This window comes from Pyxicephalus adspersus, chromosome 11 (genome assembly GCF_032062135.1).
Source record: "Pyxicephalus adspersus chromosome 11, UCB_Pads_2.0, whole genome shotgun sequence".
NCBI classification, from domain to species: Eukaryota; Metazoa; Chordata; class Amphibia; order Anura; family Pyxicephalidae; genus Pyxicephalus; species Pyxicephalus adspersus.
In genome coordinates, this window is record NC_092868.1 from 51,497,696 (window position 1) to 51,569,784 (window position 72,089).

Sequence of the window (72,089 nt, forward strand, 5' to 3'; positions counted from 1 at the left end):
CTGGGATGGGAAGTTAGGGAAAAGACAAAAATTTGGAGTTGCCCCAGAGAACTAGGCTTACTAGGGGGTTCCTTGAGCAATGGACAGTTTGGGAGTCTCAGGCCAGTTGCCGCTTCCATCAATGATCTTTTTGGATATCTGTAAGGGTGACATTCTTCCCACTGGCCAGCAACATAAGAGGCATTGTTCTCCATGACCACTTAGCCAAAATACTCTGAGCTGTGGATATAGTAAATATAGCCGGGGTTCACTGAACACTTGAAAGTTATTTCAAGGGTTCCCCCATGTTATAAAGGTCACTGCTCTAAGGGATACTGGGAAGTCCTCTTTAGAACAAAGTGCACTTATCCTGGTTCCCAGTTTTACCCTGGTCTGAATTAATCCAGGTTTCCCCTACACGGATTCATCCTAATGAAAACTAAAATAGGAGTTTTTCTGGAGTTGTGCCTTAGGGGTTGAGGGAATCAGCAGCACTTGTTAGGAAAAGAAAAACGTACTCTCTCCCTGTCAGATGTTGCAGTGTATCTTCAGAATTCTTTTTTTCATACCACCAAACCTAACAGGCGTGAATCTTTGTCATAAATTTGGCAGCCGCTGTCAACTTTGTGTTCCTGCTCATGGGTTGCGTAATGCTATTCTGTCTCCACCTGCAGCATTGAACACTTTGTTCTGCTGTGTTGTGCCACTGACAATATTGCTGTAAGATAACAGCGGAGCACGTGGGAAGGTAGTGTGTCCTATGTACTTTTACAAACTTTTGAGCATCGCTGTGTACTGGAATGTTGTGTTCTTTATCAGCACATGTACAGTTTGGTTTTGAAACCATGCCAGGCAATTGGTAATATGGTTATAGGTATTTAGAGCATGTACTTTCTGAGCCCAGTGTGATCTGGAGGACAGTCTTAACTGTTCCTTCACTATATTTAATTAATTGTTTAAGCCTGTTCCTTTGTATGGTTTATTATAAAGGCAGATATATAAATTTTTTGCTTAAAGCCGTTGTACTACCTCCCTAATCCTTGCACCCCCTTCTATTCTTAGGGTTCCTCTCTGATGATTTTTCTTCATGACTCTGAAAATGATGTCTGCTTAGCTGCCATATATCCAGTTTTGCTTTATTACTGACACGAAGGACATTTTCACAGACTTTCCCTCATCTAGATGGTTTTTGGGCTGTGTATCTTTTAGGCCAGCCATTGTTCATCAGGGCTCTGTAAAACCCTTGAGTTCCTCCAGATGTTGCCAGGGGGTCCTTGAGCTGTGGCTGATTGACCTGCTGTACGATGGTGCTTGCATAGTTCCAGGGCCAACACCACTTGGCTGAACCAACTGCATGCAACCAAGTACGTTTTTATCTGTCTGTAAAGGTGGCATTCTGACCACCATGTGTGGATGGGGGGCAATCAATGCAAATTCCATTTCCCATTCATTAACTATAGTAAGGGTTCCCCAACAACAGAATAATATTTTAAGGGTTCCTCAGAGATAAAAAAAAAGTAGAAAAGCTGCTTTAGACCATTAGGCTGCCCTACAAACATACCAGCCATTTCATGTCAACTAAAACTGGCCAACTATGCATTAAAAAAACTACAGCTGTTCTTTGTATATAATCTTCTCGTTGTAGAAGACAGATTAATAAGTCAATATTTATGTCATAGTATTGACTTGGAGGGAAGCATTTGTCATTTGATGGGGAAAAAGCATAGTCCATACATATCTGTAGTGTTTAAAAAATCATGCATTGACTGTAATATGTAGTGCTACATGGCCAGTAAAACTGTTGGCTTTTTGCCTTTTCAATGAGAAGCCATATTCTGCTTTGCTTTCAATGCTGGCTTTAAACGTTGGCTGTGACTATCAATGAAGATGATGATCTCTATTTTACATTTGGTATCTTGTAACAGTGTTCATGCCAGAAGTTTTTTCAAACCGGGTGGGAAGAAAATTGTAGGCTTGTGGCAGCCCCCGTATTGTGACTCAACTCTTCAGGAACCACCCAAAAATATCCAGGTGGTCATCCAAAAGTGCCGGGTGCTGCACCCGACTAAAAGGGGCTGGGAGGAACACTCTTGTAGATGTATAATTTCTGCACTCCGTTAGGAAAATTAGTACAGAGAATCTGAGGAAAACGTCCACTTGTCAGGGTTTGTAAGAAATCTCGGATAAAAAGACAGAAACATTAAAATTGACAAAGGTCCTGATTGTGGTACCAAATCATGTTGCAGATACTCTGAGTGTTCTCACCTTTGAAAGCCCAATTCAAACCCTAAATAAATGCTTCAGATTTGGATGAGCACATAGTTATATAGAAAGTCAGGTTGAGAAAAGGCATATCTCCATCAAGTTCAACCACTAGGGAAATAAACATGTTCCAGATATAAAACCCCATGGAAAACCAGTAGCTGAATCTCAGATGAATTTGTTCTCCTTGTCCGTCATTCTTATTACATATCTAAGTAGTTGGAAATCCCAGATAATTGTCATCCAAAAGCGGTTGTGCTAGTCTTGGGTGAAGGTGTACATCAGTCCCCCTGAAGAAGTTGTAGGCAGATGGCAGCTCCTGTATTGTGACCCAACTTTTTTAGGAAACCACCCAAAAACAGCCGGGGGGGTTACTGATAAGTGCCGGGTTTTTGGCCTGGCTAAGGAGGGCTGGGGATAACACCGTAGGACAATAAGGTTGACATCACTGGGCAATTTGGCGAGTCCTTGAGAAAGTTGAAAATCTATTTGACGAGAAGACCTTCCTACACAGTCTTAAAGCATCTTATCGTGAGATTTAGGTTCCTTAGTTTTCCCAGGATCCCCCAGGTTTGTCACCAAAGACCAACGAGCAGAAGCCACAGTGTATTATCCAAATTTGCATTCTGAGTTGTGCTGTCCAACGTCTATGTATGTGGACTTTCCTGGTCCGCATACTTGGACCAGTGACTGAAAGTAGCAAAGCCTGTAATGAGCAATATATTCCCTTGCACAATGTGTGCATTTTGTTTTTGGAGTTGGGGGGGGCTGTGTTGGCGTTGTATGTTTTTATTACTATTTTGTTATGAAATGTGACCTGCAAATGTTTATTGATTTGTTCCAAGTACTCCATGAACTTGCCCGTCACTTCCCTGTCTGCTCAGTCACATGGACTGCAGTATGTGCGGTTTGTTATGTCGGTGCATGACATCGGTTTGGCTCATGCTCGATGTACAGTATGTTCAGCCAGAGGGTGTGCCAGCCAGGAACAAATAGGAATTTATTATATGCGCTAAACATGCACGTGAAAGTGTACTTGGCTGGAGTACAGTACTAGATAAAAATAACAACTCTAGACATTGTTTAGGAACTGTTCATGATGTAATGTAATTGGCTTCCTTTTTCACTTTTGTTTTACCCACCCCTCAATAATATCTCATTGCTCTAGAAATGCCTTGCTGCGGCATTTCAGTGTTTTTATTTCCGCAAAAATGATCATTATTTACCTACAAACATGATAATTAATCACTGTTCCCTTCGCTTTTATTCTCCCACACGTTTCGATTTGCTGCCCTTTGCGTCACTTTCAAGGCACACATATAGAAAGGGGAAAATACAGCTGTAACGTTCAGCCTACATGCAGTGTTGAAAATTGCTGCAAATTAATGCTTTCTGATTACTAAATAAAGGATCATTGAAAAAAACGGATGTAGCTTGATGCCTTTTTAGGGATTTAATAATGGCAAAATTATATGCATTAAGCTTTGTTAGTTTTTATTTGTCCTTCGGTAGACTTTGACGTCACTGAACCGCCATTAGAGATGACAGTTCGCCTTCTGGGAGAAAGCTTGTTTTTTTTTTTTAACAAAATAAGTTTTTGTATACCTTGGCATTGTGTAAACAGTATTGTAGCATCAAAGAGAAGTAATGAATTAAAGCAAAACTGAGCAAAAAAAGTTTGCTTTATTCATTTCCTTCTTTATCAGCATGTTCTCACCTTCCCTGGATTCCTCCATTGCTCCTTCCATGGCCAATGCTTCCTTGAGGAGCAATTGAACTCCCTTCCTGTGACCATTTAGACTAAGCACCAGTACTGCCACAATGGATTCATTGCCCTGAATGATATTGAATGCATACCCAGTCTATTGACATTCAAGCACTTAAATATCATTGATGAGAAAAAAACATGAGCTTTAAAACCAGTCTTTACTGTAGCTTTAGGTGGAATAATTCAATGCTTGTGCTGTAAAGTTTGAGGATGGAGTAATTTATCTAGGGTTTTTTTTCGCCTTCCTCTGGATCAACTATGTTCATAGGGTTTTATATCTGGGACATATTTATTTCCATAGGGGTTTAACCTGATGGACTTATGTCTTTTTTTTAACCTTACTATGTAACTCAAATGCTCACACGGCCACCACCAGTGATTAGCAGCACATCTTCCCCTGTACTCCCTTCCCAGAAGCAACTGGGCTTGCCCTGTTCCTGCTATTTTGCATTGACTTGTCAATTTTCTAGACCTCTAAACACAGCAAGGAATTCAGTAGAGAAGAACAAGGTGAGCTGAGCTGCTGCGACAACCTAATGCATCTACTTAACCTTTGGGGATGAGTTCTTCCACAGTGCCTTCAGCTTCATAGCTTGCAGGGCGATTGTTTAAAAGTTGACTATGTAAGCACTCAAATGTCCATAGCCCTTTGGTTACAGAGTCATCTAAATGGTTAAAGTAATATTTTTTTATATTGCTTAGTGTGTGTGTTTTTTTTTTTTAATAACAATTATTCATTAATAAATAAGCTGTGCTGTGCATCAGGCTGTCCATAAAGCATTAGGTGCTTGATGTTTCCCAGATGGCGTAGTTGCACAGGTGTCATCCGATATCTCGAAGCTGTCCCTGCACGCGGGCACACAGTTGCCGGATATGCCTCATTCATCGTCTCGTTTTCATTATACAGCAGAAGGGTGGTAATGCTATTTAAGCAGTTTATAATGACAAGCAAATCTCGGGGCAGCGTAAAGCTACATCTGTGTCTGCTAATCGTGATCCTCTGGAGTTTGGTGTCAGTAATCATTTCCTGCACAGGTTGGATGTAGGAAATATTCTTACATAATAGCAGCTTGGGGGGAGGTAGGGAGGTGAAGCTAGGACCTCGGCTATGAATGACTCTAAGCTGCCACAGGTGCCTTCTGTACAGACGGGTTACTTAGTTCACGCCGAGATGGAGATTGTGAATCAACTAGGAACTCCACAGAGCTGTTGACGAGGAAATTCCTGCTTATTAGTGGAAATGTTTTGTAAACTGGTGTTTATTTCCTCACATTTGTGACATTATGTGTTGGGGTAAAAAATGGCTAGAGTAAGAAACACTTCCGCCTTTTCCTTTTTTCAAGGAGTTGAACTCAAAATGGGATTGCAAAGTCCTGTAGCTCCGGTGTTTTTCTTCTCTGACCAGTGTTTTCCATTATCCAATTGACCTGGTCAAACAAGACCCCTTGTTTCCTTGGTGCATGAGGAATCTTGTAATGAGGAGTGTGGGCAGCCCTTAAATATCCCAGAATAGAGGTGCAGAATGGAAGCACATTTCTTCATAAGAGAAAAGGAAATTTCAAAGCCTTTCTGAATTCAAATCGAATAAAAATTATATGAAGGAAAAGGATAATAAAGAGAAGGTGTGATATTTCAACAGTTCTGTTTTGTCATAAGAAACGTATATGGGTTCTGCTACCCCCTGACCACCAACTGGTGGTGACCTGCTACCTGAAGAGGCACCTAAGCAAGAACTGAAATCAAATACTTCTTCGCTTTGTAGAGGGTAGGCAACAGGTTCTCTACAGGGATTAATAAAAGGGCCGATATCCCCAATCCTTTTTCTTTTTAAATGATGCCCAGTGTCATTCAACCCACTCCCCATGTGTGCATGGTGCCACAGGCTAGTCAACTGGCTGAACCACAGCAGCCTGCACCAACAGTACCATGGATAATGGCTGTCTGTATCATTGAGGTCCCTGCATTTCCACGGTCCAATCACGTTCCATTTATTATGCTCACGCCATAAATATTATGGAGAATGTAGACAAAAAGGTACAGAAGTGTGATTGCATGATCACCAAGTAAAAAAAAAAAAAGGCGGAGATGGGAGAAAAAAAAAAAGTGCAGCCATTCACCACATATAAGGGTTTGTGTCACCCCATTGGATAGGCAGACTGATATGTTATGTGTCAAAGCTCTGTAACTGAAGCCAAAAATTTACCTCTAGGTGGTATGTTAACCTATGCACTTTTTTTATTCTCATGCTGTGACATTTACGGCAGGAAGTTGACTTCATCATGTTTATAAACTTTTATACCTTATCATCTGGTTTTGTTTTTTTTATTTTTAGGTAGTAATTTTTCTTCTATGAACATTTATCAAAGTGTTGGTATGCTGCCAGTGCGCACAAATGCCACTAACGTGGGTCTCTCCTTGGAATAGTTCTTCGTCATCTGGGATCTGTGAACAAAAAGAAGCCCATATACAAACGTGAATCGTCTTCGGGATCACCAACACAAATATCCGACCCCTTCAGCACTGTAGACCATGTCAAGCCAGACTTCTAAGTTGTAACTCATCACCGCTATCATGAGCACAGAGCCCCAGAATGAGAGCTTGGTCCAAAATAAAAAAGACTGGTCAGCAGCATCTAGAACGGAGAAAGAAACCCCTCCAGAAAAGACATTTAACTGTAAAATGCCTGAGGAGCACAACTGTGAGCACCATGATGACATGGAAATGCACTCTAATGGTTTGAATGGCAATGAATCCAGCGGTAATGACTGTAACGGGCACGAGTCTAGCGGAACCGATTCCCATGGCAATGAACCCAGGAGATCAAACTGTTCCTTCCGGAGACCCAGCAAGTCCACTGGCAGCAATAACAGGTAATGTTTGCGTTGGTTTGAATGCTGTGTTCTTGTGCATTACATAGCACTGTTGGCCACCCTGACACTATCTACCACATACACATGCACAGAATGGTTCCCAACCACTCCCATGGTCGGTTTAATATTGCTTGGTAATTAGAAATCTGGAATAGGAGTCAAAGACCATTGTTGACCTTTTCTAAAAATAGTAGGTATTTTTTTTTTGGATACCAATTTTAAATAAGCAAGCAAATCCTGAATAATTTCCTTTCTGCTTACTAGCACCAATATCTGTAAATAATGAAACCATTGCTTCTCAGTGAACTAGTAAAGAGGGGTCAAATGGTTATAAATAATTATTTTTCCTTAAAATTTTACCAAATATAAAAAGGAAAAACAATACCCATAAAATTCTTTCACCTTCTGTCTTAACGGACATGGCGGTAAAGACGGAATGGGAGCGCAAAGCCTCCCGGGATACGTACGTCACAAATACCAGGAGGCTTGGGCTGCTCCTTCTGTGCATGCCTAAAATCAGTCATGCGCGTAAGGGACTTTTTTGTCATTGAAAAAAAGAAAGATGCCGATCTGACACATGCACAGGTGAGGTAGGCAGAGGAAGAAGTGACCCCGCCAGTGCAAGACCGATGGAAAGATTTGGAACCATATGGAAGACTCCAGGGGGATCGATGGATCTGCGCAAGTGAAGTTTCTTTATTTTTCACTTTAGTTCCGCTTTAAGCTTAAAAAAATATTGAAAGCTTACATTTACCAATCTGCCTTAGCTGCTGCAATTTCTATGGTTTTGCAAGAAATTGAAATTTTTTAGTGTGTAGCGGGAACACTTTTGACATTTTTCTTTCTTTTTTCTAAAGTGAACAAATGAACAGGACTCGTTCTCACAAGGAGCTGATGAGTATGGTACAGGAAATGAAACGGCGCCTTCCTTTAGAAAAAATGAACCACAGCAAACCCAGCACAGTGGATGCGCTCAACTACGCCTTGAAATGTGTTCGGCAAGTGCAAGGTAAAGAGGTGAAGCTGTGAATGAGAGACTTGAATTGCCAATGAAAAATATGTAGTTTGTAGGGTAAAAGTAATGAAACATTAAAAAATGGAATATTCGGTTGCACCATATGGCCTTAGTGCCTGTGTTTACAATCAGTAAGAGAGGTGATATAGAAAGCAGACGTTCCAATCTGCTTTTAGTACATGATGTGTTATCTAGTTCAGCCAGTTGCTTAGCAACTTTAAAATCATATATATATGGTAATAGAAATGGTAATATATTATGGTTGACACTGTTTCCAATAATCAGAGGTCAGCACTTCAAACATCCTAATGTTAGAGTAGGGGTTTTAATTTGCAGGCCCCTTGATGACGGCTTCCAAATTTTACACTGTATGGCTGAAACTCTATGGCTACTACCTGAGCCTGTGGGGTATCCCATATATTTGGAACAGTGTCTTGGAACCTTCTGGGAAGTATCATGAGAACTATCATTGCTGATTTCCAAAGTAACCAGTCGCCATGTAAATTGCTAATTGCCACTTTCTAAATGTAATCTTTGAGTTTACACATGTCTTCCAGTAACTTTTAATGAACATCAAGTTCTACTTATTATGCATACTAAACGTGGTTAATCGAGTGATGTCTCCAGTCAAGCATTTAGTCATTAACATTGTCCCGGGATATATTTCGGCTCTACACATTGTTGCACTGTATCCTAGGAGCAGCTCTGTGTCATCCCAGGACAGCAGTAATAAAAACTCCAGCTAGAAGTTGGAAATAAATAACAGTTCCAGAAGAAACAAGCAAGAACCATCTGGTACACATGTCAGATGATTCTCGTCCGATTATAATAAATATCTCCGTGTACAGTGCTCGTCCAACGTCGTTAATGGATCTGTCCTGGCGGATTCATGAACGAGCGAAATACAAGTGAAGTGGAGAGAGTGCAGTAGGGTGCAGCTCCATCATTCTCCCCCCTCCCTTCTCCGTAGAGCAGAACGGGACTGTATGTACAGCGCTCGTTCATTCTTTTGTCATTGGAAAGTATCTTTCACGATGCTTGCTAATAAACATGTGTACGCAGCCTTGAAGTTTTAACATGGGTTTTTAAATCGTTTTGCAAGACTGTGTCAAGATATGTGATGTACCATGTATGGAAACCACTAAGTTTTAATTTGTCGGTGGCTTAATTTCTAATGAATTTTTCGATTAGTTGAATTTGAAATCTGCTCCATGAACATTAGCACTGGCTATAGAGGGCATATTGGACACTTACAAAGGAGCAGATACAGATGTCCCCAATCCTAAGTCAGAGCAGCACAGTGGCGTTGATCAGGATTGCCCAGCCATAGTCACACGTCTCCACATGGCAACAAAGTCTGTTAAATTGTGTTTTAATAATTTGTTTTCAGTAGAATGAAGTAAAGGATATGTTAAAGAAAATAATACTTACACTACCAGACCTTACATATAATAACCCACACCTGCATAGCTTATTTAGGGCGAAATTTTAGCTGTTAGCAGTGCACTTTAAAACAAATCCAGGCAAATTCTATTGTGTTTTTCTCTGTTCATGTTTAATGTATTTTCTTCTTATTCCCCAGCAAACAGTGCATTCTTCCAGATCCTCAGCGACAGCGGAACCTCTCGACTGGATACCACTGTACATACAATTGAAGATCTGGAAATGATGACGTCGGAGCATCCACCAAAAAACACAGTATGTATAATTAAATTCTATGCCTAGTCAAAAGGAAAGATCTTGATGTCCATAATGACCAAGCAGATCCTAATTTGGGTTTTATAATGTCTTTAGGGGAAATAAGAACCAGACATTTTTTGGGCATGGAGATATCTAAAGCCTCCTCAGAGGCTAGCAGCTTTTGGCATGATTTGGTAGATGTCTGCTATCCAGCAGCTTCTTAGAAGTTCAGAAGAAATCCAAACATTCTTCTCTTCTACCCAACTTGGTTCCGATATGCTATCCTAAACACAATACAGCCATTTGCTTTGCTTTAGTTGAAAACACTAAAGTGCTTATGCTTCCCATGTATTGATAAGGAGTTCATTTTCAAAACTGCTGGCCCACTTTTTTTTACAGGTACAGTTACTAAATTTCACATCCATTTCTTTGCATCACAGAGGCTTTGAAACATTGGCTAGTAAAGTTCTGAGGGCCTTCTCTTCAGCCCACGCTGGATTTAGGTCATTTCCACCCTTGTGATCCCCACTAGTAGCTATTATGGGCGTTTTGGTGTGCAATAAATGGCAACTAATTGAGCCTAACTAGAGCAGAAGTCTTCTGTCCATTTGCAGGTAGGATTAAGGGCTCTATTTATAAAAACTGGAATCATTCCCTCAAACTTTCCCTGGTGAGAATTCATTGCTGCTATTGAAAATCATGGATCTGGAATATAACCATGAGAGACTCTTTAAGATAATGTCTGAACCCTAAGAGTGTCTTAACCTTCTCCCATTTTTGATGGAGAAGGGCTATGCCATTGCATGCTTTTTCATTGTCGAATGCCTTTATCCCTGTAAAGGGACTCCATTTCTGTTGCTTATGCCTGAGGTGCTCTAATGAAAGCCTAGATTAAATATTAGCATATATTTTTTTCTTTACAGGATACATTTGTAATTGTGTTCTCACTGACTTCTGGGAAGATGGTGTACATCTCTGAACAGGCTGCCTACATCCTGAATTGTAAAAAGAAGCTGTTGGACTCATCTCGCTTTGTGGAGCTCCTGGCTCCTCAGGATGTCAGCGTCTTCTACAAACACACTACCCAATCTCATCTTCTGCCTTGGAATATCAAAGCAGAAACTGGTAAGGAAGTTGGAATTAAAGCCACTGGAACTGGAAAATTTGTGGATAGAACTCATATGGGATGTCATTAAAAAATTAAAATGATTCATCTTCTCATTTAGTCTAAGGTCCAGTGAGGGACCATACTTGTTGGTATAGAACATTGCTTCCTAACCTTTTAAACATTGGTGGATCCTTTGAAATACAGTACCTTTCTGGTCTTCAGGGAACCCCTTCTATTATTACTAAATTCGTAGCTTACAGTATATTAACGTTATGATCTGTAGAACAATTGCTTGCCAATGGGATGAATGTCACCTTTACATATAAGGTATTGCTAACTTGTCAAAGAATCCCTAATGACCCCCAGAGGAACCCTAAGATTCCACGGAATCCTGGTTGAGAAACACTGGTCTAAAATGTGATTGCTAACTGCCTAGCTCCCTCTCGCCTTGAAATATATCCTTGCTCCAGGCTGTAACTCTGTGTCTTTCATAGAAGCAGAATTTTATTTTTTAGCTCTTGAAACAGTAGGAGGTACTTTACAAGTAAGACATATATGTTGAAATAACTTGTGTATTTGTTTTTTCAGCTTCTCTTTATGAGTACACTCAGGTGAAGTCGTTTTTCTGTAGAATTAGGTAAGATTTTTTCATTTATGCCATAAGTAACTCTTTTAATACCTTGCTTCTCTGTATTGTATCTGTGGTTGTTTGTTATGTAATAAACAGATTGTTTGCCTAGATGTTTAGCCCAGTATAATTAGTATTTCTATAAGTAGTTCTATTTGGATGTGCCCATAGAATTTTTTTTAATTTTTATTCCTTTATACTGTTGTGACAGTATAAAAAATGTAATTTGGTTTCTTTAGAAGCTTTGCCAAAATAGAAAGCCAAACATATCCCTTTAGCTGCCCATTGAGTATACTAGAACCTCCGGCAGGGAGCTCAAAAGTTAACTGAAGGAGCACAAAGGGCAGGCCGTCCACACTGCTGCTAATTTGCTGCTGTAAACCTGATACAGGGAAGTGAAGGTACTGGCAGGGTCCTCGGGTGTCAAAGTATGCAATAGATTCACACAAAACTAACTATGTGCTTCAGAAATAGTATAAAGTAAGTCAAACAAGCTAAATATTTGATTTTGCGTTTATATACACTTTAACCAACTTTGTTAGGAAAGAAAAAGAGAAACTTTGGTAAAACAAGACATAATAATTGGTTGCAAGAGATGAGGGAATCTAGGAGCCCACTTCAGTCGTAAAAAAGCCGGATGATAGCAGAACTTTCACAATTGCATTCTGGCATGAAAAAGGACAAATCATGACAAGATAATGAAATTGTGGAAAATGGAACGGTTTAATTAATTAACATGTCAATTACTATATGTTGGAGATATTACTTATGTATACAGTACAGACAGATCAAAGCTGGTAGGGGGGACCATCTGAGTGTTACACATAGCTTCCTGAAATGTCACAGCACCCTGCCACAGTATCAGCTCTGATACAAGCAGCGGGCTGTTTTTTTGCAAGAAGTCATGCACACATGCCTTGTTCAGTGCATGCAGTCTGGAGAAGAAGCTTTGTTGCATGCAAACTTATGATCAAAAGAACTAAAATTCGATGAATAAAAGGGGTGGGCTACAGACAGTAAGGCTGGAGAGGAAAGGGTTAGATGATCTAGGATGTTTTAGAGTCATGTAAAAGCTTTAGGAATACAGGACAGGCTGGATCTTAAAGTTGTTCCATGTGATGTCCGTGCTTGGGTTAACAAATGGCAGTAACATCTTGTTACACGAAGGGATCCATACATTGATAATAACAGTCTCCATAACAACCAGAATGCTGCGCACCATAGCCTGCTGTATTCTGTTCATTAACAATGTGCAAAGAGATGGGCTAATGCTCAAGGGTTCTTGTTTCACAGGGAAAAAAATTGTTTCTGTGTGTACTTATCTTATACTAATGTGGCATTACTTGCTTGCAACATGTGGTAAATATGTTAAAGGTGTAAGTGCAGCTTTTTGTACATTCACTGTGCCTTTAAATTACCTAATTCCTGCATGTTGGTAGTTAGGCATTTTGGCATGGCTTTATTGCTCATCTGTGGGAATTTAGTAGTGTTAAATGTGTAATTTAGCAATAGTGTGTAATGCTTAGGCTAAATTCACACAGATTGGCTGGTGGGTGGATAACCCACCCTCCTAATTCTAGCCATCCCTGTCCAAGTGATTAATGAATGAGAGCACCATATGATTGGATTGTGAAGGTGCAGCAGGATACTGGTGAGTTGATCCACCTGCTTTCTCTTCCTGCAAGTTCTGGTTGCAAGTTCTGCTCCTGCCTCACCCAGTCTGAGTGCTGGTATACTAGATAAAGGGTAATATCAGACAAATCCAGATACATATATTAGCTACAAAAAAATATAAATTAGCTACCTAAAAATACACTGAATCACTTCAGTAAGTGCATTCATTTGTTATGCTGCTTCCCCACCTCTTAGATTGTAAGCTCTTCTAGGCAGGGTGCTCTCATCCTCCTGTGTCACTGTCTGGGTCTGTCTGTCATTTTCAACCCCTTTTTAATGTACAGTGCTGTATAATATGTTGGCGCTATATAAATCCTGCCTCTAACTTTGCAGTAACAAAGCTAAGGAATGTTCCTTACTTTTCATCAGAAGCTCAGGGCTCTAAACAGCCCACACAGACATCCATTTACTCTTCCTTCATTTACAGTTCCCCAATGCAGAGAACAGGTCTAAAGAGGGGATCAGGCCACCACCGTCCTTTCTAAACAGCCTGGAGTCCACAATTCCCCCCACCTACTGCATTTACATGACTAGGAGTATATTGGGGCGCATTTTGGAATATGTAGCAGAATAAGGGGAGACCTTGTGGTGTGTTCATGGAGGTGGTTATAGCCTGATACCATAATTTCTGAAAGAGCTAAGAAACTAGCAAGGTGTTCATTCATTTGTATCCAGTGGCAGTTTCTGAACATAAGACTCAGCCCTGGCATTATATAACATCAGACATCTGAGCAGTATCCAATTTTTAATAAAGCCATATTCAATTTTAAAGAAAGCCTTTTTTATCTTTTCTATAATGTGAGGACTGGAGGTCATTCCTAGTACTGACTACCCTTCGCTAATTAGCCCAGCGGATGGAGAAGGCAGTGTATTGAATAGCATAGTCGTGTTGTATAGATGTCAATAAGATTTTTTTTTTTTTTGGCTTAATCCGTGCATGACATTAATTAAATGGTGCTTACGCCGATGCATGCGGATCGGAGTGCGAAATCAATAAATCCAAAGCTTCTGCAGCTTGTCACGATGGCTTGTGTTAATAGCCACGAGCATCTACCAGTACTGGAAGGGTGCGTTATGTAATTCAGTTACAGAATCAGAGTCTGTGATGGTGAATACATTGCTTGTCTGGGCTGAATTATTTTTTAATACATCTGTGTGTCAGGATAATAAAGTTGATCTTATCTATTTTTATATTTCAGAGCGTGCATAGTTAACTTCTGGTTAGTTTATTAAAATTAATGTGCTTGCCCAGGGCCAAATTTCTGATTAGTATATTAAAATGAATGTGCTTGCCCAGGGCCAAATCAAATGGCCATAGTTGCAAACAACACTAACTTAACTGCAAATCATAAAATACACATGTGCTGCACAATATCCAGAGACAATAGGCAAATAAAAATGTTTGGTGTCTGGATAGTCCAATCCAACCTTTTAAAGCCCAACTCTAGCCAGAGAGAACCCCAGCGGACACTCCCTAGGATAGTACTGTATGCTGACGTCCACCAGCTATTAATCTCCTTTTTAGTGGGTGCAAATCATGTTATGTGACACAGCAATCACATGTAGGCCAAAAGCTCTTTTGCCAACTATATTTTCACCCTGGACCTTACAGTAGAAATTATAATTAATAATAATAATAATAAACATGATTTATATAGTGCCAACATATTATGCTATTTAATGTACATTAAAGAGGGGTTAGAAATGACAGACAAATACAGACAGTGACACAGGAGGAGGAGAAGACCCTGTCCCAAAGAGCTTGCAATCTTAAAGATGCCACTTTAGCCTGAAGATGGCAGTGTTCATTAGTTTAATACTGTAATTTGCTTGTACAATTACATCATATATTAAAATAAAATAATTAACAATTTTATTTTTAAGCACTTTACTTCCATACATACTTTTTTAATGGGTTCCTTCTGAGTGATGCAGATAGCATTATTACCAAAGGAAAGGAAACAACACCAGCAGCATTTTCTTTCAGTTCATGGTCTGTCTAATTTTTGCAACCACCGGGTTGGTTCCAGGACACCATGAACTGGAATTAGATTAGATGGTGAAAAGCCAAAAGAAAAAAGTTTTTTGATGACGGAAAGGAATTACTTGCGGCAACTTTTAGCATCTTCATCTTTGCACAAATGCCAGGCCTTTCTGATCGGGCATAGCTCCAACAGGTAGATCCTCTAAGCCTCTGACATATCCTGTTGGACCATACTTATGATGGACTGCTTTAAGAGCAGGCAAGAAGAGGGCAAGCAAGCTTTAGCACCAGTTTAGCCCTGACGGAACACCTTGCACAACGAAATGTTGGATACTTAAACTACTTCAGGGCACTTGTGCTTTATGTTAGCACCATTTTCTTTTTAAAAAAAGCGTCAGAGTCTCCTTAGCAATGCTTTGCAGAAGACTTTTTTTATTAGTGCAATAGTAAGATTCATTCTACATGGGACTGCAGCCGTCAACTGATGAAAATTCTTGGATATGACAACAGCCTCATACACCAGACAATGAACAGAATCCATTAGTCATTAGTCCTATCAGCGTCTGGTTATGTAACGGCCTTTGTAAGTCTTATTCCTCGTGTACAGAGGATTATAGCACGACGGCTGGTTGCCTTGTCCTGGTCACATGGTCCTTCATTCGCATTTTTATGATTTGGCAATTAATTTTTGGAAGGGGTTTGTTACTTTTTTGGTTCCCGAAAATGTCACCATGTTGACAGTGTGCAAACAGGACCTGCAAAGGCATCGAAGCGGTCGCATGCTGTGTGTGACTTTTGTAAACAGAAATAGACGGATGGCTGTCTCCTTGGATACAGGCCGCAGCTTTCTAAATAGGCTGCCTAGGCAAAATAGAAAAACACTGTCGGTAGAATCCTGGTGGTTGATTGTAATGAAAGTGATTCAGGGTCTTTTAAAGTCTGACAATCGCTGCTTTACTTTATTTTGTCTCAAATATATGAAAAGGCAGCAGCTGATCCAGGTAAGAATGAGCGTAGGGTCTGGTATTGGAATGTAAATGTTGCCTTTTAGAGAACGTCATTGATGCATGATGGTTGCCTTAGGCAATAGGCAAAAAAATGATAACCCTTAAAATATCAAAATTCTTGTCCTCTGTTACCCATCACTATCAATTGGTTAGGTTCTGAAGGTAGTCTCCTCCAAAGCAGGGGATGGTCACTTTTTAGTTGATTGCCTGGGGCTCACCAAAGACATGCAGTCTCTCGCAGCTGCCATCTAAAACCTTGTACAGATGTCTGATGGTTGTCAGGATTCTCACTGCAAACAATCTTTTGTGATTATTTTTAGTGACCGATAAACACAGAGCTGTGTTTTATATAGAGGGAAGGAGGCGCAAGCTGCACCCTGCTGTGCTCTCCTCCATAGGAGTGAATAAAGATAATTTCTGATCGTTCATTCAACAATGCATCATAGCGGATTGCAGACAGATGTCCTATGACGCAAACCACAATCTTATGAGCTCTCCTCCATTGAATCCATTAATCAACAATCCGCCATGTCGAATTTATGAACGACGTTGGGGGACCTCTGTACATATCGTCATATTTTCACCCAAGACAAGCGTGACTATTGCTCTTGGGCAACTATTATCTGACCTCTGTACATAGCCCAAGCCTTTGGAATAGTATTTTATTAGGTTCCTTGTAATAATGAGTTAAGCTGTGTACAACAAGCAATGTCAGGTTCCTAAGACATGCAAAGTATGGTGTAAAGATTTGCTGCTGGACTGATACATTAGACCTGTTTTATTAAAGCTCTCCAAGGCATGAAAGGTTACACTCATCAGTGAAGCTGGGTGATCCAGCAAACTTGGAATGTATCTGGTCCAGGATTAAAAATATTTGCTCATAAATAGCAAATTACTTTTAGGAAATCCATTCCCAGTTTGCTGGATTGCCCAGTTTCACCGATGAAATTGTATCTTCTCCAGCCTTGGAGAGCTTTAATAAATCAGGTCCAATGTCTCCTATGATAAACTTCTATATCATGAGAACTGTAGTTTGCATTCCCAGAAGACTATAAAACTAGCACACAATGTCAGTTGTGTGCTTTCTACATTGCTTTGGGGTAATAAATACCCGTGCATGTGTTTAAACATCCAGCCATTGAAAGGCTGCACACATATTAGATACCTAGGGAGCATCGCACGAAAAATCTGCCAGGATTACTATTTGTTGTAAACTAAATTCATTGTTTGTTCTCTTTGGTTGTCAATGGGCACTTTTATTTTTTCTTAACAAACAAATATCTAACAGTGTGTCGCTAATCGTTAGATTACAATTACTTCGATACTAGAAAACTTTTTTTAGTCCCTACATTTTTGTTGGTGCAACAACGTGTTCTGGGTGCTTGTATTTGCTGGTTTATAAATAGAGCAAGTATTTGTTCTACACTGGAGTGAAAAGCAACATATAAAATAACTAAAATAATCTGAATGTCGTGATGTCCTCTCAAATTTTTTGTTCTAGCCAGGAAATAATTGATTGTGGAATAACACGACAACCTCTAATATTTTATTTCTGTTACATAATTGCACAGCACAGATTATCGGTCACATACTTTGCTGGAGTGCTCTGCTAGCTAAGGTTTATTGAAAGGTTTGACCTTCAGTTGAGAGGATGCGAGAACTGTTATGTTTGTCCTTTCTACACCAAAAAATAAAACCCTGAAGACGTGCCGTTATTTGCTGGGCACAATAGGCAAGCATGTTTTATCCAGCAAAGAACACAAGGACAGATTGTACAAATACTGTAATAATTTCATTGAATGAATAATATATAAAATAAACTTGGCAATTGGATTTTTTTTTAAAGCAATATCGAGCATCTGTACATCAGACCATGTAAAATAAAATCCCACAATCTTTTGATGAAGACATCTAACCACTAGGATGTGTGGTAAACCACACATCAGTTCCCAAAATTTTCTTCTAATAATACAGTGTGTAATTGCTTTTTGTTTCAGTGTTAATACTGGTTGTCATTGTTCTTAGGGTTTTTTTTTTTTTTGTAATTTTTATCTCGCCGTTAAATTCTGTTTCTTTTCTTCTCAGGGGTGGAAAGGACCGTGATCATGAACTTCGGTACAATCCCTACCGAATGACACCGTATTCTGTGAAACTCCGCATGTCTCCTGATGTCGAACCAGAGCATTGCTGTCTTGCTCTGGTAGAAAGGATTCACTCAGGATATGAGGGTAAAATTATTATTATTAATATTATTATTACTACACAGTATTACTATTACGCAGTGCTGTACGAAGTCCATATTCATGTCACTAACTGTCCCTCAAAGGGGCTCGCAATCTAATGACCATAGTCATATGTCTTAAATACAGTGTTAGGTCAATTTGGGGGGGAAGGCAATTAACCTAACTGCATGTTTTTGAAATGTGGGAGGATACCGGAGTACCCAGAGGAAACCCAGGCAAACACGGGGAGAACCTGCAAGCTCCATACAGTCCTGGCTTTAGGGTTGACTAATATATTTTTAACTTTTTTGACAGAACTAAAGGGTTGGTTGGTCTTTTTCATGCCGTCTGTTTTATGCCATCCCTAACATAAAATGTATTTTATAAGTGTTGCTTTCTTCTTTTTTAATTGTTGTATTTATTGCATTGTGATGCTTGTTTCAGCTCCCAGAATCCCTTTGGAAAAACGGATCTTTACAACTACACACACCCCTGGCTGCGTTTTTCTAGAGGTAGATGATCGGTAAGTTGTGTTTATTTCTATTTTGTTTCCCAAGACTGAGTTAATACTAGGAATACTAAACCCAGCCAGAAAGGAAAATACTGCTATACACCTGCTGCAAAATGATTAAAACTTGTTAAAAAATGTCAAAAAGCAAACCTTGAGAAAGCAGAGGGGATTGAACCTACATTTCTGCTGCCTTTTTCGCTGATCTTTGCTCTTGACAGACTCCCAAAAATGTATGTCAGGTGTCTGGTGCCCCATTTGCTCCTTTGGAGTTGACTACAGGACTCTGTAGCAACATAGTGGTTATTGCAAAATAAAACAACGCATGTGGTGGGGAACACGTCTGTAAAACGTGAGGATTCTTAAGCAGGCTGCAGTTTTTTGAGAGATTGAAGTTTGAAGGACTGGGTGGCAAGGCACAGAAGTATAAATCTATGTTGTGCCTTTGAATTTTTTTGATGGCTGTTTTTAATAAAATGTCGCCCTTGATGCTAATAATGTAGGGCTTTGTAGATATGCAATCAGCAAATTTAGGTTGCCAATGTTACAAAGGTTCTAGGTGGGCAGGAATGTTCAGGAACTGTGCCCAGCTTACTTGGTTTTAAGAGTTTGAAAAGTTAGTAAAATTCTACTATCTAGTATCTGTATGCTTCAGTGGTATTTCTTTAATTTATTGCTGAGAATATAAAACCTATGGCTTATAATGAGCCAAGGGTTGTGAAATATAGAAGTACCAGTGGAACCTATAGGAGCTAATCATAATACAGCTTCACTGCAATATGGATTTGCTTGAACAAACAGGACCTGACTGATTTTTTTTTGGCGATAACACACATGAAAATACATAATGCAGCCATATGTGAAGCTCTTGGAAATTGTATATTTCTTTTACACTTTTAGGGATGAAAGGCCTGTCTGTTCTTTTTAATCATCATAGAAATTTGACTAAAAGTAGATCAGAGCCAATAATAATTATTGTGGGCACTAACCTGTTACCAAAAATTGGGGTTCAGGTTATTCTGCTCAGTTTAGCCCATTGGCTGCCATGGTTTGTTGGCCTTTTCCTATACTCTTTGCACTATCGTAGGTTTGTATGCTCAATATTATTAGCTCACAGAAAAATTAGTTTATCAGTTTCAGAAATTTTAAGTTCTAAAAGCAGGTTTTTGAATGTTGTCCCTGTGTACTAATTTTTATATTTCTGTTTCAGCGCTGTACCATTGTTGGGTTACCTGCCACAGGATTTAGTTGGAACATCAGTCTTAAAGTATTTACACCCAGAGGATCGCCGTTTAATGCTTGCTATGCACAGAAAAAGTAAGATGATCTTTTGGGTTATGACAAAGTGTGAAAAGATTTCATCTTAAGAATGAAGAAAAGAATAGGAAAAGCTAGTTGCAAATATACTGTGATGTATTAAGCTTTGTGTTTTGTTTTTCACTAGTTCTCAAATACGCTGGGCAGCCACCATTCGAGCATTCCCCGATCAGGTTCTGCACCCAGAATGGGGACTACATCACTTTGGATACCAGCTGGTCCAGCTTTGTTAACCCCTGGAGCAGAAAAGTGTCTTTTATTATTGGCCGGCACAAAGTTAGAACGTAAGTTGGCGTTGGTGCTGTTTTAGAAAAGTATCATTACTTCATAATCTTCTTAATTATGCAGCGCAGGTAAATTATGGCTAGTGGAGGGGGTGGCAAGGTGTGTACATAGCTTCCTGCAAGCTGTACTAACTCCTACATATGATTTTTGAGCCTGCAAAATTAAAAGAGCCTAAATCCTTTAAAAAAGGGTTGGTGCATGGACAGTCTGGCTGCAACTTACAAGGGCCAGATGATACTAGAATCACCAAACAAAGTTTAGTTAGCTGATAACCTTGTTCCTACTGCACAGGTAACCAATGGTAGCTGTGGCTGCAGCAATGGCAACTGTGCACCCTAAAGCAAATTGTTGCTTCTGTAAACCACACCGCTATCTGTCTGTCACATGCAAAAAATGGTTTCAACTGCTCCCCTTCACTTGATTGAGAGAGATGGGATTGCAGTTTAGCCTGTGGTAGAATGATGTGGCTCACTGCAGGTCTGAAATGGCCCTTATATCCATTCCCAGTATTAGGATCTATACCTCTCTGATCATTTTGGGTGACAATTTTACAAGCAATCACTGCACAGTTACCCTTCCCAGCTACTGCTGAGTTTATGGAGAGAGCAGGGGAGAGGACAAAAGCTAAGGAGGAGGAGCAGTAGGCACACTGCTGCATGGACTACGGTAGTCCTCATTAGCAGACAATCATTTAGCAATATGGTAAGGATAATTGATGACTTGAGACATCTAAACTGAGGCTGGATTTAAATCAGAGATGATTATGAACTATCATCTTCAGTGATGCAAATCTATCATTTTTTTCCCATGGTCTAAAGCTTTGCGAAGATGCTAGATTTCCACAGTCTGGAAATGACTAGCGATTGCTATGCACATCACTTGAAAGAAAGCAGAATCAGTTGGAATGGACATTGAAATTCAATAAAGAGATATGTGCTAGGAGGTTTCAGCAATAAATGTTCAGGATTACAGAAAGAACGCAATCTCCTTTAGAGTCAGATTACACATAAAACTGAAGCCTGTAATATGCAGATCAATTTTTTTATTTTTTTTATTTTAGGGGACCTCTGAATGAAGATGTGTTTGCTGCCAGAAGTACAGAAATCAGGAATGTTGACAAAGAAATAAAGGAACTGCAAGGACAGATCTACAAAGTACTTTTACAGGTAGAGAACATTGTCTCAGCGGGGAGGGTACTATATGAGCAGAACTATCAAAGAGAGTAATGAGAGTGTTTGGAAACGATTAACTACATTTGTTTTGCATAGCGTGACAATTTGTTTTCTGTTTTGGATAGTTTCTACTCAATTTACGAACCATAGACAACTATATATATATATATATATATATATATATATATATATTGTTTTTTAATGAACGTTTTCATCTGCTGAAAAGATCACATTTTTTTGGACAAATCACCACATTATTGTTTTTTTTCTTTGAACTGTATATATACAGTTAGATGTATATATAGATGCACAATAGATGTGCGTGGGTATGTATATAATATTATTATAGCATTGTTAAATTTAAACCTGCAATGTAACTCCACATCAGAAAAGTGGAGAGGTTTGAGGGTAACATATTTGTAGGAGATTGGCATAATGACCCATCCATGTAGACCATCATTCATTTGCTTTTGCATTTATTACATTTATAGAACTGTAAGGGACATACATGCAGCGAGCTCATTCATTTTTTTTTAATGACGTGTCAGAATGTATTATATAAAAAAAAAAAAAAAAAAAAAAGTATTTTGACTTTATTTAGGCCACAGTAATTTTCCTAGGCGGCAGCTGAAAGGTCCTCCATTGTTACCCTTATTCTCTATCATTGTAATGGATAATTTGTCACCGCGGGAGAGAATGGGGCGTTACATCACCAGCCTTGGGTGTACAGCCATGGAAGCCGGACACCGTACAAACATTTAGCCTTATCGACCAGTCTGCAGACAGCATCCATGACTCAGCTCTCACATGGATCTGTGTTTTCAGTCCAGATTTGTGATGTGATTCAGAAATATTCTTGTTTACCCTCTCTTTATTGACTAAATGATATTGTCCTCTGGGTACAATAGGACATGTGTCCGGACCCATGCCAATTTCTGAGCACTACAATTCCAATTTAGAGATAATATAAACAGGTATTTTCTAGAAATCTGTAGCTGCCAGGTGTTCTTGTGAAAGTGAATGAAGTTGTTCTTTCCCACAGCCAGAAGTTTGATCAATTTTTTGGAATAGGAGTGTGGAGAACATTTATCAGAATAACAACATTTGCTTTCATATAGCATCTTAAAGCCCACCTGGACCTTTAGTTTAGGTTATAATAGAACTATTCATTAAAAAACATTTCAGGTGCTAAAAGATTGTTCAAAGTCTTGCAGTTTTTTTTTCTTTTCAAATCTGCCATGACCCAAGTAGAATAATCTGTTCCCTGGTGGCAGTTGCAGAGAAGGGAACTTGCACTCTGCAAAAGCAGGGGTCCCTCTGCTGAGGTCGACATACCTCTTCCCGAGTTACACCAGAGTTGTTTAATCAGCAGAGAGCATAAGCTTTACTGATTGCAAAGCTATAGGCCTGACTCTGTAGGGGTCATGTTGTGTATATATACACCATTGCTTCCTCAAAGGTCACACTCTTTAGCATGCTGGCAGGGAACAGGTTTTTCTGCTCAAATTTTGTCATGATGCACATGGATGTAATTAGCAGATTTAACTGATCAGATATACCTAATTTTTATTGAGGGGAAGGGTCAATTTCTTTAGGTCACCTTTTAACCTGGTAAACATATTAACACTTTTAATAGCCTATACCTGCTTCTGTTTTGTAGACATATGACTGTTTAAGTGAATTGGCTCACACTTTGCTAGATACATTTACCAAGGGTATAGGTACTATATAGCCTGGATAGGTAGCATAATAGTGAAAACCATTCTCTGGTTGTTAAATTAATTTGAGGGGTTTGTCAAGCCTGCACATGCAGCACAGATACCTGAAAAAAGGGAACACAAATGAATTGTACACACACTGACTGGTCACAGAAATATTTGCAAGCTAGCCAATTTTAGACCTTAAGGGCCCTTCAGGGAGGTTTCTTGAATCCTGTCACCATCACCCAAAATAAAAAGGTAGGCCAGTTAAAAGTTGCGTAATGTAAATATTAGGTTTGTTTTTATTTGTTGCAGCCTGTACATAACAATGGTTCCAGTGGCTATGGGAGTCTGGGTAGTAATGGATCCTACGAACATTACATCAGCATTGCCTCTTCTAGTGATTCCAATGGAAACTGCGTGGATGAGTTACACAAAGAACCGGTAAATTCAAATAGCACTTTGCTATTAATATTGTTAATAAAGGGATTTATTAGAAGAGTGGTGCTACATTGATCCAAAAAAAAGTACAGACTACAACAAATGTATTATATCAGTAGATTGTTAGTTAGAACTAATATAAAGTTGTTTTATTTCCTGTCCTGATGATCCATGTTTCCTCTAATTACTTGTCTTCCCAAATATATACAGAACTAAAGCTTTAGATGAATTTAACAGAATGTTAGGCACAGATTAATTTATACTGACACAAAAAGTGCTGCAAATTCATCTTACAAATATACATTTTAAAGTTCTTTATAGAGTATTTGGTAAGTGTATGTAGTGACTTATGTGACAACGTATCTCTGCTTTAGTCACCCACTCCATTAATGATACAAAAACACTGAGTACAGTCAATGTATACTAGTTCTACGCTGCTATAGTATAACACACCTCTGCACATTCTGTAGTATTATAAGATAACACTGTTGTATAAAATACCCTTTATTTACAATACATACCTCCACGCATATTGTAGCATTACGATATAACTGCAGCCATTTTCAAATCTTGGCAATTTAAAAAATGGTGATAATGCACTTAAATCATAAATTGATGTTCAGATTTCATAGAACTATTGCACCTGGTAATGTTATATCTGTGAATGTATGAAATGAAGAATAAATAAACTGAACTAACAAAGCAGTAGGAAGATAGATCTTTCTGTGCTTTACTTTGATTTGATAATTGTGCCAAGAAGCAGTTTCTGGCCATTAGCTGATACAGGTAAAAGTGATGGTTGTGATGCTGGTTCTGGTTCATGTTTACAATATTATGTTTGTTTTGCCATAGATGACTCTGAAACAAGTGTGCACAGACATAAACCGCATCAAGAATAGAGGTCAGCAGGTCTATATCGACACGAGAAACAAACCTGTGCCTAAGAAACGGGAGGTACTTGACAAGGATGTTCAGAAAGGTGAGTGGAATACGATTTGTGCTCTTGGTTGAAAAAAGTTACTGTATTCCCTTTGCTTTTTCTCGAATGGAATGTCGAACAGAAGACATATTTAGAGGTGCATTTTTAGACTTTTTCATGTAGTGCTGTTAGTAATAAAAGAGTAGTGCCCTTGATACTCGGAGCTGGTCATGGTGACATTTTTTTAAATTCTGCGATGCAGGTTTACCAGGTTTATGTCCTGCATTAAGAGCTTGTCATATGCCAAAACCTAGAGAGAATTACTGTTCTTGAACAATGTTATGGGTGATGAATCCTAAAAACATTTTAATTTAGCTTTTTAACTTTTTTTTTTTTTTTTTTTTTTTTACAAACAGCAAAACCCACTACAAATTCCTTCTTGCAACCTCGGGAAAAGGTGTTAGTGGAGGGACATGCAACATCACCCTGTGAACCGTCAAGGAAGGGGCAGCACATACCTTCATACCAGCAAATCAACTGTGTTGACAGTATTATTCGGTAAGGGGACTCTATTACTGCAGAAGCAGCATTGTGGCACACACTTTGAATGAATACATTTTTTAGGGTCATCTCATGATGTAAGTCCAACTTAAATACATATACTTTAGCATTATTTAACAAAACAGCCTATAGCGTGGTAATGTCTTTTCATAAGTAATTTTTAATATTGTAAATTCATTTATTAGAAAGAGGCCTGATGATCCTGCCATGAATTTCTTAGTTAAGGCTCTAATGGGGTGATGGATTTGTTTTTTACTCTGTCATGTGCACCCTTAGTGGCGAGTACAATGTACAATGCAGGTACACAATGAGCAGACCTAGTCCACTGTTGCCATTTTCATTAACTCCAGAGCAGTAATGTGTCGCTAAACCTGGAACATGTACATGTAGAGACAGGCTGGAGGTTTCCCTGTTTATATCCAGGGCTGCAGTATCTATGCATTCTAGCCCCATAGACGTCTGTGGGGTTGTGTTCCCAGGCAAGAGGCGATAGTCCGATAGAAGCCAATAGGGCAGTAATGCGTAAGCTCATCTATTACAATGTTGAATGTGAATTACCAGGGGAGCTGCTGGATCCTGGCAAATATACCTGTGGAAGGGAAGTTAGTTTGTTAGGGAAAAGTTAACCTATTAACCTCCCTAGCGTTCTAATTCTGTTCAAATTTCCATGCAAAAAGCGTTACAATTTCAGCATGGAAATTTATTTTACATTGTTGGCTATAATTTTTAGGCATAACTCACAGAAATATTTTTTTTAAGGTTAAAGCTACCCCGAGTGTGACTCGGGATTTACACTATTTGCAGGTAAAATCCCCCCGAGTCACACTTGGGATTACCGCTAGAAGGGTTAATGGCACTTTATTTGAAGTGTAGTTATTCTTTCATAGATGAGTGTCATACTATGTGACTATAGGACATCGGTATTTCACATCTGCTTGGACTTTGTGATGTTGGACAAAATAGAGCCATGTTTTGTCTTCTGCAGGTACCTGGAGAGTTATAACATACCAGCACTGAAAAGGAAGTGCGAGTCGTCCACTAACACCACCTCCTCTTCCTCAGAAGATGACAAGCAAGGCCCCTCTGGGCAGAACGATCTCGATGTTTTCGAAGGTAAGGGATAAATTGTGAAGGTGGTAATGTGGCTTACAACAAATAAAATGTGAGTCTATCCTATGGAAAGTTTAAAGACAGTGTTGTAAAGCAGACCTAAACAGCACATAAATCCTGATAGTTTAATTTAGAGTTTGCGTATTCTGCTATGGCTTGCTTAAAACACTGTACAAGTGCCTGTTTAATCCACTACATTTGATACATTCTGCTGATCTAACCCATATTTTTGTTGTTTTATTTCCAAATAGACTTCAAAATGTTTAAAATTTCTGTTGTATTTATTTTATTTGCCATCCTCGCAGGATACCAACACTGGAAGAGTGGCTCATATCTCAGGGTAAACAATATTGCAATTCACCCAGGAGATGGATGTACTTCTACATCTATGTCTGTGTGGCCAATCTTAACGGGCATTGAGGCCCAAAATTTAGACTTTGGTTTTATGTGTAGGAGACCTTGACATTACTTTCTCCCAGTTTTGTCTATTATATGTTGGCAAGGGAATTACTTTTTTACAGCTCTAGTCACGCCAGTGCATTTCATGCATGTTCATCACGTGTTTCATGGCTTATTGTTTTTTGTTACAAATCAAGTGATGGTAGTATGGGGAATGAACAGCTCTGTTGGGTAGGGAAGGCAAGAGGGATAAAATGCATTTTGATAATTGACTGGACAAGATCATGAAAAAGTCTATGGATCGCAATGTGTGTAATGATCCTGTACCTCAAGACCAAACTTTTTTTGGTACATAATTTAGCTCTGTGGCACACCTAAGAAGCAGGCAGCTAGATGGCTATTTAACTTGGTGTTGCCTAGGGTTCTCCTTTACAATGTATGTGTTGTCTGCACAATATGGCTTCAGCTATTTTGTTAGTTCATAATATTGGAACAGCCTGCAATCTGCAACTCTTTTGGATTTCCACAGAGCCCAAAGGGTGCGAGCTGCACAGTGCCAAGACAACAGATACACACAGATCGTGTACATGCTTATTTTTCTCTAGATACCAATATCTAAAGATGTATCTCTGTTTGCAGAAGAAAGAACAAGCTTATATTTTTGAAGTTTTAGTCCACCCACAGGGTCAAATTTCAGTTATAAATGGATGCCTCAAGGCTGAATTCCCCTACTGGCTTTTATGTCTGTCTGGGATTTTCAACACTGCCATGGAAGATCACCAATTCAAAAAGAGTCTTTCACTCTCCTACATTCAGACCTTTGTTATTGTGTAGGTGGGTGTGCATGTAAGCCTGTATTCGCTCTCAAAGCAAAATATTTTTTCTTGCACTGATGTGAAACCATCTAAATAAGTAAAGTAACTTTTTCAAAGATGTCCTGCAAAATTAGGGAGCTAGGGATTTCAGAGATCTTACTCCAAGAATGGATTTTTTTTTGTATGCCAAGTTTGATGTGACAACACATTACTTTTAGTATCTATATGGAGTTGATTGATTAACTTAAGAGACCTTGATAACCTACACTTCAAAACTGTCCTTGAATTTCTTGTATCGTTGCAAGATGTTCCTGAGCTAGCAGCACCTACAAGCCAGTTATCAGCGGAGTCCATGGTTACAACCGACGCTCAGACAACAGCAGCTGTGGTGGGAGCTCCGCTGACCGATCTCACATTGTCCATCAAGGCCATGAGTGTTGTGTCCGTCACCAGCCAGTGTAGCTACAGCAGTACCATTGTGCATGTTCCACAGCCCGAGTCAGGTACTATTCATCCTTCCATATACTGGAGGATTCACCGTTTATCCTTTTACTGACGATATTAACATATGCAACTGAGCCAACTGAGTTTTTCTTTTGTTTCATTGCTGTTTTATTTTTTTCCCTTCCTTTTTTTTTCTTTTGCCTTTTATTTCATGTTTCTTTTCCTCTTCTTCTCCCTTGTCCTTGTTTGTCTCTCCTTCTATCTACCTTCTTCTTATCTTTACTACTACTTCTCCCTCACTGCTCCTTTTTTCCCCTCTGCCTTTTTTTATTTTTCTCTATTCCTTCCGCTTCTCTGTTCCTCTCCATTCTCCTCTTTTCTTCTTCTTTTTGCTCACCTCCTCCATCCCCGCTCCTTCTTTTCCCAAGCTTCCCCTCCAACCCTATATAAAAACCTGTGCTTAGTGTAGATATGTTAGCCGGTTACCAGCAATTATATGTTGTTACTGGCTCCTAATCTATTTCTGTACATAAACAAATCTGAATTGCAGTCACAACAAATCGGCATGCTTATTCTCAATCTGCTGTGTAGCTTTCTGCAAACAATTGCTTGCTGGCTCCTCTGAACACATACCAGCTCATCTCCAACCACTGAAATATATTGTGTACAGACTGAGAATGCACCTCAGTCAACCGAAATCAGACAGTTGACCAAGCTGGAAGTATGTTGTCAATTCTTCACTTTGCCACAACAAAGGGCAACAGCTTTAAAACTCTTGAGTATCATTTTTGGACCTTTTGTTCTTACTATTTTGACCATATGTATGCAAATGAGCTACCAATATCTAAATAATTTCTTAGTAGATCTTTGTGCACATTACAACACCATGTGCAATTTTTGGGGTCCAAAGCTTTTTGATTAGTTTTCTGACCAACTGTAATAATCTAGGATACAGCTTTTTTTTATCTTCTACTTGCTTAAGTTTCATGAATTTTTTTCTATCCTTCTTTTGCAAAATGAAATTGCAAAACAATTGTCATTTTGTGTGCTGTTTTTGTTGTATTTTCCAGAAATTAAATTTCGGTAATTAAAACCTTGCCATCTGATTTTTTTATTTTTTTTTTTGTCCAATGTTTTTGAGCTAGATTATTTTTTTTCTACCTCCATCACTTCATTGGCTTGTGTAAGAAAAATGTTTTTAAGGAGAGTTCTTATTTTGCTTATTGAAACCAGTCAGATTATCCGCCTGATTGCTGTTTTGGTCTGAAAAAGGACAACTTGATTTTAGTTGGTTGGTAAAAGCAAAAAAGGGGATTTTCTGACACGCTTTTATTACACAAAGCCTACGTTGTTTAAAGTATGTGTTTCTAGCCAAAACATTTTTTCTTTAATTTCGGATAGAGTCTGAATTAGTTAGAACCCAACAGGTATTTTTTTTTTTTTTGGCTTTTTGTTTTTTTTTTTATTAGTACACGTTTTCTGTTTGTTTAAAATTAATGAAAAATTACTTACTGTTGTGTAAGTTTTCGTGATGTGTTATGTATTCAGAGGTGACGGCCATAGAAGATGCCACTGGTGGCAGTGAGCAGATTGAAATGCGATCTTTGCAAGCGCCCGGTTCCACGGTGGCACCGGAGGAATTTAGGCAGGTTGGATTGACAAAGGAAGTTCTTTCTGCTCACACGCAGAAAGAGGAACAAAATTATGTGGACCAGTTCCGGCAGAGGATCCTGCAGTCTCCATACAGCAGTTACCTGCAGCAAGACAGCCCCAGCAAGGCTTGCTCCCATGAACAAGGTATCCAAGGTATTTATCACCATCAAAGCTTGGATCTTTATTATCCCCCCCCACATGTATAATTTGTCTTTGAACTGAAGCAATTTACCAGATTATCTATTTTTTGCAGGTTTAAAAAAATGTATGTTTGCGTGTCTTCACCCCAAGCTTCTGTTATTTTTAACACACTATGGGGGGGAAGACTTTGTCCTTCTGTGGTCTCTGCCACCCTTGCAAACTTTTTTGTCTTTAGCATCAGCCTTACATTTATCACTTCAAGTAGCCAGAAAAAATTTAGTTTGTAGCATGTAAAAGATAAGTGTGTGGAGTCAATAGATCACAAACATGTTGAGGTATAAATGTTAAACAGCAACAAACTATAATTATCCTATATTTTCCATAGGTGATGTTTAGAAACTGTTTACAGATCGTCTAAAAAATTAAATTATGGCTCTGGAAGTGCCTGTAGAAGTTATCGAGTGGCTTCACAGTGATGGTCTATGTTATTTCTCTTTGCTCCTTGACTGGCTGCTAAATATTAATATCTGTACAACAACTGTACATGTCTATTTGTAAATTGCATTTACTTTTGTTCAAAGCTCAAATGAACTTCTTAGCATGCAGCACATGAGAACATGTGATTTCTCTGCAGTGATTAGACATACCCATGCGGAGAGTTGGAGCTCTCTAATCATTTTTTAATCTTTACTGAATTGGAGATCTCTAACTAAGCTCTCTAATCAACCTCTAAATGACTTAGGCTACCTACACACAAATATGTGTGCAATTATAGTCGTGGGAAAGGATCTTTCACAATCCTTTCCAAGGACTAAGCAGTGCACGATACATACAGCACTGTTCTGCTCTATGCAGAGGGGAGGGGGAGAACAGTGGAGTGGCACCCTGCTCCGCCAGGTCAGTCGTTGGGACGATGAGTGACGGGCGCTGTACACACGCAAGATTTTCGTCCGATACTGGCCTGAGCCAACTATCTGGTGAGAACCATTGGATGTGTGTACGTAGCTTTAGTAATGGGTGTTTCAAACCTTTTAGTACTTCTTTGCAGCATGCTAGCTTTTCTGTAAGACTTTGCACATCTTTTCTTTTGATGCATCCTAAATGTAAGCATCAGTTGCCCTTTAACAAATAAAAAAAGTTAATTTAGGGAATTTTTTCTGGTAAAATTTTGCTTCACTTCCTGTATACCCATTAAATATGTTGCATTAATTTACCCTTCCCCGCTTTCCTAAACGTGTATTGTTTTGTTTGTGTCTGTGTTGTTTGTATTTGTTTGAGTCTGTAAATTTGGTAGCAATAATAACCTAACACAAGCTTTAAGTCTTCCCCACTTCATCCAAACTGAATTAAAAAGCTTTGGAGAGCTATAAGCCATTGGATGTTTTCTTTTTTTTTCTTTTTTAAATATTCGTACAGGTGAACACTCCTCTCAGCAGACCACCCCTGCTGCGTGGAAGAAAGGTAAAAAACAGGGTAAGCACAAACGACAGAAACCCATGGAATCCTCAGACAGTAATGGTTCTCATCCTAATCTGCCACCACGGCCAAGAAGGCCGAGTCCTTTAACACATTCTTGGCCACCATCAGAAGTGTCTCATCCAAGTCCCTCAAATATGGCTTTTCCTTCCCCAGTGATGATACCAATCCAACCAGCCTACCCCATGCCTGGGTTTCAGATGCCGCACATGGCTACCTCAGGGGCAGGAGACTGTACAGCCTCATCTGTGGCTCCTGAGTCCATACCGCAATCCAACATCTCCTACAACACGCAGACCTTCCCAGGATTCCCCTCTCCCTACATGGGTACTCTCATGGCTGTTTTCCTCCCCAACTACAACATGTATCCACCCATGAACCCACCGTTACCTCAGCCTTTCTTCCCTTCTCAATACCCTTGCCCACCTGCTTATCCATACACTGGAATGCCCAGCGCTCCTCAGAACATTTCGTCTCAGATTCCCACAGACTTTGTTGACCCAACTTCTCGAGCCTCATCGCCCATGTCTGCAGAGGGACAGCAGGAAGTACAGAGTGAAGACCCGCGTCTCTTCAGCAATTCGAGAAGTAGCTCTCCACTGCAACTAGTTCTTCTTCAGGAAGAGTTACCAAAACCAGCAGAGTCCCAAGAGGGAGCCAACACCGAGAACCATACGGATATCAAATGTGTAAGTTTTTTTTTCCGTTTTTGATAAGAGTTAAAGTTGGCTCTGTTTGTTCAAGAATAACTAGTGACCTAAAGGAAAGAGATCAAAGAATGAAAGTAGCATATTTTACTGCTTCTCAGTACTCCTTTCTTTTTGCTGTCACGTTTACATGCACACCAGCAATGGCTAAACCACATTTTTCAGGGCTGGTTGACAAATGTGTACCATGTTTGTATATGTGTTGAATTGGCCACGTTTTGTCTCTATAAAAGCCTGTGTGACAGGGTGACAATACAGGAGCACCATTAGGAGACAAGGACAGGCAATTGTCTCCCTATAACATAAAGTCATTGAACAAGAAACATGATGATAGGATCACCAGCTATTATTGTAATGGAATCCACATCCCCAAGCCTTTAACAAATGTCCTAAAACACTCCGTTCCTCTGCCAGAAAAAGCAGTTAACTTTACAACATGTTCATTTTTGTGTCTTTTTAAACAGGCGGATGCAGCGGAGGACAGCGGTAACAATGACAGCAACTCTGCTTCTAGCGAACTCTTTGATCTTTTGTTACAAGAGGATTCCGAGTCTGGCACTGGGTCAGCAGCTTCAGGAAGTGGATCTGCCAATTCTAGCTCCTTGGGGTCCGGTTCCAACGGTTCTACCTCAAACGGGACCTCAGGAAGTGGACTAGGTATTTAAGCCCCTTTGAACAATTTGAGAAGTAGTAGTGTGGCTATATTATAGTAAGTATCAATTTCCCTAGTCTAACCATGCTCAAACAATGGACTCCCCAATACACCAGACCTCATGTATAATAAATGGAGGAAGGAAAGGGTCTGTGTTGCCCATAGCAACCACTCAGATGCCTCATATTTAACAAAATCTATCATTTTTTTTTTAGTTTATGTGAATTGGATGTCTTTATTATATAATGGCTTATCTGTATTATTAATGTTTTTGAATTACATTGTTGCTGTTTTAAATTTTATATGTATATGGGGGCAGCCATAATCCTTTGTTACATATTCCAGCTGTTCTTCATTTACAGGGAACTCAGTTTGGCTCATTCAGGATCCTGAGTATTACAATTTATAGTACAACTGTACAGGCTTACTACTGAATACCTTAATTTTGCATTTTGTTTAGCTGGCACCTGAAGTCTGAAAGTTATTGCAACCTAAATGCCTTGCTCGTGAGGGAACACAGGCTTTCAAAAGCTTCCAGGAGACTTTTCGTTCTCCCGCCTCCCCTCTGAATAGAACAAAATGGTGCTGGGTGAACAGTGCTTGTTCATTTTTCTGTCACTGGAAATTTTCACAAAAGTTTGCTTCCAACAACAATCATCTGACGTCTGTATGGGGCTTTACCTAAACCAGGCTATGAGCAGTCACCTGCACTCAATGGCCACTCTTTCCTGTTCCTTTTGTCACATTCATATCAGTAGGCAGACGTTTGACAAGCAATAATCTTTTAATGTCCGGTACTGTGATTTGAGTTTCTTGCAATAGGATTTGTTATTGTACTGCCTGACCTTTAGATAGCCACCAAAAGGTCTTTATACTTATGTGAAATATTTTAAAAACTTAACTGAACAAATAAAAATGTACCAGATTTTCTTGAAAACTATAGATTTCATATATACCTTAAAATTACCCTGTCAGAAAGAAAAAAAGAAAATCTATATTTTATTTTTTTTCTCTCTGACAGGGTCATTTTAAGGTATATAATAAATCTTGCATACCATATTTTTCATGTTTACTTCTTTCACACCAATAGTGGCAAAATAAATTGAAAATAAAAGGCAAAAGTGTTCTAGCCCCTATACACTAATCAGAATTTCTATGTTGTGTTAGTACCTGAAAAATGCTAAAAAAAAAAAACTTTTAATTCGCTCATGCTTACCTTCACATGATTATTTTTCAGTTCAGCTTGTGTGATTGCATGATGTCAAGCACTTACTTTCACACTACAGCTGAAGGTTGAAAATAAAATTTGCACTATGGTTGCATGGGCATCTATGCTGAGGATGCATGGAGGCTTTATTTTTGTGTTCCTCTTTTGAAATATCTTGTTCATACTTCAGCCTTAGTGCTTTGTTTCACTTTTGCTGAACCAATTTGCAAATTAGCCATTTGCCATTACTGATATGCAGGCTTGCTCCAAGTTGGCGTTGATGCCACAAGCAACCAGGCAACTAGAAGGGAGTAGCAGTGATTGTTTTAGGAGTTCTTTAATACATCTAATACACCTCTTGTGTATAATTATTCTTTAAAATATCTTTAAAGCCATTTTTTTAAATTTTAAGTGTGATAAAGGGTTAAAATTATTTTCATTTTTTTCTGCTATGTCCATATGGGAAGACTCACCCTTAAATAGGTTACAGTTTACCATCACTATCATGACAAAATGGATGGGAAAGCCAAAATGTTGAGTTGTCAAAGGAGATACATTCATAACTTCCAATAGGGATGCAAGTGACTACTGAGCAGAAGTTTCTTTGTTATTGGCAGGCTAGTAGTAATAAATTCTGCTGGGCTTTTTCCTTATTCAGTTCTAGTGAGTGTCAGAAACATATCCCAACATATATAGCTACACAGATATGTAGTCATTTTTTTTTTACCATGAACTGTGTCAGGAGAGACGATATTTGTGCAAGGACGGGCTGGAAAGTGGAACCATCCTTTTCCATCACATCTATTGGTGTCAGGAAGTCTGCAAACAGGTGGCTTGGACATAATCCCATAAATTGGTGTCAGGAAGTCTCCAAAAAGGTGGCTTGGATTTACATGGCTAAAGGTCTGAATTGTTGTCAGATTGCCTTGTTAAAAAGAGGTAACGATCACTTCCTGTTGTAGAGGGGAATCTTCCAAATGGACACAGATTGTAGACAAAGCCTGAATGTTTTAACTAATCTATATTCAATCCAAAATAGAATACAGTACTTGAACTGAAGTTGGCATATGAAGTAAGAGTCTGGTTGCTTTGGGCAAGAGGAAAATGTTCCCCTTCCTATAGCTGGAAGTGTGTTGTGTTAAAAGATAGAGGAAATCTGACTGGTTGCTGTTGACACCATTTCTGCCCATCCTTTTGCTCAGTTTTTTTACATGAGGCTCTAAAGTAGCATTTGAGCTATACACCAGAGTGTGTTTGATTGGTGGTTACCTGAATAAAGCACATACATTCTAGGTGATGGCAGGGCTGGACGTCTTAGTTACAAAGACCATTTAGCCCTTTGTGGGGTAAGTAAAACTTGGGGCAGGTACATTTTAATTCTTCTACAAATGTCAGTCCTTCTATCTCTACAGATACTAACTTATGGTGTCATCTAATCTAGTCTCTGTTTATTCTTGATACGTAACGGTTAGAACTAACATTTTTAAACTTCTTAAACCTAAGTTTTTTTTCAGTCTTATATGATTTTATTTTTGCAGTTTTAACGGCTGTTTGGGTATGTTACTAAAGACCATGTATCTAATGTGTTTTACAGGTAACTTATGTGTGCTTTTCACCACTTTGTCTTGCCCAGAGTGACCCCTGACTTTTAAATCGAGTATATGTCTTTTGTTTGGTTTGTATTCACTCGTGGAGTAATGGTTGAAGAGGGTGCCGCACCCTCTTGGTAGGGATAAACTATTGACTTGTACAAATTTGGCTATCTTTTAAGAAGTCACTCACAACATTTTTTTGTTGGGTTTGTGTGTTCTAAAATGAATCAGTTGTATGTCTAAAAAAGTATACGTGCTGCTGAACTTTTTTTTATAACTTTTCTTGAATGACTGCAACCAGAGGATATTTTAAAAAAATAAATTAGATTTAATTAAAAAAAATTAGATGGGTTAGTGTTATGCTGATTCACCAGCATTCATCCCAGGTTTTCCATATCTGCGTCTCCAGAGATATGGGGATTTTTTTTGCAGGATCTTATATTGGCACAGCAAGATTTCTGTAATGACTTTGTTATATATTTTTTTGAATTAAGTCATAAAAGGGCAAAGCTTCCTGAGGACACCACTTGTTGCACCATTCTCTTCCAACTTCTACTGCTACTCCCAGAGTCAATGCCCTGCTTTTTATCACTGGCCTGGAATCCATCCATTCCCAAAATGGCTGGATTCATTGCACTCCATTTGCTCTTATGATCTAGCCAAAAGCCGGGATTTCACCGGCACAATGTTCAAAGGGATAGGCCAAGACAGGCAAGGACAGTTGTGTCGTCTAGTGGACCATTTCTAAAGACCTAAATATTCTATGACTATTAGGGAAATGGTTAAAGTAAATTGCAATAGGATATTGTGTGGATCTCTGAATGAAAAAAATGGCTGCCCCCATAAATATATAAACACACTCAAAATGTGTAGGAATAATATATACAGTGTGTGCTGGATAGTGCCCTCCCTACCTTTCCTACTGTGTATAGCAGCACCATAGGAAAGAGATAATCCAGACCCCTGTCTATGTCCACCTACAGGGTTTAATAACTGTAGTGTGCAAGCTGCCAGGTTTGCTGCTTGCTGTATCACTTGTAAAATGTGCATCCGTTCTTGCAGAGAATAGATGATATATGTTACAATTATTGATATGTTTTATGTGTGAACCTCGTTTTACATTCCTGACTGCAGTAAGCCCATTTAGATTTATTTTCAACATTTTTTTGGGTTTTCATGTCATGCAGCATATTTATTCATATTATATTTACCATTTGTATTTTTTGTTCAGCTGCCTCCATATTACACTGATTGGTCCCATTTATTCCTTATTTTGTAACCTATAGCAGGACACCAGTCCTGCTTATGTTACAGATATATTAGCTGGTTAAAGTCCATCTTAGGCACCTATATGTAGATAGAGAAGCAGTTAAAAAATGCCCCAGGAGGTACAAAATTTTGAGTTTTAGGCCAATCTTTATTTTTTATTGTTAGTTTTTGACTTTGACAGTGCATTATTGTTCTGCATTGATGTTATATTATATTTTCATGTTGCCTTTTTTTTGTTTTTCCAACAACCTAAAGGGAGCAGTAACAGCAGCAAGTATTTTGCTAGCAAGTCCTCAGGCACTTCAAAGAAAGGTCACAAACGCCAGGAGGCTGCAGAATGTGATTCTTTCCCTAAAGCTGCTGGAGACTCTATATGGAATATCATAGAGCGTACACCTACCCCTATCATGATGACATATCAGGTACCCGAGAGGTGAGTCCACAAAAGTTGTTTTGCATTTTTGAAAGATCTGTCTTAAAGAAGAACTGTGGCCAAGGAATGGATTTTAAATTTTGATATGTTCTTAACATGTGGTACATAGGCTTCAACACAAACACTCACTCACTTTTGTAGCTACAGGCACTGAGAAGTAATTAGTTCCAAAAATTGACAGTAAAATCACTTTCATTTTTTTTCTCCTATTAGCTGGTTTCTTAATTTATTTTGGACCTAGAATTTTTCAGCCACCATCGGTCATATACAACTCAAGGTACCACTGGTACCCTCTGGAGAAACCCTAGGGTTTCAAGGGAACCTTGGTTTAGAATTGCAGTAATAATGGACTTTACTTGAACATTGTGAATTAATTGCTTCATTGTGTCTGTAACTACAGAGATCAGCGAGGACTTCTTTTAATATAAGTTGTCAGGACACAGCTCTACTTCAAAAAATAATTGGAAGGTATCAACCAATCGATCAATTTCTGTTGGACATTTTTACCATTAACTGACCACTGTATTTTGGAGAAACATTTCAGCATTTTCCGCCTAAACATTCTTTTAGCTCATTACCTTAGGCATGAGTTTGACAAAAAACAGAGAGAAGAGTCGAACAATTTCTTGAGAATTGGCCTAACACAGGATCTTGGGTAAAATAATTACCAAAATGTGGTGGGTGGTACACTAGAATGAGTTTAATTAAATTATCTTCTCTAACCACATACTTGCTTATTTCTATAAATCCTGATTTCTTTAAAGTTTCCAACATGCCTAAATTCTATAAATGTTGGGTGTCTTGCTGCTCAAAACCTGCCATGTGGTTGTTTCAGCAGCAGACATCTAGACCCTTCTTTATATAATATTTCTGGGCTCTCGCTCTTCTTTTTGCAGAGATAAGGAGACCTTGTTGAAAGAAGACCTTGAAAAGCTTACAGCCATGCGCAGCAAGCAGCCCTGGTTCACGGAGGAACAGAAGGAGGAGCTGGCGGAAGTACATTCTTGGATCCGAAATCGCACAATCCCGCAAGAGATAGACACCCAAGTATGGAAAACCAATGTCTGCCTGGTTAGGATTTACCTTTTTAATACCATTGAAAGGACTACTATAATTACTCCAAATATAATAGTAAATTGTTTCTGAATATGAGGAAAGCGTGTACAGTATGTTACCAATAGCACCTACATTACAGCTGTCCATCTCCTTCACAGCTATAAAAGTGATTGGTGGGGTAACATTTGTACACTACTAGTGCCAAAAGAGAGGAGGTACTATACAGTAGACTTTCGAGTGCCTTCGACTTTCCTGCTTGTGACTATCTGTCCTCCGTACTATCTGACCTGGTAAAAAAAAAAAAATAATAATAAAATGCCCGGGCGTTGCGGCCGGCGTCTGCTGTGGTCCTCCTGCAATGGTGCAAGTTGAGGCATGCGGGGCGCAGATTTCCCTTGCCCTGCTGCCTGCTCTTCACTTTTCTGGTTGTGTGTTGGATGTCAGGGGGTGCGGCGTGTGAAATGCTGGCCTGTGGAAGTGAGTACTCTATTAATAGAACTCCGGACTATCCGACTTTTGTTATATGGCCTGCCGTTCCACCGCATTAGGCTGGATAGTCCAGAGTCTACTGTACTTATCTTTCCACTGGCCTGTTTTTAGAGGCTCCTCGGCCTCTGCAAATGTTGCACACTTTTAGATGGATGAAAAACCATCATAAAGAACCCACACATGTAGTGTGTACTACAGAGTATGTAGAGTAGCATAAATTAATTTTTTGTTGAAGTAGGGAAAAGGTTAGCTTTTTCCTAAAATAGAAAACTTCTCTGTTGAAAATAATTATAATTTAAAGGTCCCACATCCAGATTAATTATAACGGTAAACTGTTGGTATGTTGCCATGGACTTTTAAGGCACCTTGTTAATTATTTCACATCACATTGATTTTTTTTTTATAAAACTATACCTTATTTAAACATTAAAATATAAAACATGTCTTTACTTTATCACAAATTTGCCAGTGAACAAATACAGATTAAGCTCCTTCAACGCGTTTCGCAAATTCTGCTTCCTTGAAAATCACAGGATTGATATCAAATTAGATTGATGATTGTCGTCAAACCATTCAAAGCATTTAAAGATCAATATATTCTAATTTTGATAATTCTGAAATAAACTATTAAAGGATTTAATTAATAATTCCATTTAACGGGGTATGTTTTCATCATAATGCATTCTTCCAACATTACCACGTTATTATTGCACATTGGTCATTTGTGTCACTATATTACTCAATATTCTCTCGCACTCCCCATTGGGGACCCCGAACATTTGCCTAAATGCAGAATTTGTGAAACGCGTCCAGAAAACTTGGACTGAATCTGTATTTGTACATTGGCACATTTGTGGTAAAGACATGTTTTTTTTATTTTAAATGTTTAAATAAATTATGGTTTTGTAAAAAAATCAATGTGATAATGTGAATTACTTACCAAAGTGCCCTAAAAGTCTATAGCAACATAACAAAAATGTTTACATTTACCTAAAATATCTAAAGCTCCCAAGAGCCATCTTTACTAGTTGTAGCCACACTATTCATCTTCAATCTTCCCTTAGTCAAAACCAATGTATAACTGCTCTATAAATATGAATAAATAAATAATTTCTCTTTTTACACCCAACAGGGATGTGTCAGTTGTGAAAAAGGAGCCACAACAAACAACCCCCCTGTGGAAAAGAAAAACATCATGGAAGATGGTTCCACCAAAACTGCTGCACAACCTTCATCACTATCTCAAAACGCACCAACAACAGATTCTCAGTCTCTGCATTCCAGGGGAAGCGAAAAACTCTGAGACCTGACTATCTTTGTAAATACTTTTTTCTATAATATTTATTTAAAGCCCGTTCTTCACCGCACAAAGGAACAGGAGACTTTTGTGTTCTGGGATCTTTACAAAATCGTGGAAGAAGCAAAGAAAAGAATGCCCTGCTGTTTGAATTTTTGGGGGTTTATTTGTCCACATTTGTGCCAAGACACTATACTGCCCACATTGCAGCTGCGAGACGTTTTATTTTTTTCTTTTTGAGAACGACTCGGCTGTTACCTGGCGCACATCCTTTGCCTCCAGCACAGACTTTTGGAAATTTTACCGCTCAATCTTCAAACATCAAGACTCTTGCAGGTGTTTTTTTTTTTTTATAGATTTCGGTCTTTTTTCCTTGTGCACCTTGTTTATATCTGTCCTGTTTGTAAATATTACCAACATTAAAGGAGTACTAGAATGGCGTGGTTTTATCGAGGCTCCCTTTGTTCTTGTTTGTAAATTAATAATAGGAATAAATTTTGTTTATCCTTGTATGTTCTTATGTTTTGTTTTTTTGGGCCTGTGGCAAACTATTTGTGGCAAAAAGTTATCGGATGCCCTGATCTTTCTGAAGTTTCACTTTTACTTGCAAGTCCATACCTCTATCCTGTGATTAGACAGTGTGAAGAACAAGAGAAGCAACATACTATTACGTTACTCTGCTCTGCTTCTCATAGCATTCTTCTTGGTTTACATAGCATGCTTCTTGCTTTACAGCACAACTAAGTTACTTCTTGTGCTGCTTATCCCTTTCCCAATCTATGCCGAACTTTACAGGGACTGACAAACTTTGAGGTAGCTATGATTAAAGAGCTGCATTGTTTGTATTTTATATCTGCCTGGAGATCAGCTTTGAATTCTGGATGTTATCTAAAAGGAGTTGATCTTTCTTTAGGCCAAGCACACACTGGCCCTTTGAGCGTTATATTAACTGAGCTGAACATTTGGTAGAAAGCTGTTCAATGCTTCTATGTAAACTTATGATCGTTGCACTTATGATCACAAGCAATCTCTGGAAACAAAGATATCTTCCACCTGGGAGTTGAATCAACAACCAGCATTCAGTAGTGAAGTTGAATCTTGGCAGTAAATTGACAGGTTCACTACTTAATCCAAGAATTGCGTTAATTTCCATGAAAACAATCAGAAATTTCTCCCATCATATGGAGGCATTTTGATCATGTTTCCCTGTGATTGATCCTAACAACCATTTTATGTCCTAAATTGGTTCATGATTTGGGGCAAAAACAGAATATTTGCCTGCTTTAATAAACTGTCATATGTACTTAAAGTGGACAACCCGCTCCCCCATGAAATTAAGTATCCGTATCCCTTGCCTCTCTTGATTCATTATCATTCTCGATTGTCTTCTGCTGAAAAATCACTCATGCGTATTTTTTCCAATGCCGCCATGTTGCTTTTGGTAGCTTCTTTTACTTCTTAAGCTTCCCTTTCCTGGATGCAAGATCATCTGCACGTAGGTAACTGTTCTGAATCATAAAATCCATCAAACGCCCCAGGAAGCTGCAGGACAGTCTTCATACATACGCAACGGCTCGCCAGAAGGAGGCTTGATGAGGACCATGTTATCATTTCCCAAGCAAATATTTAGAAAGCCAGGTGGGACTCCATGCAGAAAAGGTAGTCTTTAAAAAAAATGTTGCATTGAAGAAGAATGTGTGGGGGGATTCCCTTTTCTGCAGGGAGGTTTGCATTAAAGTTTTAATATTAGGTTTTGTGATTGAAAGCAAATTTGCCTTTAAGCTGCCTTGTGCATAACCTACAATGAGGGATTAAGATCATTGATGTGCAGGTACTGTGTGGTGCCCACAGTTACCTGGGTTTAGTTATCAAATCAGTCCTTGTGGAAGCTCTCCATGTTCACTCCGTAATTATGTGGCATAACCAATATAGCCTCCTTTATTTACCTGCACAGCTCCCTATCTCTAAGCATGGGCAGCTACTACACAGAGAAATATGCAAAGCAATATCATCCTGCTTCCATATAAGAAAGAAAACCTTCAAGCTACTCCAGAGAAAGCTGTTCTTTGCGCTGCATCCTACGAAATTCAGCGACCTCAGTTGTGAGTATGTTACACAACTTTTTTTTTTGTTTTTTTGTTTAACACTACGTAACTTTTTATGTCGCCAGATCTAATTATTTATCATGTATGTAGTGGTCATAAGGAATAATCATAATAAGATGTTTACGTCACTAGGCCTTTATAACCATTTCTCAGCCTCTTGGTTCATGTAATCTTGGCCTGGAGCCATCCATTTTGTGCCACCTGCTACTTTTCAGGAAATACTTATACTTCCAGTCGATGATTGAACCACCTGATGCCTTGTATCCTAGGGATGTATTGATCTGCTAGATGTAATGTACCAGCTTATCACACTAAAAATAGATCAGACCCAGTTTTGTAATCCTTCTTTAAATGCTACCAGGCCAAGTTTGTGTTTGCCAGGTTTTCCCAATTCTTAGTCCCTGTTCTTAATTCTCATGTCCTTGGTTATGTAATTATCTGTGAATTTTCTCTGCTCTGCAGTAATGGGTGGTAATGCACATTGCATGTGGTTGTCCATTATTAGAAGGCACTCCCTTGTGGTATGCAAAAATATGCTGCAGGTACCATTTAGGTTTGTTTGCAGCCTTTTAAAATGAATAGACCTCTTTAACTCCGCACAAATTGTGTGCTAGAGACCTGTTGGTGGTAAATGTGCACCTTTATATCATACACATTGTGAAAGCGTATATAAAGTTTGTACATGACCCAAATATTCATTTTACGTTAAATGTGAACTTTGGACAATGGCTTAAAATCACATTTTTCCTTAAGACATTTGAATCTTTGTGATTTTACATGATAAATGGAGAAGTTTAAGGGGAACATTATACATTTCTGGTTTGAACATTAGTCTTCATTGCCTGACCCCGTCCTCCATCTCTCAGTACAGTCATTGTAAGGCAGACTTGCTTGATAAATGTGTATATGGTCGGGAAGAAGTAAGTCAGAGATGAATGAGCAACACGTCGAGGATCAATAAATATCATACAGGACACAAATGTGAACCATTGCTGTACAATTAAGAGGGAACGAGCTGCATATTTCATGTGGAACTGTCCAGAATTGACTGCCTGTTTTCTCCCAAGATGATAAAGATGATGTATGAAGATGCAATCATGTGAGTTCCAGTTCATGGCAAGGCGCCGAATAGTACGTAATCCTCTGCATCTATGGGCATGGCAGTATAGTAATGGTCGGCTATTTCTTTTTTTTTTCCTATTATAGCACTTTTGAAAACTGCTTTAATATTCATGAAAAAATACTGAGTCTTTGACATTGTTTGCTTCAAAACCAAGCTCATGGAGACATCACATTGGGTTATCCAGTTCTAAGCGCAGTCAGTTGGGATCAAAATACAATCCTCAGCCTCGTTGGGTCAGAAGTTTCAAATCAATCCTATGCAGGTAATCAGCAGGATAGTGTGCAGATGGTCGTATGTGCCATTTGCCAGGGACATACGGTACCTATACCTTGGCAACTTGCCATGAGTCTGACATCCAGCCATGTTTCTAGTGCTGCTGGGTTGCCTGACTTCCACTCCAATTGTGCAAGTCAGCAGCCTTAAAGTGGGGAGGCCTCTTGTATTGGATAACCACCTATGCCAATGTAATGGGGACGCTTTACCACTGGCCACCACCTTTTCTGAGCTCTTACCCCACTGACCAGCAATGGTATAGTAACACTTGACCACTAACCACCAACTTTTTGGCTACACCATTGCACCACTAAAAAGGGGAATTTCATTTAATTTCACTAGTGATCCAATGAGAATGACATAAGAAGGGAACTCTTCAAACTGTTGTACATTACATAATCCTGAACAGAGTGCTCACCGTCCTAATTACTGAATGTCATGTGGTTTCATTAAGGTAAGTTCAGACATGGGCCCTGCTCTATTAAAGCTCTCTAAGGCTTGAGAGGATACACTCAGTGAAGCTGGGTGATCAGCAAACCTGGAATGGATTTCTTTGCTATTTGTTAGCAAATGTTTTCAATCCTGGAACAGATCCATTCCAGGTTTGCTGAATCACTCAGGTTCACTGATGGAAATGTATCCTTTCCTGCTTTACTAAATGGAGCCCATGGTATTAGCTCTCTGTCTGTATTTAGTGTCTAGAAAAGGAGTATGTAATGGAGTATTTTTTTATTTTCATTTTATTTTTTATGTTTCATAGACTTGCTTGTGGTACAGTACAGCGTATTTTATGTGTGGGCTTTCACGTAGGTGTGCAGGGTATACAGCTCTGGTTCTTTTAACTATGCTCCTTTAGGTCACATTAAGATTTTCTTTGCCCCTAGGACTTTTACAATCATAGCAATGTATCTGTCCCTTATCTTCCTAGCATTACTAGTTACTTGTTACTTTGCCTTGACTGAATATTAAAACTAATATAAAGACGTCCGTTGCTTTGCTGAGTTCTGAATTCTAGATCCTGCTTCTACTCACCTTCTTGATTTAATTTTTCCAAGCTACTTATCCAAGAAAAAATAAGGACTTAGTCTGATTTTCCTGATCCATGTTCTAGGGGGTCAGCATAACAGCCTGGCAGCTAAAATTTTCTAGAGAAGTGGGCAGCATTGGTAAGTCAAATATTCAAGTGTTTATGTGTTTAGAATGATGCAAAATTGATCCCCTGCTGCACCGAGCTACAGAACTATCCTACCTGCCAGTTTGTTTCTATAATTTCCTATTTACAGTGTAATCTTGTAATTTTGCTCTCTTTTATTCTCATATATAAACAATTGAATGTGTTTCATTTTCAATATGTGCAGAAAAAGTATTTGTTGACTCTGCCTGTTAGTTCACTTTGTTCTCTACTAACTCTCTGTGGACTAAAAAAAATCTTTCCTTATCTAAATCCAGAAAGGAGAGCAGAGGGTGTAATCCATCCAAGAGTAAGAACACCTTCCAGAAGAACATTGCATTGAGGAACTGTTTGTATTGCTCAGGATTTTGTGCTTTTTTTTATCATTTCTGAAGTACATCAGTGCAGCCTCACATTTCACCATCAGCTCCACCGCACCAATAAATGCTTTGGAGAAAATTTGTTTAAAAATCCTGATGACATCACCATTGTATCAGAATTTGCCATTATTCCAGGTGTGTGTTTTGGTAACAGATGCTGTATCCTGTGTGTGCATAGACAGGAATACCTTTCATGAATTCCATATTTAAATGACATGTTAGGCAGCCAATAAATGAAAGGGAAGCCCTGGGGACAGTGCAGATCAGGGGAAAATGCCCAATCAGAAGTCCCATAAGCCTGAAAATAAGGTGGGGCCAATGGAGACACTGGCTTTTCCAATGGCCAGCCTGCAGAATAGGCATCACCTATGGGGAAATAAAAGCCCGCTTGATCTGATGGAAGAAAACACTCCATATATGGGCAGAAAAGATAGACTGGAGTACTATTTTAAGTAGATATTATTGATGAGCCTAATATTTTAGGCGGCCTTTGGTGGTCACTTACACGATTACTCCAATTCAGTACAATTGTTTCTATTTTTATTAAATAGCTATTACTTTTAAAGTAAAGAAAAAAACATTATAACAAATAATCGCAAAACATAAAATACTTCTTCATCTCAGAATGAAAAATAATCTTTGGCGAGTCTGGCTTCACATTCTCAGGCGTTCTCGGTACCCTGTAGGAGGCGTTCTATTATATACAGAGGGGTGAGGGGGGAGTTGTAAAAATAAGCAGAGATTATGTATTCACACCCTTCACATTCAGACGCAGTATTTCCAGAAACATTCAGACAGGTTCCCTGCACGCTTTTTGTATTGTTTATGGTCTTTTGATTGCAAGCGGCTGAGCAGTGATATTCGGGGGTGCTTGTCAAACAGCTCCTAGAAAGCAGAAAATAAAAAATGAAAGATCTTTTAGAGTAAATATCCCTCCTACTTTTTCGCATTGGATTAGAGAATAATTGGGCCAATTGTGAATGACTCTTTGATACACAAAATATTGTAAAATACTTTTTCTTCTTTCTGCCCTTACCTTGCAGTGGTCAGATCTGGCAGAGCTGAATACCAACCACACCCCTCTTCCCAGGTGATCTCTTATTGGTTTATATTGTAGAAAAGGGGTGTGTCTGACCCAATCTCTGCAAGTTACTGAGCGCATCGGGTCCAACTCCAGTGCATTTTACCCCATGCAGACATATTAACATTTTAGGCACAGCACATGTAGGACTATGAAAATGGAAATTCCTATTGTTTGACTATCTATGGATTTCTAGGATCGGGGTTCAAGTCATGAACAGGCGACAAAGGGAGAGGTGCAAAGTGTGCCACTGAACAAGGGCCCTGAGTCTCTGCAGGGGCCGACTGTAGGCTACATCCGCCACTGTGCACAGGAATCCACTTAAAATTGCTTGGTACTGAAAGGACTGTTACATTGAACCCATCTGTCACTTACCTCTTTTATGCTGTCCTCCATGTTATAGGCATCCAGACTGAATCCTAAAGACAACAGAGAATTATGGGTAAACAATGTCAGATACTACTGGTTACAACAAGGAAAAAATTGCAGGTAATGCACAAAATACAGAAAAAGATGCCTAAGCCATGTTTGATTTGTTAAAAATGTACATAAAGATGTTCCCTGCAGTACTTTTCTCCACCACTAGAGGGACGGTCAGCATTATTTATCCTACTTTGTATGAGCCCAGGTTGCTCTGGTCTCGACACTACTTGCAGTGGTTGTGCTTTATGGTTTTGTTTTATATTGTAATTCTATAGGTCACCCAACAGATTCCCTGTTTGACTGAGAAAGCACAGAGAGTTTCTTCTAGTGTCTAATCTGCAAATTCTTATCTTTAAACTGTGTAGCTTTAAACTGTTCTTTTGTTTGCTCTGGTGAGTGGTGGTTAAAAGTCGTCACTTTTTCTCCTTTTGGCTTCTTATGTCCCATTAGGAAGGTGATCCTTCACTTTCATTCATGGAGATGCAACACGAAATGAGAAAACCCCAGTCCAGTTATCATGTTAACAGTTTTTCCTTTAAGAACATCTGTATGTATTGTTCTGCTGCGATTAGATAGATTTCCTGTTTGGTGAGAGTAGGTACCAGGACAAAGAGGGAGGCTGAATCTACCCAACAGGTAGCAATAAAAACACAAAATCAGGACCCCAGGGTGTGCAGATGAGGGGGCCCTAATATACAACTCCAAACACACCCAAATTAAACCAAAAATCAGCACTGCAAAAACATTAGATAAGGATAATCTTTTTTATAAAAGCTAAAGAAAATACAAAACTAGCCCTGCTGTGGGGTTCCCCCTCATCCTTGTCTCATCCTTCACTTATGCATGCTTTCTCCTTTTCAGGTGACTAAACCAGGTAACTAAAGTGGTTTCTCATAAGCACTCCATTGGTGGCATGCACTCTTTTATCGGGTACCAGCAGTTCTGCATTGTAGGTGAGGATTCTGAGGATCCACAAGTGGAGCAAAAAACTGAATGCCGGCTGCTAGGGGAGCGAGAGAAAAGGTAGGCAAAACTGCTTTGTAATACTACCCATAGACAAAAGCATTTATTCTATACAGTGCAAAGGGAGCCCATGGACATGACCTAGACCTTTTCATGGTGCAATGTAACAAAACCCAAATATCTTATATACCCCTCTCAGTGTCTCCATGTACACAGGCATTCATACTTACCGTCTTTGCTGAAAATATCATCTGTATCTCTTTCTCCCTCCTTGTCTAGAAACATGGGAAGGTTCTGCAGTAAATGCGTTTCATCCCCAAAATCCTTTAAGTCCCCAAAGTCCATCGCTGATTCTGAAAAGAATAAAAAGACACAGCAAATGTATAAATTTTGAATTGGTAACAAAACAGTGCAAATCAAGAGACAATACCCAATGACACCAACAGTCCATCAGCCTAAATAGAAGGCGGGGGCCAAGGGAGACACTGGATCTCCCAATGGCTGGTCTGCAGAATTAGTATTATCTATGGAAAGCAAATCTGATATAATAGTGGGCAAAACATATGTAATATGTGGGGATGTGGGCAAAATATGTGGGCAAAAAAGTAAGACTGAGTACTACTTGGAGATCACCTACACAATTACGCCAATTCAATGAATTTCAGAAATTATGAAAACATGATGATGAAAACATTTTACAGTTGTCTTCAAGACATGATGAGAAATCTTCCACTGTAGATGACTGTTACATTGCAAAGCTGTAATTAGGATGCTTTGGGCTGAACCTATAAGTGTGTCCCCCCACAATTCTTTCTTTATTAATACAATACGGACTTCTAACACAAGTATAAGCCCCAAAAGATTCCAACTCTTCTCTGCATATGTAACGCTATTTACTTTGAGCAAACAATCTTCTTGGTGACAAACTGAAAGTTGATGCTTGAAACAATAAAAAAATAGGAATACCTCATATGGGCAAAGCAGGTGTACAGACCCAAGAACTCCCGAAATTTGACGCGGCACATATACAGACACAGAACTCGGCACAGTGAGCATATTACGCAGCTCTGTACATGAAACAGGGGGTTACAAATAGCAGATAGATAAAAGCAATGACATAGAAGGAGGTAAGGACCCTGGCCAAAAAGAATTTACAATCTAAGAGGGATGCTTGGAACACTTCCTAATGGGCACAGCTCGTAGCAGACCCAGGAACTCATTGCAGAGATGGTGGGAACCCCCTAATAATGGACACAGGTGTGCAGAGCCAGGAACTCGGTTTACTCAGATGGTGGGACCTCCTCAACATGGGCACGGCAGGTGTACAGACTTAGGAACTCTCTATATTGGGTGCACCTTGTATGCAGACCTGCACAGGGATGCAGGGAACCCCTCCTAATGGGCACAAAAAGTGTTAAACCCAAGAACTTGGTTCAAGGATGGCAGCAGCTCTTCCGAATGGATGCAGCAGGTGTACCAACCCAGGAACTAATGAGTTCTTCCCCGAGACACTCCGGTGGCACTCATGATAAAGGGCACAGCAGGTGTATGGACCCAGGAACTCAGTACAGGGATGCTGGGAACCCCCTCACTAAGGGGAACAGCAAGTGTGCAGACCCAGAAAGTCAGTTCAAGGATGCTGGGAGCTTATCATATTGGGCATTATGGGTGTAACGGCCCAGGAACTCGGCACAGAGATACTGAAAACCCCTCATAATGGGCATAGCAAGTGTGCCGAGTCAGGAACTCACTTCAAGAATGCTGGGAGCTCTTCCTAATGGGCACAGCAAATTTGCTAGGAACTCCGTTCAAAGAGTTCAGGAGCTCCTTACAATAAGCAAAGTGGGGTGTACAGATTTGAGAACTCAGCACAGGGATACTGGGAACCTTTCATAACGGGCACAGTAAGAACTCGTCAGACCCAAGAACTTGTCACAAGCATCCCCTCTTATGGGATTTACCTCTCCAACATCTACCAAACATTAATATAGAGTTCATGACCCAATATAATACCAATCAGATTACAATCTGCCTTAACATACAGCATATTCTTTAAAAAAAATTCTGATAATTCACTGATAACATCTCCTTGCTATGATAGTTTGACATCCAAAGTTCTTTTATTCTGCAAGGACAATTTCTGAACACAGTGTATAGTTCAAGAGCCTGCATCAACTTCACAGAACAACGAACACCATTAGGTTATTTTTTCCGGCACAAATTTCCCGGTATGTGGGCTTTTAAACAAAAATTCACAGTGACTAATGTACTCCATTAAACGTTAGTATTACTGCAGTAATTGTTTTAATTATCCTCGTGTGAATAGGAAGTTTCAATACCTGAATATATTTTAAAGGATGCATTAAGATGACAATGTAATATCAAAACTCAAGGTGACTTAGGAGGAAGGGGGTACCCCATTTATGATCCTCCAATAATATACATCCCCTGTAATATCCGCGTAGAAGCTCTGCTGCATCGTTAATGCAATTTATTATTGGCCACAATAATTTGCTATCTGTAACAGAACAAAATGTGATTGTAATTCCAAATCGCACTGCTAATGGATGTCTTTAATGAAAAAGCTATTGTAATTTTTTTTTCTATTCCTGAACTCCAGCATTTAAAATCCATTTGACCCTCTTTCTAATCACTCATCAAAGCCGCTTTTGGCTACAGAATTAAATCCTTAACCTTGAAGTCAGAGAGAGTTTAGCCTATTAAGCCAAAGACTTTAAAAAATGTTGCAAAAGGTTCTTACCTGAAAGACGGAGGGAACCCTTGCTAGGGACAATGATGGGCAACGACCGAAGGGGACTGAAAGAGCCGGCAAGAATTAGGCAGCAGAATAAAAGCTTGGCCATAGCGTCAGGAATTCAATTCAGGAGTTTGTCTTCTCGGGACTCTCCGGGATGGCCAGTGCCTTATCATTAAGGTGTCATCTCTTATATACCGAGGAATGACGACAAACCAACATCGTCGTCCGAAGAGACTGATGAGGGATGGGCAGGAGTCCCATCCGCCCTGAATTCGGAATGAGAGTCACTTTGCATTGATGTCATCTTTCAAGGTTCATAGACAATAAATTTACTGTCTCAAAGGCCTCTTGCTCCAAACTGTTGCAGCAAATGTGGCATGGCCAATCTGCCGGAATGAAAGAACTGCCTCTTTGACTTATAAATGATGGCTCTTGAAGGGGTCATGTCGTGGTGGTGATGACCAGGGCAGCTCAATGCGTGATTTATGGTCCTCCACCTGCTTTGACGCACAACATCAAGCTTTGAAAAGTGGATATTTTAGTGCGCTGGATGGATGATGTGTCAGTGGTGTTTGGGGTGTCTCCGCTGAGTCTTATGGAAGATAGAATGGCTGTGAATTACTTTTGGAGCCTCTGATGAACGCATGCTGAAAAATGACATTCTTATTGCGATCTTATACTGTTTTGTATCAAATTGTCAAAAACTTGCATTATAGCAGATCCGGGTCCAATCATTGAATTTTTGTGCAGACTTTAACATGTTCATGTCATTCAATATCTTCAAGTTTGTAGTTTTCATTAAAATAATTGGTCAGTCTAACATAAAGATAAGCACTCTTTGCCAGTTGTGGTCCTGTGTTGTCACCTTGCACACACCCTCCCAATGGTGGCTAATAGTGATTTTTGAGAAGAGCCTTTTTGCTAGCCAAGTTAAAATAAAACTTAAGCAGCATTAATTTTTTGGGCCATATTTGTGTGCTGGCAGCCCAATCAAGTTGAAAGAGTTTGGTAATACACCACAAAGGGCCACATAAATCTGATGGTGGCCTAAAGGACACCTGAAATGTGGCAATTGGGGGCAGGCATTGCTAAATTCAACTAATGTTAATAATGGTTTCCTGACTCTCATGATGACCAGAACTCAATCAGAACTCCAGATCTGCATCAGCAATAACAAACTCCATGCTGATTTCCTTTAAAACTGAACACCAGGCAAACTACTAACTACTCCTAACCCCATCACACGCACGGCTCCAAGACTTTTTTAGCACTGCCCAAGTCTCTGGAATGGTCTTCCTCATCCTATTCGGATTGTTCCTACTTTCTGCTCATTTAAAAGAACACTCGAACGCCATCTTTTCAAACTCACCTACCCGTCTTATTCTGTCTCCTAAACCCTCACTACTTCACACCACTCCATATCTCCCTTCCTATTCTGTGCTACTTCTCCCACCAGCTCGATTGTAAGCTTTTTGGGGCAGGGTCCTCTCCTCCTGTGTCACTGTCAGTATCTGTCTGTCATTTGCAACCCCTATTGAATGTACAGCGCTGCGTAATATGTTGGCGCTATATAAATACTGTTTAATAACTACATAAATTAAGGTTCTGAAGATTACACAGTTCTGTCTTGCAGCACATCCCTGTCTGTTTTTTCACTTTTGCAGTTCTATAACTTTTATAGGTCTTGTCCCTCCCCTAGCTCTGTTCTTGGTTCTTACCAGCATGTCCCTTCTTTTCACATGAGAACACCCAACTGGCTTGTTGTGTTGCTTCACAATCTTCTGATCTGAGTTTTGCTGTACAAAGTTTGCAAGATGCTAATATCTGGTACTTAACACTGCTTTTATTTAAACCAGATATTTAACATTGATTTAATGAAAGACAAGCTGCAATACGTTGTGTTTTTTATATATGACTTGAGTTTAACTTTAAATTGATCAAGTGACTGCCTTTTATCACTGGTGACCAGTACAGTTTTCTTTAAAGATTTTACTATTTTCAACCCATGCATCTGGGGAAAAAAACATAATTACCCTAAAAATGAACTGACACTTATTTTTCCACTGTAAGTCACCTGACAATGGTACTAATTCATTAGGCTCCAATATAACATGATAAAGTTCTTGGCTTTTAGACCAATTTAGCATGCCTTATGTGCAATTTTAGGTTCCCATCATCATTTTTTTTAATTACTATATTGTACATCCAGCTTACAGCATTTGCAGGCCCATCTCATAGACTTTGTTGTGAGCCAGCAAGAGCTGACGGTGACAATTCATCAACAATCTCTTCAAATGAGTCCAGTCCCATTTAAAGAAAATGGTTTCATTTTCGGCCATGTCAGGCTTGTCCATTTATCAAGAAGAAGAAAAGTATTTGTACAGGAGTCTGTCATCCAGCAGAGACAGATGGAGCAGGGATGATGCTGTATTATAGCCAATTTGCAGACTTTTCTAGCTGCTTGGGGGAAGGGGGTCTCTGAATTGGGAGATGGCATTGCCTGGATATCAGGGTGTATGGAGCTCATGTACTCGGATAGTGGATTCTGAGGGTCATACGGAATCTGTCTACAGCTCTAGATGTTGATTAAAAGGGAGAGAACCTGCTGCAAAAGCAGTAGTAATGGCCTGGGACTGTAGTATCAAGCTCACAGCATTCTCTAGAACTCTGCCTTGACTGTATGGTGAGGGCTTTGTTGATTTCTTTTGTATTATTATTATTATTTCTTATATATTATATACAGTATTTATATAGCACCAACACATTACACAGAGCTGTACAAAGTCCATAGTCATGTCACTAGCTGTCCCTCAAAGGAGCTCACAATCTAATGTCCCTACCATAGTCATATGTCATTACCACAGTCTAAGGTTAGTTTGGGGGAAGCCAATTGATCTAACTGCATGTTATTTGAATCTGGAAGGAAACAGGAGTACCCAGAGGAAACCCACACAAACACGGGGAGAACCTGCAAACTCCATGCAGATTGTGTCCTGTCCAAGATTCAAACCCGTGACCCAGCACTGCAAAGACCAGAGTGCTAACCACTGAGCCACTGTGCTGTGCACTTTGTAGACCATTTAAACTTTTATTCTGGGTGCATCAAAACAATAGTTAGAAGCAAGGTGTGAGAAATGCAAGTTTTTCCTGCATGATATTGTAATGGCAATGCTTCATTAGATGTAGGATTACTTGTGTAATATAAGCCTAAAGCAGCCACAGCCTGAGTATAAAAAGCTTGTTCCCCGCCAGCAGCTGTGGGGTTGTACATTTTGTGTTGAAGCAATGGTCGCTCTGCAAAGGAGCCTGCTGATGTGTAATGAGGAGACCTGTACCTAACGCTTCAAATTTGTCTCCACCACCCTCTCCTCCAGTCTATTCATAAAATACACAGCCCCAGGCTCCCTATGTAAATGGCCAGAAGGAGAGAAAGCTGGGAGTGCATGAGAGTTTAAGTGCTACCTGTCTGTAAGTGCAATTGGAGCTGTACTTATCCAACAAGGTAACATGTCAAATTGTGGGCTTTAGAGAAAATACTTCCTACCCACCGCCCCTCTTCTGCTGCCTTTCCTTGTAGTTTTCTTCATCGGCTTCCATTTCACCTTAGAATCAAATTCAAGCTCCTGTGCTTTGCTTTCAAATCCCTCCACAGTTCTCGTCCCACTTACCTTTCTGACCTAGTTGAAAAAATACTCCCCTGGATGTTCTCTTCAATGACCTACTAATGGCTTCCTCACTAATAACCTCCTCACATGCACAGTTTAAAGACTTTTCTAGATCTGCCCCAACTCTCTGGAATGGTCTTCCTCGTCCTATTGAGCTTGCTCATACTTTCTGCTCTTTTAAAAGAGTACTTAAAACCCATCTTTTCAATCTTGCCTACCCGTCTTCTTCTGTCTCCTAAACCCTCACTACTTCCCACCTTTCTATATCCCCCCTCCCTCACCTCTTAGATTGTAAGCTCTTCGGGACAGGGACCTCTTCTCCGCCTATGTCACTGTCTGTATCTGTCTGTCATTTACAACCCCTATTTAATGTACAGCACTGCTTAATATGTGTGTGCTATATAAATCCTGTTTATTAATAAAATATTAGTAATAATAATGCTGAAATATATAAAAAGCAGGAAGCAAATGCAAAAAAGAAAAGAAGTCTCTACCTGGAGTTCAGCTTTAAGTAGAGGACGAGTTCTATTGTGGCTCATTGTTTGTGGTGTGTGTTTTATAGAAGAGGTGTTAGAAATATGATTTTTCTTCCCTATTCTTATGTAATGTTGTATCACCTACAGCAAATCAAACTCCCACCTGCTACATAACACACCATCATTTTGTTTTGCTCAGCCTTGTAGCAGAAAAGAGCCTCTTTCAACCCCTTTTGGCCTCCCATGTGATCTATCCTTTACTAATGAAGCTTCAAACCTCTTTTTACACATCAATGCCCCTTTGGCTTGGAGTCATGTTGCACTTGGCACTATGGCCAAGTTGAAGTGTTTGTATGCAAGCCTTGATATCTCCTCCATGACGGAACCCTTAATAGACATTTGTGTGAATCTCTTGTTCCATTTAACTAGAGCCTATCACTTTGGTTTACTACTGATCGCTGTATTACTTGGGGAGAACCCTTTACCCAAATGTCTCATGTTGATGTTGCTCAGGAGGAGCCTGTTGACGTGATCGGAAAACGTAGGCCAACATAGTGGACCCAACCCAATGTTGGAGAAACTCTATCAGCTGCACTGTTGGGTCCTTTTTGGCTTGTGCAGATAGCTGGCTGCTTCTCAACAACAGATGTTCTTTCAGTCCAACTCTCCATATGTCAAAACACTTGTGGTGCCTTGTGCCAGCTCCAGAGGCCTAGAATAAGGTCATGCAACAAGTAGCATGTAGCTGGGAAAACCTACAGCCCCAGAAATCTGCCTATACCAGCATTAATTTATCTAACTTTCTTTTAAAGTTAAAACGTGTCTAAACCTAAGAGCAGAAATCTAATATAGTGCACCTTACCTGTCCTTAGATGCCAGGGCTGCATTAGGTATTTTATTTTTTTTTATTTCAGTTTTATTAAAATTTTTGAAAAGTCAGGACATAAAAGAAAATATCACGTATATGAACAGAACAAAAGGGGAGGACCAAGGATCCCCCGTCACATCAAGTACAAACAGTATGAAAATACATGTGACATTTTACATTTAACAATTGTCTAACAGTACAAATGAGTGCTTATACAGCCGCCAGAACATATAAACCGGGGGTAAAGGGAAATACAACAATAAAATATACATGTCAAAAAAGAGCAAGAAAAACAAATACCCCTGCATTAATTGGAATAGAGAAACTAATCCAACACATGCATTTAGTGGATCAACTAACATACTCATCTCTGGATATATCTGACAGGTATATCAAAAAAGCACTTGCATAATACTAGTTAACAAAAAAAGGGGGGGGGGAATAATCAACTAAACAGCCCAGGGAAGAGATAAGGGTTCAGCAGGGTGGATAAGGGGGAAGGGGAAGGGAGGTGAGGGGGGGGAAGCGCCCGACTGGCCAAGCGCACATTTAAACTATCAGAGCATTATGTATCATTTCAAGATAATTTGAACTACACTGATACTCTCCCATTGATTAGCTTAGGTTAATGCCAAAGAACTTTTAAATTGGGTGGATTCCTTGAACCAGTCCCATGCAGACCACATTAACTTATATTGTTCCCATTTATTGTCGTCCTCCGCTACAAGCCTCTCCAAGTGCTGTATCTTTTCTAATTCTGTAAACCAATCTTTCAAGGATGGCGCTGTGGTCTGTTTCCATTTCCTGGGAATAACAGACCTGGCAGCCGCAAGGAAATGTCTCAATACAACTCTCTTGTTAGCCTTTATGGACCCCGGTAGGATAGATAACAAGGCTATCTGGGGGGTAATCCTCAAATCTGAACCAGAAACATTGTTATAGATATCTACTATCTGAGACCACAACTTATGGATATTGGAACAATCCCACCATATATGTAACATTGTGCCTTGATGGGTAAGACAACGCCAACACCTATCGGACAGGGAAAGAGACATACGGTGGACGTCTGAGGGGCAAAGATACCATCTAGAGATAATTTTGTAATTGGTCTCTTGAGCCTTACAAGGAAGAGACATTTTATGAGTTAAAATAAACGCTTTTTCCCAGTCCAACGGAGAGATAACCTCTCCCAATTCCTTTTCCCAGTATCTGGTATAGGTGGGGGCGTTGTTAGTATGGAATTTAATAGGTATTTTATTTTTTACTTAATTTCATTTGAATGTGTGAAAGTTTAGCTGCTTGCATAGTAGTAGTGCAAACTGCATTCAGATTTCAGGGTGATCTGATCACTTCCATTTGATGCAAAACAAGATACAATATTTCCCTTGCTGGCCAATAGCCACATCACAGTCCATCAGAAACATATAGTTTCACCCTCCTGTCTCTCTCTGACAATTGTTCTTAATTGTTGGGTCTCACAAACCCAAACTACAAGTGACCCCCTTGGCTCTCTAAGTTCCCAGGCTTTGCACAGCCTTCTTTCTTTTCTACAGGCACGCTCCCTTTTTCTATCATCAGGCAGGTAATTCCTAGCCACTTTCAATTCCTGGCCTGGCTCCTCCAATGTCCACCTGGCCACCTATTCCTTCCAAGGCCTGGATCTGAAATAAAGAGCTGCAAATTTGCAACAGCATTTTGCCTTATCCAGGTCCACCTTTCCTAGGTATAATCAAAAAAAAAAAATACCTTGAAATAATCTTTAAATTCAGATTTACACTTATCACAATGCTACAAATAATATAAGCATGAGCTCCTTCAAACAAGTAGACTAATCTAGTATGACCATTCAAATATTTTTTTGATTTATAAAATTAGTTGGTATCTCCAGGAAAAGACACATGCACAGACATATCTAAAGTAACCAAAGAGCCCCATATACATAAACATATTGTATTACAAAATACATATTTAACATCTAATGGGTTACACTGCCTGTCCATAAACTGATTCATGAAGAAACTGACTCGTCTTTAAGAGTCTTATAGAGTAATCTCCTCTATACATGACCATCGATGAGAACATCACTGTACATCAATGTATATTTCATCTTCAACATTGTCAGGAACCATTACCAAGAATCATTAAAGTACAAATATTCTTTACTGCCTCTCACTAGATGCAAGGGGGGGACTTCATCAATTTATATCGATATATAGATGTCTGTGAAACTAATTACCTTTGAGTTTGATGATTTAATAGCATGGTTCATATATATGAGTATAACTCCCTTTAGATTTGATACTTATGATACTTTGTTCATTAATCTTCTGATTATCATTCAGTTTAATTTATTATTATGTTTTATATGTCATTTATGATACAATATTTCACATATTGAGATATTCATGTACATTATATTAAATTCAACATCTTTAAAGTGGAATTAAATTCTACTACCAAGGTTTTGCCATAATGTATGCACAATATATATGCATGTTTTTCCGGACTTATCTGGTTGTTTTCTGGATTCACCTTTTTATAGCCATCTTCATTTTCCAGGTTGGAAGTGGAACATTGACTAGTGCTAAACCATACATTTTAAAGTTTAGATTATAATTTTTTCTGGAATAAAATCAAGCAGATGGTTTTACATCATTACAAAGCCAATGCGTTTTGTGGGTCAAACCTTGGCAGCTTCATCAGCACTTGAAAGTCCATGATGACTGCGTGACAGGTTAAAAGTATAAATTATATTGTGTTGTAGAAACGCAAAGTATTTGTTAGGTTAGGCAGCCTTTTTATTTATTGCTGCCTTTTTGACCCAGTTGAGAAGGTCCAACCTTTCTGTTTTACCGGAGGCAAAAATGTAGAAAATTCAAAATTTTACACTTGTCACTACAAAGCTTTTAATGGTGAGATCTGTTCTGGTGCCTATTTTCTAAGAAGGGATTTTCTGTTAAATTTACTATTTTATCTGTTGTGTCTTTGGGGGATAGGAAAAAATCACTCCAAAGGGACACAGATGGCAAAAAAAGAACCCTTCCCATCTTTGCTAAAAAGGAATCATGTTGGTTAAGTATTCACTTTGCACTCCAAATGTATTAATTTTTAATACGCTGTTGTATGGCAATGAGTCAGGGTATTATAGAGTGTAAATTTGTCCTCTTGCTGAGAATCGCATTTGTACCCTGTAGCTGATTTGCCCTTGCTGAACACTTCCAGAAATGATACTTCTCCAATGGCAGTTATCTAGAATTATGGATCCGACTTTCTTCTTTTCCAGATACGGGAGGCCCTCCCTGACTACACATGATGTCACCTAGCAATAAAGACAGAGGGGGTGGCTCGTAAATCTTACCGGAAAGACCTGTTGAGTGTATTAATGTTTGCACTTAGGAATCCTCTTTGTGCTGCCAAGGGCTGTAGGGAAGTGATTCATCCCGAGGTAGGTGGCACACGACTGCTGCCAAAGACGTCACTAATGAGAACTTATCATTGAAAGGTATTGTAATAATATGTACCAGTTATAAGCTGATTCATATCACGCAATTTCATTCACAAAACTTAAAAGGTTTCTCTGTTCTTCTCACTCATGGTTCTCTCTCCTCGTTTAATGATTTCAAGATGAATGCAGAATTGGAAATGAAATGCCTACAGGGACACAACCTGTTACTTAAAATTTACCATATATGGTCAAAATGTGGACCACCACAACAAATTACTTTTGGAAGTTTCCAGTGAGGGGTGCTGTTAACGCTACAGCATACAAAGACATTTTAGACAATTGTTCAGTACAGTGGACTGTGCCCCTGTGCACAAAACTCAATAATGGCATGGTTTTAGGAGTTTGGTGTGGGGAAGCTGGTGTGCCGTGGACCAGTCTCTGACCTGAACCCTACAGAACACCTTAAGAATGAAATAGAGCACCAATTACAAGTCTGCTCTTCTCATTGAGCATTAGTACTTGACCTCCTTAAAGCTTGTTTGGCTTATTAGGTAAAATACCCCAAGGCACACTCCAAAAGCTTATGGAAAGCCTTCCTAAAATGGTGGTGGATGTTACACTAGCAAAGTGGGGCAACTCGCCATTAATGACTATGTCTTTGGAATAGGATGTCTAGCAAGCTCCTTTAGGTGTCATGGTCAGATGTCCAACAGACTTATCTTGGTGTGGTGGTCAGATGTTCAACAAACTCATATAGGTGTGATGGTCGGATGTCCAACAGACTTATATCGGTGTGATGGTCGGATATCCAACAGACTCATATTGGTGTGATGGTCGGATGTCCAACAAACTCATACAGGTGTGACGGTCAGATGTCCAACAAACTCATATTGGTGTGATGGTCAGATGTTCAACAAACTCATATTGGTATGATGGTCGGATGTCCAACAGACTTATATTGGTGTGATGGTCAGATGTTCAAATGGTCAGATGTTCAACAAACTCATATTGGTATGATGGTCGGATGTCCAACAGACTTATATTGGTGTGATGGTCAGATGTTCAACAAACTCATATAGGTGTGATGGTCGGATGTCCAACAAACTCATACAGGTGTGACGGTCCAATGTCCAACAAAGACAGGTGTAATGGTCAGATGTCCAACAAACTCATATTGGTATGATGCTGGGATGTTCAACAGCCTCATATTGGTTTGATGGTTCGATGTCCAACAAACTCATACAGGTGTGAGTGTCCAATGTCCAACAAAGACAGGTGTAATGGTCAGATGTCCAACAAACACTCACAGGTGTGATGGTCAGATGTCCAACAAACTCATATTGGTATGATGCTGGGATGTTCAACAGCCTCATATTGGTTTGATGGTTCGATGTCCAACAGACTCATATAGGTGTGATGGTCGGATGTCCAACAAACTCATATTGGTGTGATGGTCAGATGTTCAACAAATTCATACAGGTGTGACGGTCCAATGTCCAACAAATGCAGGTGTAATGGTCAGATGTCCAACAAACTCATATTGGTATGATGGTGTGATGGACAGATGTCCAACAAATTCATACTGGTGTGATTGTCAGATGTCCAACAAACACATACAGGTGTGATGGTCAGAAGTCCAACAAACTTATATTGGTGTGATGGTTAGAGGCTTGACCATATGGTGCATCTTTTTGACTTGGCATTCTGTATATATGACTAGAGGGTCTTTAGCTATGCCCGTTAATTAGATGAGAATTATTCATTGTTCAGTCAGGAGGGCAGTGATGAATAGTTTATGCTAGAGCTGCAAAAAGAGCCAAGAACAAGGGTAGTTCTTGTCTTGTTGAGAAGTGTAATTATGCTGTATGAGATGGGAATCTAGCTTAAAAGAACTGTATGTAGTCTTTATCCCATTCCTTAAATTAAAGTATTCCCCCCTCCCCTGCTCAGGTGTGTGCTTGCTTACATCTGGAACTTATTGCCCACAGCAATGTTCTTTTCCTCTAAGTGCAGAAAAGCCTTATAGAATGCTATAGGGCCATCTCTGGATATATGATTTATTGGGGGGGAGGAGTCTAAAGGGATGGGCACAGGCACAAACAGGACAAATACTGTTTTAAATGCAGGATCTAAAGATTCCATCTTACAAGGGGGGCTAGTTTGCTTTCGCGGCAGAAGGTAAGTGCCATACAATGTGCATTAAAATCTGCAGCAAATCAGAGCTCATTTCCAGGCTGGAGAATATTCAGCATCATTTAGCCACTATCCCGCTGTCTTAGTCCATCCCTTGCATTTATAGGATTTAGTTCATTCAATCATATAGCTTTAGATTCACCTCTTGGCATTTCCTAGGGTAGTTTACATGCAAATACAGCTTGTTTATACATCTCCCTGCCAGCCCCATGTACAATACATGATCTACCTGCAAGACATGGAATCAATACCGCAAGGCTTTATTTAAAAGTATATTTACAGTGTTGTTAAGAAGGGAGATAAGAAACCTGGGAATATAAACAGATGAAACATCAGCTTTGATGAAAGTTGCAGATTTAGAGAGATTGAATTCAACTTTTGAAATAGCAAAGTCCTATAGGAGGTTTTAGTGGATTGGGTTTACATATGCAATAAATGCCAATTTGTAATAAACTCCCAAGGGATGAATTTTGGACTCCATCCAACTTCTCTGTTTTAAAATGTTTCATTTCCACAATGCAGATACATTTGTTACGAACGGACATAACGTCTTCTTGTTGTGTTTAGCTTTTATTAAAAAAAAAAAAAAAAGTGAGCTTCCGAAATGAGTAATGCGAGAAGCCGGAGAAGTTTTAACTTTAATCAAAGTGACCTTGGCGGTTCCTATCGTCATTTACAATACATTAGACTAGATCTGCAGTTAGGTTAATGAAATCTCATTTCACAGAGATGCCATTTCATAACCCCCTCCTGTTCAGAGGCATTAAAACAAACAGAATTATCCCAGCCCTTAATTGTGGAGAGAGGAACAGACAAAAAAAAAAAAAAAAGAATCCTAATATTTTCTAATTGAAGCAATAAATATGAGGTTGATGTACATCACAATACAGAGTGCAAAGCCAGAGCCGATGGCCTCTGGCTGCAGCCTTGCAATCAATAGAGAATTTGATGAAACTATGGATTGACTGCTGACGTCAAGGCCTGTAAAGCGGTGCCAGGATTAATGGCCGGCCTGTACTTTTTTGTCAAATAGAGCAAAGTTTTATTGCCATGACTGTACAAATCTTAGGATGGGTCTTATTTTTGAAGTTGCATACAGACGGGTGAACTTTGGCCAATATTGCGTCTGTTCAGCTACTTCTTGACGCATGTTCGCCATATAACTGACTGTCGTTATGGTTTCTTCAGTGCCTTTCTTATCCTGAAAAGTTTGTCTGTCCTTTGCTATAAATTATACATTGCTTTGTTTTAATTTTCAATTATATGAAAAGTTGCATTTTACTATATTGTGCTTGATATAGACTGAATGAGCATTTCCTCTGAACCCTCAGCCCCCTTTAATTTTTGGATTAAAAATACATATTAATCTCAAAGCTCCATTTACTTTGTTAAATCCATAGTCACATGACTCGCTGGTACCAAAGTCTTCTATATTTTGAACTGCAGAATGGGAAAATCCTTCTCGTTGGTCATTGTTTGGGCAGATGCCTTCTATTGGTTGTCCATTGTTGGGGGTCTTTGCAGGCTCTAGGAGATTTGGCTAAAAGATCAGACCTTTCCCGGCCTACAGTGCAATGGTGGATTACAGGAAGTGGAACACTGCAGGAAGAGGCACCATAAGACCGTGAGTAAAAAAGTTTTTTTCTATCAGAAATTGAATATCGGAAACATTAAAAAGTTAATGGGATAAAAAGAAATGAATAACCAAAACCCCTTTACTATTTGTGGTTGCAGACATCTCCATGCAAGAGTTATATTTAGTTGTATTTAGTTAAGAACAAGGTTTAAACCTTGATCTCCTCCTGTTGTAATTTTGTAGCAAATCACAACCGAGAAGATGCACCAGGGTCTGACCTGTATTGGAGATTTGTGAACACAGGCACCGGTAGTTTAATGATTTTGCTCTATACAGAAATTGAATACTGACCCTGGCAGAAGCCTGAACAAAAATGGTCCTGTTCTTTTTAAAAAGAAAAGCAGATTTAATAATAAAATTAATTTGTGAAATACCATGAGAAAGTAGTACATGCCTTGTGCATGCTGCACCCAACATGAAAAGCAATACATATATACAGTGTATATATGGTCCAGTTAAAAATAATTTAACATTGAAATGCTAGATATTTGGGACAAGCAAACCAGCATCAGTCTGCAATATAACCCATTCACGTTCATCATACGTGGCAGGGAAAGCAAGCTGAGCCATTGCAGAGAAGCTGCTCTGGCTGATTGGATCTGGCATGGAACCTTTGTTCTTATACGCGTCTGCAGAGCTTCTGCGGGCATAAATACAGGCTGACAATAATCAGATCCACAGGAAGATGATTTTTATTGGTTTGTTATTGTTTTCCAACTTTATCCAAAAAAAAACACCAATTGCTGTGATGTTTGTTACTCATACAGTAAATAGCTTCCCCTGCCTATCCATCCACAGCAGAGCAGACATCTTGGTTTATGTACTTCCCTAAATATACAATTGAAGATCATTTGTAATACGAGGTCTGTCTATTAAATAAGCAGACTGTGTTTCCATTTCTTAAACAAAGCAGTGAGAGCTCATTATCAACACTTGCCATGAATGTTTACACCAAACACGCATGACAAATGCCAGAACTCTACCATTTAGTTTGTTGTCAATTACCGTTGTGCTGAAATCAAGTTTAAAAGTTGAGCAATGTGTTAATTTAAACTTTTTAGTAAAATTTCACACCAAAGCAAAGAGTCACGCAAGAAAATTTGTGCTGACATTCTGCAGCAACTTGAGGTGAACCTGAACCTTTTTCATTAAGTCATTACTTGGTACCGAAACCCGGATCTTCCAGTATGATCCTGAAACCAAACCACAGTCACTGGAAACACATTCATTACTAAGAATCAAAAAAGTCCAAATTCACAGCCACGCTCATCGTATTTTATGACATGAAGGGCGTCATTTTGGCAGAATGGGTTCCAGAAGGAACCCAACAATATTATAAGGAAGACAAAGCTGAGAGTGAGAGTCAGGAAAAGATGGCAAAAATGTGGGAAAATTGTTTCATTCTTCATCAGGACAATGCTCCTTCTAACACAACACTTCCTGTGAGCAACAAACACATTACTGCGCTGGAACATCCTCCATATTCACCAGATTTGAGTCAATGGATGCAGAAAAGAAAAAAACATCAGATATCTGGAAACAGCGAGAAACTGATATGCTGCACGCCTTCCGCCAGTGTAAAACAAGACGGCATTGGTGCCTAATTGTGAATGGAGAAAATATTGAAGGGGGCAAGAATTAGAATTTGCATATCAATAAATAAAAGTGAGTTCTTATATCAGTCTTGTTGTTATTTATTAGACAGACCTCATATACAAAGAGAGCTCACAGTATTTACAAAGAGTTGAGTACCCGCAGTCCCCTTCATGCACAAGCACCAGCGGAGTGTCACATAATGCCAACACCCAGAAGTATTGAGCTCTTAGGACTTATTGATATGGTTAGATGGTGGTTAAAGTAGAATCCAACACTGACCCCTTTTGGGTAGTAATTAACAAAAATTCTTTGTGTACAGTGTATGTATAGCTTTTTCTGCAGTTATTAGTCCATTCCAGTTACAATACCGGTAGTCATTCTTCTGCACCTGGAGTAATGGATGTCTGGGAGGCTGTAAATCCAGGCTGTATGATGGCATCCTAAGAAGTACAGTATATGCTAAAAGAAGGTAAGTTATGTGATGGGAGATACATTGGAATGGGAGATAAATGCTGTGCAATTGTTACACCACAGCTGTTCAAAGTAATTGCAAAGCATCTGAAAACATGATACTATATTACCAAAATTGCTGGATGAGGATTTTTTGGAAGGGGTGGGTTTATTTTGTGAGAATATGTCCCAAGTACCTTTTTTAACATGTTGTTTTATTGTAAATCAAAGCTAAAGTATGATGGCAAAAAAGGAATTCTTTGGACCCCCTCCCACCCCCAAATTAAAAACATCCAAAAAATAATAATTTTTTTGTTACATTTCAAAGTGTTCTTCTCCAGCTATCACTTTTTGGGTCAGGTTCAAATCTGATTAGTATCAGTATAGAACATTTGTTTTTTAAATAAAGGGTACAAATATTTTTCCATAGCTTAGGGCAGCGGTTGCCAACCTTTCTGACCCCACGGACCACTAAATTCATAATGGTTAATCCCGTGGACCAATATTATACATTTTTTAAAAAAGATAAATACATTTGTAAAATAATGATCTTCCTATTGGTAAAAACGAGGACTGTGGAGGCTCTGATTCATTGGTCAGCTCACAGTTAAGTAAAGTATTACTATTGTTACTATTATCATTAGTTGTATTATCTTTGGTATTACTAAAGAGATACAAAATATTTGTTTGCTTTTTCTCACTCATTATGGGATTATTTCATTCCAATCTCAGACCAAACAAGAAATTACACAGTTAAGGTCATACTTACCTAAAGATCATCTGAGAAATAAACAAATAAAACAATTGGATGAGAATCGGTATTGGCGGAGTGGGGTGACTGTTGTAATGGTGGAAACAATACTGAAGTGTACGGCTCGGTACGGTTGCCTCATACAACTTCGGACTACACTGACGTCACGCTGCGTCTCCCTTGTTTTTCAGTCTCTAGTACAGTACATGGATTTAGTGCAATATAAAGGCGAAAGTTGTCATTCGGAATATAAGGAATTTATTACAATATTATTTTTGTTTTATTATTATTAAAACATAAAAATTGCAAATAATGTCCAAATTTTTCATGTGGACCACCGGTTGGTGACCCCTGGTTTAGGGTATTAAATAGCTGCTGGGGGTTTATACTATGGGCCACCCTTTCCCTAACTTCCTGTACCAATGTGGTTTTAAGGGCCCATTTAGACTGTGTGTTGTGACAACACAATAGTGCTTTGCAGTTCATTGTGTTAGAAACAATAGTCTTGCACTTTTTGTAAGCATATTGTAGTATGTACACATGCAATAATATCATACTGACAAACGGATTTACAAACAGGATGATTACAGCAAGACACAGGCACTATATCTGAAATACAATACCCTTTAGATGTACCAGATACAATGTAGTGTGAAATATTTGAATGAATTGACTGGAATGTTTGGGTAATACACCAGCAGAGGTGTAGCGGGGTGGGTACGCGTGCCCTCACTTTTTTTTGGGAACCCCCATATAGGTTCTCCCTGTGTGCTTGCCATGGATGGCCTTTACTGTTACCATGCCTATCTTATTTTTTTACTAGCCCCCTGTACACCGGTGTAAATGTACATAAAATAGAGAATTAGATTTTAATGCTAATCTTAGACTCTCTGCCTGCTAGATTTGTGGCTGGATTTTATTGCATTAGAATTTCTCTGATGTGATTTCCATGTAAGGCATATACTAATGCTGTGTTATCTGTTATCTAGTGGAAGTGGATGGAATTCTTATTACCGACCGCTAGGTGTCGCCAACATGAAACTAAATCACAAAGCATTAGGCAGCCAAAGAACTTTATGGTTGTTAGTGTTTCCAGGTTTTTATCCCACTGTACTTCCGGACCAGCTAAGCGGTTTCCATGGAGCCGAATTTTACCTGTAAGCGGCAGATAGCCCATAGAGGGGAGCTGGGAGCCGGCTGGGGAGTCTAATATTGTTACCAGCCCTGCCAGTGTGTGCATACCGGGCCAACAGAGATACTTACCACTACCAACTGCCCCCTGTAATACCCCCTCATCAGTACCAACTGCCCCCTGTAATACCCCCTCATCAGTACCAACTGCCCCCTGTAATACCCCCTCATCACTACCAACTGCCCCCTGTAGGCTGGGGAGTCTAATATTGTTACCAGCCCTGCCAGTGTGTGCATACCGGGCCAACAGAGATACTTACCACTACCAACTGCCCCCTGTAATAACCCCTCATCACTACCAACTGCCCCCTGTAATAACCCCTCATCACTACCAACTGCCCCCTGTAATAACCCCTCATCACTACCAAGTGCCCCCTGTATTAACCCCTCATCGCTACCAACTGCCCCCTGTAATACGCTCTCATCACTACCAACTGCCCCCTGTAATACCCTCTCATCACTACCAACTCCCCCCTGTAATACCCCTCATCACTACCAACTGCCCCCTGTATTAACCCCCGATCTCTACCAACTGCCCCCTGTATTACCCCCTCATCACTACACAACTGCCCCATGTATTACCCCCTCATCACTACACAATTGCCCCCTGTAATAACCCCTCATCACTACCAACTGCCCCTTGTAATACCCCCTCACCACTACCAACTGTCCCCTCTAATAACCCCTCATCGCTACGAACAACTGCCCCCTGTAATACCCTCCAATGACTGGCACTTACTGCCCCCTGTACTAGGCCCCTGTTAATGCCACCATTCGCACCCTATATTACCCTCCTGTCACCGCCACCAATTGCCCCCTCCCATTACTACCAACAACTGCCCTCCAGTAATTGACACCATTTGCACCCTATAATACCCTTTTTTCACTGGCACCAACTGCCTCCTGTACTACCCTCCTGTTAATTCCACCATTTGCACCCGATATTACCCTCCTGTCCTTGCTACCACCACCAACTCTCCCCTGTAATACCCCTCAGTGATTTGCCACAATTTGCACCCTACAATACCTTCCTGTCACTGCTAACTGCCCCTTGTACTACCCTCTCATTACTACTATTCTATAATACCCTCACTGCCACCAACTGTCCCTATATACCTCCTCACGCTGCCAAAAACTGCCCCTTTACTACTCTCTAGTGATTGCTAGCCCTTGCACCCCATAATACCCTCCTGTCACTGCCACCAAGTGGCCACATTTGTTGGTACCCCATAAATATTTGGAATAGGGTATTTTTGATTTATCTAGCAGTTGTCTTGAATTAGTATCACACATATCCAATCATCATTCCGCCTTGTAGAAAAGTCATCGCTCCGGTATCATTGTGTGTTCCAATCAGAACATGGACCGGAGAAAACAAAGACGAGAACTGTCTGAGGAGCTCAGAAAGAAAATAGTCGACAAGCATATTAAAGGCCAAGGCTATAAGACCATCTCCAAGCAGCTTGGTGTTCCTGTGACAACGGTTGCAAATATTATCAGGAAGGTTAAGGCCCATGGCACTGTAGCCAATCTTCTTGGACGTGGCCGCAAAAGGAAAATCAACCCCAAAATGGGCAGGAAAATAGTGAGAATGGTGGACAAAAAGCCAAGGACAACTTCGAAAGAGATACAAGCTGAACTCCAAGGTCAGGGTCCGTCTGTGTCAGATCGCACTATCCGCCGCTTTTTAACTGACAATGGGTTCAATGGAAAGAGACTTAGGAAGAGTCCGATGTTGAAAGGGAAACATCACAAAGCTGGACTGGAATTTGCCAAAATGCCTAATGATAAGCCATAAGGATAATGTCCTATGGGCACTCCATACAAAAGTCACATCAGCTGTATATCCACAAATGAACATATTAAGTCTTCAGAGACTAAAACACCACACCTATTGTTATTATTAATATTATTAAACAGGATTTATAAAGCGCCAACATACTATGCAGCGCTGTACATTAAAGTAGGGTTGCAAATGACAGACCGATACAGACAGTGACACAGGAGGAGGAGAGGACCCTGCAAAGATGAGCTTACCATCTAGCTTACAAGCTACTGTGAAACGTGGACGAGGCTTAGTTATGTTTTGGGGCTGGGTTGTTCTCTCTGGCATGGAGGGACTTGATTCTGTGCAGGGAACAAAAAGGTTATTATACAATGGGATAAACAGCAGTGTGCAGTGCTTTCAAACATCTATAGCAGAATTTCCTGACCTTTTTAACATGGGCGAACCCCTTGGAATAATTTTCAGGTCTTCAGCAAACACCGTATATCCACAGCTCACACTATGGTGGTCAGCACAAAGAATTCCTCTCATATTCCTGGCCAGTGGGAATGGTGCCACCCTAATGTATAACCAAGGCGATAGTTGGTATCAGTTAAAATGAGAGATCCAAACTGCTCATGCTTGAGGAACCCCTGACGGGGGAATCCTAGCTGAGAAACAATCTATAAAGAACTGAAATGTGCAGTCTGAAGAAGTCACCCTTCAACCCTGACAAAGCTAGAGCAGTTTGCTCAGGAAAAGTGGGCCAAACCACTTGTTTATAGGTGCAGAAGTCTTATTTGGAGCTACTGCACAGGAATCTTTTCTTTGAAGAAATTGCATCTAATAGTAATACAACAAAATAAAAGATTAAGGTTCCCATTATTTGTGGTAATGCCATTTCCTTTTGTGTTAGTATTATGAAATATTCAGTGTCAGTTACTAGTTATTTTGGAGGCAGTTGTGTTTCTTTTTTTTTTTTTTTTTGTAGAGGGGTACCAATAAATATGTCCATGTTTCTACGTATTATTATTAATAATAAACAGGATTTATATAGCGCCAACAGTGCTGTACATTAAATAGAGTTTGCAAGTGACAGACAGTGACACAGGAGGAGTGGACCCTGCCATCTTTTGTCTAGAGTACTTTTAGAGATATGCCCCCTACCTACATGGTATACCCATAGAAGTATCTGCCCCATCACTTCTCGGTATTACCTTTTTGTAGAAGGCCTACTCCTGTGTCACACCTACACAAACACACTAGGGAATTACCTTGTGTCACCGACCTGTGATTACTGCATGGCCACCTCTCCGATTTATTAAGTTTCGATATTTAATTCTCCTACATTCAAGTCCATTGTCATGAAATCTCCACTGACAAACACTGGCTTTAGAATATGCTGTAATGGGTAGTTCAGTTACTTTCAGCCTCGGACTGTCGCAGTGAATGGAACTTCTGCTCTATCTGTTTTGTCCACATAATCTGAAGATCTTTATGGTGGAAGCTTTGTGAAATGAGTTTTAATGGTTGAGCCACTGCACAGAGGCCAGAGATGACAATTTACAAATGACTGCAAAGAGCCTACTTCACAAATTGGTGGATAATTTATTGTAGACATGGGCTGTTCTTCGGGATTTCGGCTGGACTAATTGATTCTGCGTACATGGACATTTCAGACAATCGTATCCAACATTCTGGCAAGAGTTTGGTGAAGGTCCTTTGCTGTTCTGGCACAAGTGCCTTACATAAAGCCAGTCCCATAAAGATATTGTTTGATTTTTTTGGTGCGAAATAAAACTAGGATCGTCTATACAGAGCTCTGACCTTTGGGATGAATTAAAATGCTGATTGTGAGCCTGGTTTTATCTTCAAACAATGAGAACTGATGTTACAAATGCTCTTTTGGATAACCGGGCACACATTTCCACAAACACACTGGAATATTTCAGGGAAAGACTTCCCTATGGAGGCCATCATGAGCACTAAGGGAAGGGGGTGGTGGGCAGCTCCTATTATTCCTCATTATTTGGTACTTGGAATGGTAAATATGCTCAATTTGTTGTCTGCTATCTGTACTGCTTCCCCTGGCACAGATCTAATAAATCAACATGTAGATTGATTATTAAGAATTAGTAGAATATCCTTTCTACTTACCCCCCTTGGCACTGGTCCTGATACTTCCTGCAATCCCCTTTTATTATTGTGTATAGAAATTTGTTTCTGTAACTCACCTGTAAGTGGTAACTATTATCATTAACCTTTCCCCAGCTATTGGTCTTCCATCATCCTTTTTTTATTCACTGTACAGTCAAAAGTGGTCACCTCACCATAACTATTCTTACATAGTATTTATATACTGCCAACATATTATGTAGCGCTTTACAAACTCCACAGTCATGTCACTAGCTGTCCCTCAAAGGGGCTCACAATCTAATGCCTAAGGGCAATGTTGGGGGGAAACCAATTAACCTAATTGCATGTTTTTTGAATGCGGGAGGAAACCACAGTTCCCAGAGGAAACCCACACAAGCACCGGGGGAACCTGCAAACTCCATGCAGATAGTGTCCTAGCTGAGATCCAAAGCTGGGACCTAACGCTGTAAAGGCCAGAGTGCTAACCACTGAGCCACTGTGCTCACCAGATTGAGTTCAGGTGTTCCTTTCTTTACAAATGCTCTTCTAGCTGAATGGGTACAGATTCTCACAGACACAATCTAAAATCCTGTGGAAACTCTTCCCAAAAAGTTAGAACCAATAAATCCAGTGGGGGGAGACAACTCCATATTCATCCCTGCCGATTTGGAATGAGGTGTTCAACAAGTTTGATGGTTGAGTGTCTGCAAACTTTAACCCATGCTGTAGATGTATCTACTTTATATATTATGTTTTATTTATCGGTTCCTGATGTGTAAACCCTTCTGTGTATGATTGCTGCCTCTGTCCAGTATGTGCCACTGATCTTTAGGTAATCACCGCAACAATAATATCACCAGCCTATATGTAGGTAGAGAAATAGGAGTGATGTGGTGCGGTGGGAGATCTCCCCATGTCATAACTGAGCCAATAACATTGTGGAAGATTTTCTTTTCTGAAGACCTTTTTATGTTTTCTGTAATCTACTTTTACAATATTTCTACATACACATTACAAATAAAACAAATGAGCATAGGGAAACCAAAAGAAGGGGGGGGGGGGGGGAAGAAGCAGGGAGCCACCAACCACTGCAGTAACAATAGACAATTAAAATTTATTATTATTATTACTAATAATAATGAACAGGATTTATATAGCGCCAGCATATTTTGCAGCGCTCTACATGAAATAGGGGTTGCAAATGACAGACAGATACAGACAGTGACACAGGAGGAGGAGAGGACCCTGTTCAGAAGAGCTTACAATCTAAGATATGTTCCTAATCATAACTACTAGCAAAACACCAATCCGCGTTCAGAAAAGCTGTACATAAAGAGCATAATAAAACAAAAAATACAACGTGCCATCACAAATGATCCCATTAACACTGATATTTCTGTGGTCTGGCATCACAGATTGATCCTCCATCTATCATCCCGATACATTGAAAATATACCATGAAGACAGATTTTTTTTTTAAAGAATTAGTATTTGAAATAAACTATTTGTGTTGTACTTTTTAGGAATTTACATTAAATGAAAAAAAGATATGATGCTTTTAGTTTGATCGTTCACGGTGCTCTGAAACATAAACATATTTTTTATCTGACAGTGATGTTCTGTGAGCTGTTCTAAAAACATTTTTTTAAACTACAGAAAAGTTTCACACGTATTGTTTTCGAGTTTTTTGTGTTAATGAGACTTTGTGTTCAGACTAAAGCTGAGCAGTTTTATTTAATTAAAAGCGTGAGCATTCATCTTCCAGGGGGTTTAGGAAATCTTATTGTTAGATTTTGT

At 39.4% G+C, this 72,089-nt stretch overlaps 2 protein-coding genes and 1 long non-coding RNA gene across 9 annotated transcripts; 2 read left to right on the top strand and 1 right to left on the bottom strand.

Moving 5' to 3' along the window:
- Nucleotides 1-6,316: 6,316 nt before the first annotated feature.
- Nucleotides 6,317-40,352, top strand: PER3 (period circadian regulator 3). 7 transcript variants are annotated; one of them, XM_072427221.1, is made up of 21 exons: nt 6,317-6,879; nt 7,737-7,888; nt 9,477-9,592; nt 10,498-10,699; nt 11,271-11,319; nt 18,061-18,203; nt 18,642-18,720; nt 19,916-20,022; nt 20,150-20,306; nt 21,368-21,473; nt 23,495-23,623; nt 24,473-24,599; nt 24,956-25,097; nt 26,086-26,213; nt 27,730-27,927; nt 29,417-29,674; nt 31,079-31,827; nt 32,310-32,502; nt 36,821-36,998; nt 37,895-38,069; nt 39,676-40,352. In XM_072427221.1, the coding sequence occupies exons 1-21, from the start codon at nt 6,581-6,583 to the stop codon at nt 39,844-39,846; spliced, it is 3,858 nt and encodes a 1,285-aa protein (XP_072283322.1). In that variant the 5' UTR covers nt 6,317-6,580; the 3' UTR covers nt 39,847-40,352. The 7 variants fall into 7 exon arrangements, with proteins under 7 accessions (XP_072283322.1, XP_072283327.1, XP_072283323.1 ...); XM_072427226.1 differs by having other exon boundaries at nt 31,295-31,827; XM_072427222.1 differs by having other exon boundaries at nt 29,417-29,665.
- Nucleotides 40,353-45,657: 5,305 nt separating this feature from the next.
- On the bottom strand, nt 45,658-50,223 carry UTS2 (urotensin 2). Its single transcript, XM_072426644.1, has 4 exons — nt 50,121-50,223; nt 47,590-47,712; nt 46,349-46,392; nt 45,658-45,777 (listed from the first exon to the last, which is right to left on the bottom strand). Exons 1-4 carry the CDS (start codon nt 50,221-50,223, stop codon nt 45,658-45,660), a joined length of 390 nt encoding a protein of 129 aa, XP_072282745.1.
- Nucleotides 50,224-66,301: 16,078 nt separating this feature from the next.
- LOC140340874 (uncharacterized) lies at nt 66,302-70,288 on the top strand. Its single transcript, XR_011922755.1, has 2 exons — nt 66,302-66,357; nt 67,710-70,288. It is a non-coding gene; the product is annotated as an uncharacterized lncRNA (long non-coding RNA).
- Nucleotides 70,289-72,089: the final 1,801 nt, after the last annotated feature.

What these genes read in the sequence shown, in the direction of transcription:
- UTS2 (XM_072426644.1), bottom strand. Translation starts at nt 50,223, where the DNA reads ATGGCCAAGCTTTTATTCTGCTGCCTAATTCTTGCCGGCTCTTTCAGT. An exon ending in TGATATTTTCAGCAAAGACG is followed by an intron (nt 46,393 to 47,589) that starts GTAAGTATGAAT and finishes TGTTGTCTTTAG; the next exon opens with GATTCAGTCTGGATGCCTAT. An exon ending in TGGAGGACAGCATAAAAGAG is followed by an intron (nt 45,778 to 46,348) that starts GTAAGTGACAGA and finishes TCTGCTTTCTAG; the next exon opens with GAGCTGTTTGACAAGCACCC.
- PER3 (XM_072427221.1), top strand. Translation starts at nt 6,581, where the DNA reads ATGAGCACAGAGCCCCAGAATGAGAGCTTGGTCCAAAATAAAAAAGAC. An exon ending in GGCCGGCACAAAGTTAGAAC is followed by an intron (nt 20,307 to 21,367) that starts GTAAGTTGGCGT and finishes TTTTTATTTTAG; the next exon opens with GGGACCTCTGAATGAAGATG. An exon ending in CCATGAACAAGGTATCCAAG is followed by an intron (nt 29,675 to 31,078) that starts GTATTTATCACC and finishes ATATTCGTACAG; the next exon opens with GTGAACACTCCTCTCAGCAG.